The following is a 72,089-nucleotide window of genomic DNA, read 5'->3' as shown; positions in this document are numbered from 1 at the left end:
CCCTGCAAGGTAGAATTTGGATCATGGTAGTTGAGGGGAGGAAGCATCCAGGATCTGGGGGAAAGCTGTGTTCTTCATTGGTACTACCTCGCACCCTGATTGACCAATCTCCTCTCCTAAACCCCTCTATGAGGGCATCTCCATTGGCCGACACTTGGGCCTTGGGTCTCCACTCTGCACTACCCCCTTCATTCAATATGGTATATATATATATATATATATATATATATATATATATATATATATATATATATATATATATATATATATATATATATACACCATATTGTATATACACACACACACACACATATATATACATATACACACATATATCTTTTTTTTTTTTTTTTGCATGATGCCTTATACCTGGTCCCTTTGGCAGCTCGTGATCGCACTGGCTGGTGTGCTTCTTCCATGTGGGCTTTTTTGCTTCTGAGTTAGATGGCCACTTGTTGACCTTCAAGCCTTTAAGACCCCAGACACTATCTCTTTTGATAGCCGGGCACCATCAGCTTTCTTCACCACATTTGCTTATGCACCCATTTGTCTTCAGCGATCGTATCATGGAGGTGTGCAGCCAATGATATGATGATTTTTTGTTCTTTGATGCCTGATAACTGATCCCTTTGGGATCCCTCGCTCACACAGGCTGGTGTGTTCTTCCATGTGGGCTTTGTTGCTTCTGAGCTAGATGGCCGCTTGTTTATCTTCAAGCCTTTAAGACCCCAGACACTATCTCTTTTGATAGCCGGGCACCATCAGCTTTCTTCACCACATTTACTTGTTCACCCACTTTGGCTTCAGCAGTTGTGTCGGGAGAGTGAGCATCATAGAGTTCCAATTTAAAAGAAAGTATTCATGCATTGAGGGAGTGGATAAACAGATTTTTAAAAGCTCACAAATTACCTAAACTAACACAGAATGAAGTAGAAAAGGTTAATAGACCCATTAGAAAACAAAAAGAGGAAGATACCATAAAATAATCTCCCAACAATAACAACAATATCTTCGTCCAGATATATTCCTGAGAGATTTTACCACAGATGGAGATGCTAATATTAGTCAAAGTAATATACAGATTCATAGCTATCCCTATTCAAATTTTAAAATCTTCTTTGAAGATATGGAAATGCCTATCCCTAATTTCTTATGGAATTTAAAAAAGGCATTAAAAAGCTAAAATAATCTTTGAAATAAAATTGGTTCACTCACATTTATTTATTTCAGTATGTTCCATAACACTAGTAATCAAAATTAGTAATTAAAATAGAAATAGTATGGCATTGGTTTAGGAAACACCAGAAGTTGAAGCAGCTCAAAATGATTCACTAATAACTGTGAGAAACAGAAGCAGCCGACACATTGCAAAGCAACCAAATTTCTACTTTCATCACCTTTCAACCTGAGTCGGAAAGAGAACCTGGCACTCTGTTTTGAATGGGTGTCACCATGTCACAACTTTGAGTTGCACCCCACACACTGCCCACATACTGCCTGTTGCCTCTACACAAAGAAACTCACTGCCATCAAGTCAAATCTGAAGCATAGCAACTCAAGGCAATTCTGAGTTGTGAGTTTCTGAGATTGTAACTCCTTAAGAAGTCAAACAAGCCTCGTTTTTTTCCTGAAGAGCTGCTGGTGATTTCAAACTGCTGACGTTTAGCAACCCAACATATATATAACCACTATGTCCCCAGGACTCCCCCTCTTTCCTACTAGGATCAAAGTCCAACAAAAGCCTAGTTGGTCTTGTCGCAACATGTATACTGCGGTGGTTTCCACTGTCCATGATGATTTTGAACCTGTAACAGGTAATCTGAATATTGAAGACCTGTAGTAGATAATCTAGAAATAAATTCAGATAGCCATAGCCGATAGATTTTCAATAAAGGTGACAATTCCATTGAATGATGGAAAGAAGGATCTTGTCAACAAATGATACAAGAATAACTGAATCTTCACAATTAAAAGAATGAAGGATAGCACTTATCAGATATGAAATTATCTCAAAATAGATCAAAGATCTAAATATGAGAGCTAAAACAGCACATCTCTCAAAAGGAAACATGAAAGTAATATTTCATGAACCAACTTTGATAATGAATTCTTAGATGTGATACCTAAGTACAATCAAGAAAAAAAAAAGAGATAAAATAGACTTTAATGGCATTAAGAAGTCTCATTCATCAAAGAACTTTACCAGGAAAGTAAAGGTGTAACCTATGGAATGGGAGGAAATATTTAGTAACTACATAATTGGTAAGGGTTTAATATCTAGAACATACAAAGAACGTGTGCAATTGAACATTAAAAGACAAATAACTCCATTAGAAATGAACCAAGAATATAAGCAGTTTATTAAAGAAGATATATGAAAGGGCAATAAGCACATGATACTATACTCAGCACCACTAGTCATTAGGGAAATGTACAGCGAAACCACAATGTCATACCAATAGAATGGCTATTTTCAGACAAAATGGAAAATAGCAAGTGTTGGGGAGTATGTGGAGAAATTGAAACTTTTACTCATTGCTAAGGGAAGGTAAACTGATGCAACGGGTGGAAAACAGCTTGGTGATTCCTCAAAAATTTAAACTGCAATTGCTATATGACCCCGAAGTAGCATTTATATATATGTACCTCATACCCTAAAGAACTGAGGCGAAGGCCTCAAAGAAACACAATGTTCATTGTAGCATTGGTCCCAGGTATCAAAGGGTGGAGACAACCAACTGTCTACCAACAAAGGAATGTATACAGAAAGTGTGGTACATCCGTGGCATCATAAAGATAGGTGAAGTTCCGATACATTTTTCAACAGGGCTAAGACTTCAAAACCTATTTCTGAATAAGGTTTTGAAGTCAGAAAAAACGTATAAATATTCTATGATTCCACTTCTATGTAATATGTAGAACAGGCAAATGTATGGACATAAATTAATCAGCTTATACTGGGGGATGTTGTCAGAGTAAAAGGAAAATAGTAGTTACTCACTGGGTGAGCGTTTGGAAACCACTAACCCCTTCAATGGAGAAAGATGAGGCTTTCTATTCCTCTGAAACTCAAAGGGGTAGTTGTAGTCTCATAAGGTTTCCATGAGTTGGAATCAACCCAATGGCTATTAGTGTACAATAGGGAGGCTGGGGCTGTAATAATTACTGCTTAAATTAAACAGGGATGATGAAAACATATGGGCATGGATGTTGGTGGTGATTACATAACATGATCCATGTGACTGATGTTGGTCAATTATATACTTAAGTGTGATTTACATGGTAAAATGTTCTGGTATATATTTTATCATGATTTTTAAACTATCTGGAGAGAAAGTAAACTTCCCACCGAGCAGATTTCTGGAAAGGTCAGTATAGCTTGCCTGGTCTCAGGTGGGCATGGCCTTGGGCTAGGTGAAACATCTGGTCTAAAATCTATTCAATAGTGTGCCCAACCACCTCTTCCCTCTATTTTCCTTCCTACCACAGAGCTAATAGAAATTTAGATATTGGTGAGGATTTTTATTTTCAATGTGTTGCTACACATTTAGTGTTAAAAGGCAACTGGTGGAACAGGAAGAAATCCGACTTCATTCACGTTGCTTTATTTCATTTCCCCCTAAGAATAGATGACAAAAATAAGTTGGCTGAAAAATCCACTGGGAAGTCCTGAGGCCTAAGTGCTATGGAAAATTCTAGCATTATAACTTTATCCCATAGAGATTTAGGTTTCTTAATATAGATGCCAAATGCTAACACTCTCTTGGTAGCCACAATTGACAATGCCAGGATTTTCTAATTCTTACTGATTGTTTTCTTTACTATATATCATGGTGATCTTTGGATCAAATACCTAGTTTTTACATTAGCTATGTCATAAATAAAAAGCCAGAGAATACATCCTAGCTCACCAAGCCGTGAGGACAATGTTTCTGCTCAGAGCAGCAATGCACAGACGACAACAGGGACAGCCTCACCATGGGACACAGCGTTCCTCATTGACCCATAGTACCATTGGGGACAACACTAGAGATACATGGTGATAATTGTGCCCACCCTGAACCCACTTCACTGAAGTCAGCCACTTGGGGCATGCAGCAGAACAGCGGCGGGAGCAGAGCAATGAAGTCCCCAGGGATAGATGTAGGGCCAGGGCATGGCACCCCATGAGCCTCGACTAGAAAGCAGTGGTAAAGGACAAGAAATGGACCCTGAACTATTTATAGGTTTTTTGTTTTTGTTGTTGCTGTTGTAGCTATTGTTTTACTTTCTATTGTTGCTTTGTTGTTCTTGGTCTTGTGATGGTGTATATTGTTGTCACTGCATGTCTACCTGGAAGGGATAGGTGGGATAAATAAGCCAGAAGAGAGAACAACAGGATGACAATTCTGGGGGGACATTGAAGAGGGGGAGGCAGGGAAAAGAAAGTGGGTTTACCAAGGGGGAAATAGATCCATGTACATATATTTATCGGATTAGTGTTCAGAAAACAGATGGACAGTGGGCCCCAACTCAAGTACTCCCTCCACAGCAGAGTACTTTGTTCTAACAATTTGGCAGTCTCAGGTGCTCACCTTCCTGGCACGGTCACTGAAGACAATGGGTGCGCAAGCAAATGTGGTGAAGAAAGTTGATGGAACCTGGTTATCAAAAGATATAGCATCTGTGGTCTTAACGGCTTGAAGATAAACAGGTAGCCATCTAGCTGAGAAACAACAAAGTCCATATGGAAGTATACTAGCCTACCTTGACACAATTGCAGAAAACAAAACGGGTGAATTAAAAAATGCAGTGAAGAAAGCTGATGGTGCCCGGCTATCAAAAGATATAGAATCTGGGGTCCTATAAGCTGGAAGATAAACAAGTGGCCATCTAGCTCAGAAACAATAACGGCCACATGGAAGAAGCACGCCAGCCTGTGAGATCACAAGGCATCAAAGGGATCAGGTATCAGGCATCAAAGACTAAAAAAAGATATCATAGCATTGTGAATGAGGGGGAATGTGGAGTGGGGACCCAGGGCCCTTCTCTGGGAAATTGGACATCCCCTTGCAGAAGGGCCACAGGGAGGTGATGAACCAGTCAGGGTGCAGTGTAGCAATGATGAAACATACAATTTTCCTCTAGTTCTTGAATGCTTCCTCCCCCGACTGTCATGATCCCAATTCTACCTTACAAATCCGGCTGGACCAGAGGATGTACACACTGGTACAGATAGGAACTGGAAACACAGGGAATCCAGGACAGATGAACCTCTCAGGACCAGTGGCGAGAGTGGCGATACCAGAAGGGTAGAGGGAAGTTGAAGGAGAAATGGGGAACAGATTACAAGGATCTACATATAATCTCCTCCCTGAGGGATGGACAGCAGAGAAGTGGGTGAAGCGAGATGTCAAATGGTGTAAAATATGACAAAATAAAATAATTTATAAATTATCAAGGGTCCATGGGGGAGCAGGGAGGGAGAAGGGAAATGAGGAGCTGATACCAAGGGCTCAAGTAAAAAGCAAATGTTTTGAGAATGAGGAAGGAAACAAATGTACAAATGTGCTTGACACAATGGATGGATGTATGGATTGTGATAACGCTGTATGAGCCTCCAATAAAATGATTTTTTAAAACCCAATATGATCAACTTGTCCCAATGGATGTTAATTTTTTCTTCAATAGGTTAAATATAGAACTACTACATGACCCAGAGATCCCAATCCTAGGTATAAACCCAGAAAGAAAGGTAGAAATGCAAACAGAAACCTGTACATATATGTTTATTGTTATAATTTCTACCATAGCAAAAAGTTACAAACCACCAAAATTCTCACTGACAATTGAATGTATAATAAAATATAGTATGTGAGAGGGTACCAAAAAAAGAAAACAGAATTTTTTCCAAAGCTACGTATTTAATTTTTTGTCTTAATTATTTATATTTAATTTGTTTAACAAAATAACCTTATCACCTTCAATGCACTCTCTATTACATGTAGTACATTTGTCAAATCTGTGATTCCATTCTTGGAAACACTTTTCAAACTCATCTGTTTGGATAAACTGACAGTAGCTCCCTCGTTTTTTTCTTTACCTCTTCTACATTGTCAAATTGCTGTCCCTCTTCATTCATGAAAACAAAAAGACGTTGCACAGATTGAGGGCAGGTGAGTAAGGTGAGTGGGGCGAGAGAGACATGCTTTCTTTTTTTTTTTACTAAAACTTGTCCACTAAGATGGCTGCATGAACAGATTCATTAGACCTTTTTGTAGCACACTGTTACACAATCTTTTCAGACCCTCTAAATAGAAAGCTTGATTAACAGTCTGACCTGTTGGAACAAACTCTAAATGCACTATCCACTCACATGAAAACAACAAATGAGCATCCTCTGGATCTTTGATTTCACTTGTTAAGCTTCTGGGGGGAAGGTGACAATGGAGTCTTCCACTGGCTTCATTGATGCTTGGTTTCAGGGTTTTAAGAATAGCACCATGTCACATCACCAGTCATGGCCTTGGGGAAAAAGTCTGTTCTTTGAAAGCATGGCATATTTCGATTCAAAGCTATACTTCTGTGATCAGTCAGAACTGAGGCAACCTTTCTCATTCTCAAATCTTCCATTAAAATTTGCTAAGCCAAGCTCCAAGATGGTCCAGATAACTTCCCCATGTCTTCCTTGGTTCTTCATCAGTCTTTTAGCACAATTGCTCAAGTTTTGTCAACATTTTCATCCATTCAGGAAGTTGGCACACGTCTGAGTGATTTTTGTCATCAATCGACCTTTCCCCTTTAATAAAATGAGAAAACCACTCATACACCTGAGTTTTTCCCATAGCGCTATCCTTGTACGCTGGGTTCAACATCACAACAGTTTACGCAGCATTTTTTCCTGAGCCAGCAGCAAAATTTCACAGCAGCACACAATTCTGTTAAAACTGGCCATCACATGAAACAAGGTTTGAGCAAAACTGCTTTTCTGAAAAAATTCACTGTGACCAGAGAGAACCTTCCCAGGCAACACCACTAGGTGCACTAACTCAGAGTGAGTTGCTGAATGCTTGATGCTCGCTGAGCAGGAGAAAATTGTACTAAGAAAGCTCCACCCAGCAGAGCTTTTCTCCATTTTGGGTTTTGTTTTGGAGTTTGTTTGTTTTTGTGTGTGTGTGTGGTGGGGGGGTATTCTCTCAGATACACAAATAATACTCAGTCATAAAGAGAAATAAAGTCCCGATACATGCCAAAATATAGATGAACATTGAAAGCATACTGAGAAACATGATAATAAATATTGTGTGGTTTCACTTACATGAAATAAGCAAATGCCATCAGGCAATTTCCAGTGCTAGTGAACATACAAAGTAAAAGAATTTCACATGGTTCCCAGAAGCAAAGATGCTGGTTAGCAGCTGAGCGCTTAATCACTGTGCTCTCGGGGCTGTATAAATTAATATTTATAAAGGAAACATTATTCATGATTGCCAAAGATGGGAGGGAGGGAATGGTGGGGAGAAATTTTTGTTGGGGGTCATTGAGGTAATGTTAAGGGTAGTGGAATGGTTTGGAAAAGGATAGCTAAGATGATTGCCTGACTTGTAGAATGCGATCTATGTTACAGAATGTCCAGATGGTGTATGTTTTGTCAAGTGTAGTTTCACCATGATAAAATAAAAATAATTTTTGGAGAGAGTTGTATATATGTTTTATCTGTTATGATAACTTCTATTTTCTTTTTTTTTCCTGCTGCCTTCCTCCTTTGTAATGGGAAGAGCAGCATCCACAGCATTGCGTCATGGGGAAGCTGTCCTCTCCCATGCTGCGGGTGCCAGGAGGATATGTATGTACAAGCCCCATCAGGAAATGTCTATTCTTGTCAGTAAGATAGGATAGAACCTCTTCCTCATCTTTCAGCAAAGTGGAACACATGGTGATAGAACAAAAGACATCAGAGAACTTCTGCTAGAGAAACAGAAAGGTACCCCACCAGTGAGCAGGCACGTTGCTCCTGGGACAGTACAAACTGACCAGTAAGCATTTACATTTTTTATTTAGAGGATTCAAACTTCTCTTTTGCATCATAAAATACCAATAACAGTTTTATATTTAAGTAAACTTTCAGTGCTTGTAAATGAAGATTTTAAATGTGCAAATAGATATAAGGGTCCTAAGAGGTGAAAGTGCTGGGCACTGATTTGGGGGGTTAAGCAGGGGGGTGGGAGGCTACGGGTCAGTAATGCAAGTCACAATCATGAGGGGGTCATCATCCATTAGATAGAATACGAGGTGAAATAATGCCACAGTTGGTGTTGCTTTTGTTGTGTGTGCAAAAAAAGGAAGTCTCCATGCTGAATCCACATTAGGACGTTTGTTTTTGACAAAACCACCCAGAGTTGTCACCCATTGTTTACTAACAAACGATGTGAAATAAAATAAATAATTTGTGACTATGTTTGAGATAATAGGGAAATACTGACAGCACTCATTCTATAATATGGGCTGAGTCATTCCAATTGTATGACTGTGCAAAAATCCTGTGTTTGGCCTTGAGACTCCTGCTCATTGCAGTGCACGATCAAGTGTCATAAATGTGTAAACTGGAAACACCTCACACTTTTCAGGGGGTCCAGAATCATCTTCCTAAAGTTCACCCGAAAGAACCAGAACATCCCCAGGAGACTGAGCATCATCTTGGCTCATAATCTTACAAGAGTCGTGATTTTCTAACAGTGACTCTTCTGAAACGATTCCTAACTTTTGAACCATTGAAATAAATGTTTAACATATTGTTTTGGGCTCACTTAGGACAAAACTATTTACTGAGGATACTGTATGTCATATGCGTGTATGTTTGTGAGAGAGAAAGAACAGGTATGCAGGGATGGGGTTGAGAGAAGCACGAGTAATGTAACCCCAAACTCATTGACAGAGAGTCAAATCTGCCTCATGGCAATCCTGTCGGGCACGGCAGCGCTGCCTGGGTGGATTTCTTGACTGGAATAGGCAGCCTCGTCTTTCTGGAGCGGAGCAGCTGGTGAGTTCAAACTATAGACCTTGTGATTAGTATATGAGCCCTTAGCCCACCATACCAAAAATGTGCCCACCACATGAGTGTTACAGATGAACCACCCAGGGAAATGGAGTGACAAAGGGAGTACTGCCTTTGGATGGATCCCGGGTGGTGTAGTGATTAAGCGTTGGGCTGCAGTCTGCTTGGTCGGCAGTTCTAAGCCATCAGCAGCTCTGTGGGAGGAAAACTGGGCTTTTTACCCAAATAAACAGCTACAGTCTGGGAAACCCATAGGGTTCTCCATCGGTCAGCACTGACCCCATGGCCATGAGTGAATGACATCCACATCTGTATTCTTTTCTTCTTTTTAATTATTACTGGAAATTTTACTTTGACTGAATGTAAACTGAAAAGGTCTTTGTAGCCTACGAAGTGAATTGAATATCTTAATAGCATCATTTTCTGCTGGTCTTAATAAACAATTTCTGAATATCATAGTTTTATACAATCAACTTGTGTTTCTAAGTTTAAATTCAGTGTGAAAATCCTCTCCCGTTCCACACCGAGTGTTAGTGGTGTGCCCTAGCTCTATACAAATCCATCAAACCAGGTTTTTAAATGTAATATTATAAAATGTTGTCATTTTCCAGGCTGGCTGTCAAATGAAATGGTTTACTTTTTGAAGACTATGTGGAATAACACAGTGCATCTTCATTCATTAGACGCACACCCAGAAGACTGAGATGCTTTAGGAGAGAACGATGTGGATTATACGCTATGCACACTCACCTGGGAGAAATCCTTCTGTAAGTAGAATACTAGGTGAAATGATGGTACTGCTATGGTGGTGTGCGTATATGGGCTGTCTTCAGCTGAGCACATAGTGTAAGTGCCCTGTGTGAATGTAACCCCACTGTAATGGACTCACAGTGGTCATTTTAATGGACAGAACTTGGGTACACTATTTTTCAATCTAATGTTGGTTTATGAACACCACAGACACTGTCTAATATTTATTCAGATTTATGTACCCTAAAATCATTCTTTAGTCATTCTCCCTATGGCAGCCCCACTGTTGCACCTGCTGAGACTCAAACAAACATCAGTGTATCTTAGAAATGTCGTTTTTATTTTTTTGTTGTCTTGTTTTTGCCTGGGCTGCTGTTAGATGCTTCCTCAGGGACACTAGGAATAGCAGAAACCCAGGAAACTCCACCAATATGACCGCTACCTTCCTAGGCTTTGGTTAATTTTCTAGAACTTGGAGCTGAGGTAGAGAGAGTGGGGGTAGTACACCTGAATGTTTAGTTTGGAACAGATAAGTACATCAGGTGTCTGCCTTGCTGTACCCTGTCCAAGATCACAGTCCTGTTCAAAGCAAGACCACAGCATAGAGCTAGCTGTATAGAACACGGTCTCCCTCTTTCAGAGCTTCTCATTTAAAGAAAAGAAAAACGCCGCCAGGCTTGAATCCACTTGAATTGTCTAAAAACAATTACAGGATCTTTCATCTAAGCAGATTTTTTTCAAGTGTCCATTAAATCTCATCATTAGTGGCTTTGATGGTAATGTAGTCTAAGCCAGAGCCTCTCAATAGGAAAGAGTTCATTTTCTAAACAGGCCCTTATAGGGAAATTGTCCCTTCATAACTGATAACTGATAGAATTCAGGGAACTAGAGCTTTAATATGAGATCACTGCCTCTTTGTAGTGTCCTCTGATAGGCGTGTTCTGCGCAGCTTCTGAGAGTTATGGCAAGAGCTGCCGCTCATTTATATTAAAAAATAAAAAATGATAGATTTTCATTTTTACTTTTGCTGGATGATGAGGAAAGTAACAACCACATTTGCATTTGACCTGAATGATGATTAAATAATGATTGTTACATAATCTGTAAGAATCCATAACCTTTAAAAGTTAATAAACACGAAATGATGTGCAAACAGAGAATGAAGACGTTCCCCTCCTGGTATGGGTACCCTCATTATTGGTCCTGGGGGGTTAATCTGTCCTGGATTCCTGTTTCCAGCTCTTATCTGTACCAGTGTACATGCTCTGGTCTAGCCTGATTTGTAAGGTAGAATTAGGGTCATGCTAGTGGGGGGTAGGGTAGGAAGCCTTCAAGAACTATAGGAGCATTGCATGTTTCCTTGGTGCTACACTGCACCCTGATACTGTCATTCTGCAAAGGAGCAGAAAACCCCCATCTTCCTCCCTGGGAGGAGCCGGTACTTCTTACTGCTGACCTTGCAGGTAGCAACCGGAGGAGGGACCTCTGAGCTAGGGTGAATCCTTTCATTTACACCCACATTCCAAAACCCAATTCACTGCCCTAGAGTCAACTCAGAGCGATGCTAGTATAACACAAGATTCAGATAAATTCTTTATTTGGATATTTGATTTATTGTGGTGGTCTGAAACTGAGCCTAAAATATCTCTGAAGGGCGCCTGTTTGCCTATTCATACTTGTTAAAATGCAAAAGGAGCGTATTAACACAATGACTGCAATCATCTAAGAGAAACTATATCAGAGAGTAATTTTAGCTTGGGTCTCTGGTGACACAAGTGACTCGCATTCAACTACAAACCTAAATAAAGGTTGTCAAATTAAACCCACCCTGCGGTGCTGCAGAAGAAAGACCTGGCCATTTGTATCTATAAGCAAACAAACAAAACCACTGCCAAGTCAATTCTTGACTCAATGACATTAAAGTATAGAGGATCACTCCCCCACGGTGTTTCCACCACCATACATCTTTGTAGAGGCACACGATTCCACCTTTCCTCTGTGAGTGGCCAGTGGGCTCTAAGCACTTACTGTTTGGTTAGTGCCAAGTGATTAGCCAGTGTGCCACCAAAGCTCCTATAAAGATTACAAGCAAGAAAACCCAGATCTGACTCAATGACAACAGGAGGCTTGGCTTTAATAAACTCAACGCAAACCCACTGTCATTTCAAGACTGTAACTCTGCTTTCTCCAGAGGAGCAGACTGGTGGGTTTACACAGTGGGCCTTGCTGTGGTGAGCGGTCCAACAGGTCTTTGAGAGTGCCACTTGGACTGGGTGGTTTTATCAAGGCAGTGTGCACTGGAATCAGAGAGCATTGTGAATGGCATCATAGTTCCAACTTTGTCTGCAATGAGGCAGTCATTCACTCGTTGCTTCTTGAATCATGACTTCTGCACTTGTTGACTACCCCTCTACCTCTCTCACAGAGTCCAGGCATGCTCAAAATAGATTGCACATTTCAAAACATCCCACAAACTATCCCTCCTTACTACTCTCCCTCACTCCTTCTCTCTCTCTCTCTCTCTCTCTCTCTCTCTCTCTCTCTCTCTCTCTCTCTCTCTCTCTCTTTCTTTCTGCTTTCTCTTTTCTAGTCACTCACAATTGGTAGGTGAGAAGTGAGTTACACTTCCAACCATGCCAATGGTAAAATGGTGGCAATTTATTACCTCTGGTTCCAACAGTGTTTCAGTCTGTAGTACAGAGTTGCTATGGGTCAGAAGCAGCTTAAGAGCACCAAACACCAACAACACAACTAGTCAGGTAGAGAGAAAACTCAAAATCCAAATTCCCTGCCATTGAGTGGGTTCTGTGACGCTATAGGACAGGGTAGAACCCGAGTGGGTTCTCAAGAATGGGAGCAGAGTGTCTCATCTTTCTTCATCTATTAACCCTGCAATTAGCAGCTGGTGCTCAGCCACCATGCAGCCAGGGTGCTCAAGGAGAGAGAGAGGAGAGTCTTAGATGAGATAGTCCATCTTGTTGGTTTCTTCTGGCTCAAAGACATGATCATATACAACAGAAACTACAGGACAGTTGCTTTATCCACCAATTACTCTAATAACTGGTACGTTTGTAGGGGTGGGCTAGGTGGGGACTACATCCGTAAGAGGCTTTATGAGACCTGGTGGTCTAATGGTTAATTGCTTGGCTGCTAAACAAAAGGTTAGTGATTCCAACTCACCAGCTATTCAGTGGGGGAAAATTGTGGCAGTCAGCTTCCCTAAAGATTTACATTCTTGGAAACTCTAGGAGGCAGTTTTACTCTGTAGTCTGTCCTACCCAGTCATAATAAGTCAGAATCAACTGAAATATTGAAATATGTGAAGAGGCATTGGTGTACTGAAAGAGTTAATGTAAATCCCTAATCTGCCTGGTGACAGCTGAGAATAGTGCTGTTTGGTTGACGATGACAAAGAATCTGATCTCCCCTTATTTGTAGTGCCAAAGTGGCATTGCATAAGCTGTCAAGCCTCAGGCACCAGAACCCTATCACCAAATATTAATTTACCTGTTGTGTGCATCTAATAACTGACAGCTCTGAATCCCATATCATTTTGGTGGCCTTCCCACTGACATGTTCTTTGATTAAGAAGATAGTCAGGCAGAAAGCCAGGATGTCCCTAATGTGGCCACCTCAGTTTAGCCTCCTTATTATGCTGGAATATTTTCCTCTAAATTAGATTCCCTGTCTTCGTTGTGGCAGCTTACATGAATTTAATACATTACAAAATGCGCAGTCCCCTTGAGATTCTGTGATAGATTGTGGTATTTGAAACCCATATTTCCATGGGAAATAAAAGCCTAGGCCGTGGCCAAATATTTTATCAGCTTAGCATTATCTTGAGATAATGGCACTATTAATGCTTGTCACCCTTGTCTGCTTCCTAGGGCTTCTGTTGGCTCTTTCCTCACTTCTGAGTTAGGTGCTGGCAGTTTTAGAGCTTTGAGCCCCAGTACCAATAACCAGCCCAGATAGGTACCCTTTGCTCTACACGGCCTGGCATAAACTCATGGGCAGGGCACCTCTCTACTCTTTTGCCCTCGTTGATATGTAATCTGGTTTGCAGTTATGCTTCCCAAGGCAGGGGCACCAGATATGGCAGGTTGGCTCCCATGGGTTGGTGATACACGGTCAAGGGTGAGGTCAGCATCACTGCTGTGAGCCGTGACACAGGGATGACGGGAAAAGGTGAAATAGTGCAAATGAGAGACTGACGCATAACCCGAAGACTCAGTCATAGAAGATTGGAAGCAAGGAGATCATCAAATTAGCAGTTAAGAAACGTCAGCTGCACCCAGATTAAACAGAAATGGATGGTTTAAGATATCTCTCTCATAGGGTTATTCAATATCATTTAACTACTTCCGTTTTCATTTTCAGGAGTTGAATTCTTCCTACCAATAGAAGGTTACTTGTTTCTTCACAATTTCACCTGTATTTCTTTTTCCTTCTCCCACATTTTCCCATCATGGAGTTTGCAACAGGACAAAGGATGACATTGTTCCCAAAGGGTTTCAGAAAGTGACCGTGGTCCACACTCCAGCTTTGTGCTGGCCTTTACTTTCGTGTCCCTTAATAACCACCAGTTAACTTCTCTGAGTGCTTAGTTGCCTGTGCTCTACCATAAACAACAACCAGCAAATTGCTGTGTTGTTTTTGATAATATCCAACCATAGTCCAAACAGTAGAACCATATGCATTGACAGCATTATTTTTTAATCATTTTATTGGGGGCTCATACAACTCTTATCACAATCCATCCATCCATTGCTTCAAACATATTTGTACATTTGTGCGTTGGCAATATTCTTAGAGCAGTGACAGAGTGTTCTTAGAATTTAGCTTTCACTTGCTATTCATGCACTAAGTTGCAAAAGGATAGGTTTTATAACTTCTGAATTATAAGAAAAAGCATTTTAGTTGTAAAAGTAAGCATAAATGAAGAAAAGCTATCATGTGAGGATTGTCAAGGAACCGAAGAATGTTAGAACTGTAGAAGTTAAAACAATAATCTTCACCCAGAATCGATAGAGTAAAAACCTTTCCCTAGAGCTTGTATCCTGAATATTGACCATTTGCTTCCTGAACCATAAGAAAATAAATTTCTGTTCTTTAAAGCTACCCACATGTAGTGTTAGCATTATAATAGCATTAGCTGACTCACATGGAGACTAATCTGAGGCAATAAACAAGCATTTCTTGGAAGAAGTAATTCTTGAGCTGAGCCTCAAGGGATAGGTCATCTTTGGATTCTTGGCAGGAAAAGTTTTCCACAAGAGGGGACTTATTGAAGCTACAGGAGAAAAGGCAGGGCTTTCTCTGTCTTGAGTCATTATACATATGGAAAATACATAGTTTTGAATATCTGTTCTTAAACTGTCACCTTTGCAGTTCAATCCAATCTCTCTAGAGCTGTTGAAAATGTGACATTCTTCAAGCTTTTAAAGCAGCTTAGGGGTGGTGACAACTGAGATTTTGCATTACAAAGAAGTGGAACAGAAAAATAGAGAAGTTGACATTTATTCCGATGGTCGTATATTGATTCTTGGCTTTGATTGATATGCATCTTACACCCTGCCCTTCACTAGTCCACTGATAAAGCTGGTTTAAGCAACTACTAAAGCAGTAAACAATATGCTGAACTATATTAATGTGAGCTGTGTACAGGTAAGTCTAGTACCTCCTTCTCCCATATCCAGTAACAACTGTTACTGTCAATATCTGAAGGGCAAGGACCCAGTCTCATTTCTTTCTGCATTCCCAGCATCCCACACAACATAATTTTTTTAATTGGGTTGAATGATATGACTTTGATGGCAGAGAGAAAATATGCTTAAGCAAAATGACTTAGTTTCTGAGGGCTGTCGTAACAAAACATCACAACCCAGTAGCTTGAAAGAACACAAATTTACATCTCACAGTTCTGAAGGCTGAAAATCTGAAATCAAGATGTCGCCAATGATTCCTTAGGAACTGTGGAAGGAAATCTGTTCTCTCTGACCTTCCAGTAGCCTCAGGTACTCTTTGAGTTGACCTGAAAATTCACTTGGTGCTGTTTCTCTGTGTCTCTTCTCACCTTTACAAGACCACCTCTCAGGTGAGATTACATCCTCCCTCCTCCCTTCTGACTTTATGTTGACTTCATTGATGATACCTTAAAAGGCCTTATTTCCAAACAAGCTCACCCCTACAGGTCATATAGGTTAGGAATACAATGTATCATTTTGGGACTTACAATTAAATCCATAACAAATCATATGTTAAAAGAACAGAATAAAAAAATCAAACAGTTGCCTACTTTATGAAAGTCTTAGGCTCTAGATGGAGTAGCTGACCCTTGAAGTAATCTCATTCGCAATGATTGGACCACCAGCATTATGCAATTCAAGCTTTGTAAGTGGCTGTTACTCTTATTAGGTATCATGCAGGTGGTTCCATCTCATCACGACCCTACGTACAGCAGAGCAACCCTGCCTAGTCCTGTGCCAGCCGCACAGTCATTACTGTGTTGGAGGCCACAGCGGCAGCCACTGTGTCCATCTTCCTCTTCTTTATGTCCTTCTACTACTCCAGCCTTAGTACACTTTGCTCAGCGACCGACCTGCCCATGACATTGACAAAAGTTGTGAGGAAAGGTCTCACCGTTCTCCCTTCGAAGGAGCATCTGGCTGCACTACTCTCAAGGTGTATTTGTTCATTCTTCGTGCAAGCCAGGTTATAGTCAATATTCTTCAGCAACCCCGCAATTCTGATGCCTCAATTTTTCTTAACTCTTCTTTAGGTTAATGTCCAGATTTCAGAGGCATACCAGACAATTTAAAACAGTAAGGATTTTTCAGGACCTCCTTAGTTCTCAAGGTGAACCCTAGGGGCACTGTAAGGAAACCAGGCGGGGTAGTAGATTAGGCATTGAGCTGCTATCCACAAGATCAGCAGTTCAAAACCGCCAGCTTCCCTGAGGGAAAAAGTCAGGCTTTCTGATCTCATAAAGAGTTACAGTCTTGGAAACCCACAGGGTCAGTTGTATTCTGTCCTATAGGAATGCAGAGTCAGAATCAACTTGATGGTAGTGAGTTAATGAGGTCACACTACCTCCCAGATCCATTTGACCTGTCGATGACGAGGACCATCTCTAAATTAGTCCAGGTCAAAAGCTAAGGAATCACTTTCACAGGCCTTCCGTGATGATTTTTGTTTAATCATTTTATTGTGGGCGCATACATCTCTTATCACAATCCATACACACATCTATTGTATAAAGCACACTTGTACATTCGTTACATTCATCATTCTCAAAACATTTCCTCTCCATGTAAGCCCCTGGTATCAGCTCCTCATTTTTCCCCCGCCCTCCCTGCTTCCCCCTCCCTCATGAACCCTTGGTAATTTATAAATCATTATTTTGTCATATCTTACACTGTCTGACATCTCCCTTCACCCACTTTTCTGTTGTCTGTCCCCCCAGGAAGGAGGTCACATGTAGATCCTTATAATCGGTTCCTCCTCTCATTCACCATATTTCATTCCCCAGTATGCCGCTTCAGAATGTTGAGATCTTCCCAGTCATGCCTTGCAATATTCAGTTCAGAAAATGAATTTACTTGATTCCATGTGTCTCGTAATTTTTGATAGGAATAGCTTTGCTTTGTGTTGTTTGTTAAAAGACGGTGATTTATCCTGCAAGACAAGGGTTAGAAGCAATCTTCTCAATATCTTCGCCCATCCCACCCAGAAGTAATTCATCACAATAGGCGTAGACGATGCCTTGGCACTAGTCTTGCATCTGAACTATTGTCACAGTAGTAGTCACTAGGAAGAGTGGAAACAGACTAGTTAAAAGACGCATTGAGAATGTATTACGTCTCAGACACTAGTGTGCCTGCGTGTGCGCTTGAGGTTTAGTTGTTTCTTTTCACTTTCCATAGAAATATATATAATCTCTTTTAACTATCATAGTAACTCAAGACATATCCACATTTACAGAAAAGAAACTGAAGATTAGAATTTATTGTACTCATCTTTAAAAGGTGATAAATTATAGAATCAGAAAGTAACCTCCTAGCTGTCACATTGCGGATCCTGTGCTTTTTTGCCCCTCCTGGTCTCTCTTAGGAGTTATGTTCCTAACAACTGTGCTGCCAGTTTTCTATGGGAAGAAGCCGTATCATGTTCATGTTTTAAACTGCAGCATCTTGATAGTGCTTGCTTCATAACAAACACTCCATAAATGTTTTAGAATTAAATATTAATGCTGGAGAGAAAGCAAACAAAAAGAGCTTATAGAATCAAAGCGCATTTATCAACCATAAATAATAGAAAAAAATGAAAAATATACAGCAAAGGAAAAACAAGCAGAAGCCAAGTACAAGAAACAGTCATTTCTTTTCGTAGACATGCAATAGTTTTACTTTGATCCATTTCCTCAGCTGGATTCAAGTTAATATTTCTTTTTTACTCACTATTTTGCTAAGAGCTACGAGATCAGCTTTTTTGTTGTTGTTGTTGTTTCTGAGTTTGAGTTTGAAAGGGCCAGTTTCCTTCTCCTGGAAGAGTCTTTTCCTGAAGCAAAAACCTCTCTTTTGCAGCAAAGCCTCTCTCCTGGGCTCTTTGTTCTGCCAGCGCCGAGCCCCGAGGAGCACGTCACGGAGGCAGGTCTGGAACCACGGCCTCGCCCTTCTTTTCAATAGCCGAGCAAGTGGTCGCTCGTCTCAGCTGCCCTTGCCATGCTGGAGGCCTGTGCAGTCTTGCGTTTTTGTCTTAATGTATTTTAATAAATCTCTTCAAGCAGGAGATGGCTGAGTACATAAGCAAGTGGATATTGGCTTTACTTTTGAAAAGTAAAGTTATTTTGATAGAGATCTAATACCATACATTAAAACACGAATTGTTTTGCTGTCAACAAGCAAATTCCATCACAAGTACCACCAGCATAAGGCTCGATGTCAATGATAATTAGAGAAACCATCCAAGGATCATAAATGTTTAGGATACAGAAAAAATTTTAGGTATCTTTCAGACCAATTATCTATTTAGTGAACACAACCATGATAGAATAAGCTGAGAGTTCGTTGTTCAGACGAATACATTTTCTACATTGAAAGAACAACCCAGTGCTTTCTGGGATAGTTCTGTTGAACTTTCAGTCTTACATGGAACCACAATTTTATGTTTTTGAAATTTGACCATTCATTCTTCCAGTCAACATTCATGGACTCTGTGCTCAGTTCAACAATGAAGATGTAGAACGCTATGTGCTGGGTTTCCTCTCCGTTTATCTACTGAAAAACTATGCAATAATTCTATTTGGTTGTCAGTTGGTTATTTCCAGAGGAAGAAGATGGGCAGCAGAGCATGATGAGTTATCATGGAAGCAGAAAATGAGAAAATAACTTTTATGCTAAGAAAGAGGCCTTATATTGAAGTACCTTTTTTTGCTATAGTAAAATATATTTTGATGAACATGCATATGGGTGGTCCTGGCTGTTGTGGGTGTGAATTAAATGATGAGAAGGCAGAGAAAATAAACAAAACATTATTTCTCTAAACTTATGTAGAATTGTAAGAGCAGAACGCATATTGGAACATAGTGCAAAAGAAATGTCTACACAAGTATAGATCTTGAGAGAGAATTGTGTTAGACTGGGTTGACTAGAGAAAAAAATCCAGAGAAACACATATGTATATAAGAAAGCACTTTATATATGAGAGTAATTGTATATTTTAAAAAATCCCATCCAAGTCCAGATCAGGTCCATAATTCCAATATTAGCCCATGTGTCTGATACTAGTCTACAAATTCCTCTTCAGACTCACACAACACATGCAATGACACCGAATGCAGGAAGATGACAGGATATGGGGTGGAGAATCTTGTGGATCCAGTGGCAGTGGAAGTATGTCAGCACTAGAATGGGTCTCTACGTTGCTTCTCCAGATCCATGGCTCTGGCTCCATCAGTATTGTTCCATGTGTCTTGTCAGCAGGAAGACGGAACAGAGAGTATCTGTGTCCTACCTTCAGGGAGGAAGACAGGAGTTCCCAGGATGCGTAGGAGAAGACCATGCCCACACAGAGGCATTATTGGCTGTGACCTGATTGTCAGGCTAGAGTCGACGCCTTCACTCAAGTTGAAAGGTGATTATGTAACTGCCACAAGACTCATTTCATAACGTTTCTCCACCGCTCTTTTAATAAAGAATATTTAATATGAATTTTACATAGCACATCAAGTACCAAATATTTTGTTCCATGACATTGGCTATAATTTTAACAAAGTGTTATTATTTGCATTTTTTTCTGCTTGTTGTACTTCCATTGATCTAGCTTCCTTTCCATTCCTCGCCCTCTTTTATTGCTCCATTTGGTCTCAAATAGTTTGTGGTTTATTCACAAGTGTTATTGTCTATTTTATGAGCTAATCTATTATGAGGATAAGACAAAAATTGCTATAAAACAATAGAAACTTTTATTATATAAAAATATAAAATCGTGAAGCTATTATTTCTCAGCATGGCTTCCAGTTAAGTATATATACTTCTGAAGTTAGTATTTCCATCTCTTCCACCCTTCCCTCAAATAATTCTGAGACTTTGAACTGCACCAAATCAAACCAGCAATTTGGGCATCCTTGGGAAATTTAAATTGTGCTTATTTTAAATGTTCATTGAATTTGTGTAACAGAGGACTCTGAAGGGGTCAAAATCAGGAATCTATGGGGTACGGGGGTAAACTGGGGGTGTACGATATTCTTATAGACTAGTCCTAGATAACCTCAAAGAATGAGCAGGTGCATTGTAATGGCAAAAAAAAAAAAAAATCCTCGGCACATCTTCCTTGGTTGGTTGGTATTTTTGGGGGGAGGTGTTTTTTTTGTTTGTTTGTTTTGTTTTTTTAGCAAAGACGACCATAGTACCAAGAAGCTCCTCTGTTCTCATTAAATATGGAAATGAACCTATTTCTGGAGGTCACTCTTCAGCCAAATTGTGTGTCAATTGAAAAAGATTGCTATTAAGGTGCTAGTTCATACATGCATGGGTTTGGTCTAAATAAAGGTGTAGCTAAGTATGTCTCAGTGAATGCCTTTGCTGGCTGTGACTCACTTGTCATAGTCTTGTCAGGGGGTCTTTTAAAAAAGTTGCGACCAAAGAGTGCCCTCCTAGATGATATGCTGGTCAGGTTACATTCGAAGCAGAATGATCAGGTTATGACAATAGGTTGGTTTGGTTTTTTTTCCGGGCTCCAAAGAGGTGATCTTGATAGATTATCTCCAGGGCATGCACTGAATGATCCATGGAGTGAATTAGGAGGAATTTTAAAGAAAATTGAAAACTGCATTGGAAAGGAAAAAGCCAAGGAAGTCATGCCAAGGAGTTTGTCCCCACAATGACAGGTTTGGTCTTTTATTTGAATTTGAGTTTCGTTCTGTGTTGCTCTCTTATTCTACTCAGGACTGTCTACATGTCAGAATAGTCAGTCATGAGTTTTCTAGTCTTAGGTTAGAAAAGACTGGTTTGTGTGGTTATTATTCCTGTGAATGGGTTTCTGCTTTGAGCCTTTAATTTTCTTCATTCTCTTTTGCTCCAGTGAATAAAAACCAATAGTTGTATCTTTAAATATCCACTTGTAGATCTTTAAAACTTCAGAGGCTGCACACCAAAGCAGGATACAGAACATTATCTTTTTGTACTTTACTGTTCCAACTGACCGGGTTGTTCCTGAGACAGAAGCCTCTGGAATGATGTCTCCATGCACTTTATTATCCATATGGTGAAATATCTATGTGAGGAAATGGCATGAAGGCCACACAAGAGAGAGGAACACACCTCTAAAGATGATTTCTATGAACCTCTGCCTCTAAATCCCATCATTCTTTATCCTCTTCTGCTATAAATGTCTCCCCCACAGCATTCTAATTCTCTGCTATGTTTCATGATCTGTTTTAATGGCCACATAGACCTCAAAGACAACACTCACAATTTCAAGAGCTTCTCGGGGAAGGTAATAGAGCACAGCAAGTCAAGATCAGAGACCATGTAAGGTACCATTCAAGGTACCATTCTTTTGTTTAAGCAGTACCTCTTCTCAGCCATGCCAGCCAATGGGTCCATCTCTCTGTGGTGTTCAACCTCTCAACCATGTGGCCCTTGGTCTCTGTCCTGCTCAAGCAAGTGTTACAAGCATCCTGGAGTTCCAATAAATAGTCACAGAGCACCCTACTCTGCAAACCAGCCTTCCGCTCTAAGACACTAAGCTTTACTTGCTCCATGGGCCAGGAAGCCTGAAGCTCCTCTCATGGTCTCCATGTTGTAGTTTCTGGTGCTTCTCAGACTTCACACATGTGCTCTTATGTTGACACCCCCCCTTATTTTTTCTTTATGGCCACGGGGTTCTCTCTGCTCCTGCTTTTGAGATGGTCACTTCCTAACTAGGAGAAGTCAACACTGGCCATGCCCTTCATTAGAGTCCTCTATGTCTGGTAGGCATGCTTCTATCTAGACATCTGATGGAAGTTACAAAACCTATGGATCCAAGAGCCATATCAGGTAATACCACCTCAGCACATTAGATGGTAAACATACAGATGCATATTACTTTTGCCTATGGATACACCTGAACATGGATTCTCTTACATCTGTGCCTTTTTAGACACGGTATATATATATATATATATATATATATATATATATATATATATATATATATATATATATATATATATATATTTACATAAGCACACGCATACATGTTGTTCTTACTGCTGCTGCAACCTTGTCTATATTACAGGATTTACAAAAATGGTCCCTTTTACTTGGCGTATTTTTTGGTATCTTTATTTACCATGGTCAGTTGTGGTAATGACATTCTTATTTTATATTGCCTTTCCCATCCCCCCAAATAACAAATGCTGATTATCTATAAACTGGTCTCTCATTCTCCACCTGCTACTCCATCTCTGGTAACCAATCGCAAATAGAATTTGATCTCCTCTGATATCACAAGAGGGAAGGGGAATAATTTCAGGACTGGTTCTTATGAGGTATGCCTCCACTTTCCAACACTCTTTACCAATTCTGATACCAATCATCACTCCCACAGCATTCTCTTTGTCTCTACTGGGCTCTACAGTTGATTGCAATGGCCACCTAGAATTTCCAGACCATGCTGATAGGGTATACTAATTAAATTAAGGGGCACAATCTCTAATCAGAAACAGTTATTTGGTCAAGAGCACCACTCCTCAGCCATTCCTGCAGACACATTCTGATCCATAGTGTCTCAGCCACATAGCATTTTGGCCTTTTTCCTCCTCAGGAAAGTTACAGATTTTGTTTAGCACTTCTGATAGATGCATAAAAGACATGCCACTCCTCTATAAGCCTCAATTCAAAGCCACCCTCTTCCAATTAAGTGCCTGGAGGCACCACAGTCTGAAAGCCATCCTTCTGACAGAAAGATATGAAGTTTCTCACTTGGTGGGCTGGGAAGCCTGGCACTTTATCTCATGCTCTTGCTGCTGCTGTCTCTTCTCCACCATATCACTGGCTCGTAGCCTTCTGTGTCCTGGATCAAGGAGGTTCACAGTGGAGGAGATGTTCAGGTCATAATCATAGACTCCATTCCTGTTTCTTTCTTGATTGTAGTGAAATCTCATATTTCTGCTTCTGAAATGGCTTATTTAAAAACCAGGAGGATGGCAAAAATGATCAGTCCTCTTATGTCAGTCTCACACACCTCAGTTGCATGAATTTGGTTGGTAACAAAGACTGTGGCTAGAAAGGACACATCAAATCATCCACTGCATCACCCATGAAAGAATGATGCTTTCTCTGTGTATATCTCTTCTTAATGGTTTCAAAATAATGATGAGAATATATAATACTTATGCTTTTGTGACAGACTTATTTAATGCAGCATAAGATCCTCCAGATTAATTAGTAATCCATAGACTTTTCATTATCCTTCATAGTTGTATAGTACATCTCTTTTGTTTCACATGATACCATTTCAATTTCTTTGGTAGGTATACTGTGAGACCTACAGAATATCTTCTGTAATTTCTTCACCTCTCCCTCCCCAATTAACATACATTGTGGACATCAGTAGACTCTGCAAGTAGCCAAGACGGTCAGGTAAGTATTGTCTGTCATGCAGTTTGCCCTGCATGACTGCCTGACCCCATGACTATGCGCTTTGCTTGATCTCCTCAAGCATTCTCCTTCTGGCTCCCCTGTCCCACTGTCACTATAGAAGTAGATGTAGATAAAATATTTTCCTTCTCCAAAGGAGCTGTGATCTTAATAAATACAGTTTTATCTCACTTTTATTAGAAAAAAAATGAGCATCTAGTTTTTCATATCCAGCGTCATTTTTTATCAATAGTTTTTTAAATGTGAAGAATAGATATTGTAGATACTGGATCTTTTTTGGCTGGATGATTTAAAACTCTCATGTTATTTTATCAGAATGCTTGCAATCATTTTTCCAATTATACAAATCAGAGAGAGAAATAGGGTAAGCATAAACATAGGCCCTCAGGTGGTCCATCTTCATTAAAATCCACTGGGCTTGATCAAGGGCAATGTAACTGAGAGGAATTACTGAAACTCAAATAAAGGCTGAGAATCATAGTGTAGCAAGAGGAAAGTAGAAGGAAATAGAGAAAAGGGGCATTTATGGAGGTATAAATACAGGCATGTACATATGTAAATATATTTATATATGATGATGGGGAAATAGATCTATGGGCATATATTTAAAGATTTAGTATTAAGGTAGCAGGTGAACACCAGGCCTCTACTCAAGTACTCCCTCAATGCAAGAACACTTTGTTCTATTAAATTGGCATTCTATGATGCTCACCTTCCTGACACAATCGCTGGAGACAAAGCAGGAGTATAAGCAAATGTGGTGAAGAAAGCTGATGGTGCCCAGCTATCAAAAGATATAGCGTCTGGGATCTTAAAGGCTTCAAGGTAAACAAGTGGCTATCTATCTAGCTGAGAAGCAGCAGTCCATTTCAGTTCACTAACACCTAGATTATTGATCTTTATGTGTTCTATTTCATTTTAGAGTCTTCTAATTGGTCTAAATTCACATTTTTTAAATGCCAGATTCAGAAAGTTAATTGATGTTTGCATCTGTTTCTTCTCATTTTGATAAGGTGACCAGATTTTTTTTGTTTTTGTTTTTGTTTTTATTTTAACAATTTATTGGGGCTGATACAATTCTTTTCACAGTTCATACATATACATACATCAATTGTATAAAGCACATCTGTACAGTCTTTGCCCTAATCATTTTTTTTCTATTTTCTTCTTTTACATTTTATTAGGGACTCAAACAACTCTTACCACAATCCATACATATACATACATCAGTTGTATAAAGCACATCCATACATTCCCTGCCCCAATCATTCTCAAGGCATTTGCTCTCCACTTAAGCCCCTTGCATCAGGTCCTCTTTTTTTTTCCCCTCCCTCTCCGCTCCCCCCTCCCTCATATGCCCTTGGTAATTTATACATCGTTATTTTGTCATATCTTGCCCTATCCGGAGTCTCCCTTCCCCCCTTCTCTGCTGTCCCTCTCCCAGGGAAGAGGTCACATGTGGATCCTTGTAATCAGTTCCCCCTTTCCAACCCACTCACCCTCCACTCTCCCAGCATCGTCCCTCACACCCTTGGTCCTGAAGGTATCATCCACCCTGGATTCCCTGTACCTCCAACCCTCATATGTACCAGTGTACAGCCTCTGGGTGACCAGATTTTAACATTGGTTAAGCGGGACACCATTGATGGTGGCGGCGGGGCGGGGGGGGGGGTGTTTCTTGATTAAAAAGTTGATCTATATGGAGCAACAAAAATTTTCATAGAACACAAAAATAGTATTGTAATATTTTTAAATTTCAACACTAGTATACTTTATAAATATAATACATTAAAATTATGTGTAGTATTATTTTATTCTTTGGCATATTTCTCATTTGAGTGAATTTTTTAGTAGATTGCTGTCATTGTTTAAAAGGTCATGAAATTTTTCGCAAGAATTTGTTAAATTATATTTCACACATAAAATGGCTTTCAAAGTCTCAACACTTAATTGTGATCTTTTGATGTCCACACTTCACTTACCATAGAAAAAACACATTCAGTCACAGCATTAGTTCTGGTAAGGGCAGCGCATATTCCACAATTTTTAGTGCATTATTGTATGGAACATGGTTTGTTTAAAAATGATGAAATATTTCTAACCATTTGTTCTCTATTGTGATTTTTGCTGATGCCCAAGATTTAACCTTTTCCTTATCAATATATTTTTATTAATGATGCCTCATTAAAAAGATCATTTTTTGAAATATTACTATATGGGAAATTTTGAGTAATATGATCAAATGATTTTTGCACATCATTCCAATTAAGTTCTTGTTTTAATGTAACCCAATGAAAATGTTCAATGTCATTGTGATGTACCATCCACTCTTCTAAATAAGCTATGCAGTTACTATAGATTTTTTAACGTGGTTCATGATATCTGCACAATTTATTGCATCTTGTTCTTCTAGCTGGCTTATACTATTGTGGATAGTTAACAGAGAATATTATTTTCTAACTGATCTTTACACTGAAATTTTAAATTATTAACTTCATTTGCTACTTTGATTACCAAAATTTTGCCACCTTCAATAAGTTTTATAGCATTTTGAAAAAGAGCTGCTTGATTGTGTACAGACTCTAGCCAAATTTTTGAAGACTCTTTTTCAAAAAACGCTTCTAAAATTCTAGGACATTTATCCTCTGAGAGAAAGTAGGATTTCAAAGGATCGTATATTTTCAAAATTCTTTCGACAGCTGGCAAAAGTGCTAACCATAGGGTTTTACTCTATCCAAGTATTTCTGATATTTGACTTCCGCAGTTTCACAAAATTCTTTAAGCATGTCAATGCGCACAGTGTATGTATAGAAATTAGAATATATTTTAATAACAACATTTTCCACATCTCTGGGCAACAAATCAGCAGCTGTTTGAATAACATTATGTGTTATGTATATTCCCTTCCTGTATTACCGCCATTCCCTAGCTTGTCATGCATTCTTTCCAAAAATCTGGACTTTTTAACAACGCTGCAGGACATGGGACACATTGTTAAAAATAAGGACTGCCCTGCCAAAAGCAGGACGTCTGGTCACCTGACTGGATTTTGAGTAGTGTCCCATCCTCAAATGAAGGTCCCCAAGGCTGCGATCTTAACTCTGTCTGTTCAGTTATTGTTGATTCTACTTTGAGAAGACAGCTCTCCCTCAATCATATTTAGTGTCATTTGAATTGCGCTGGAGCATCTTCTGGCAGTATTTCTGACAATATTCCACTCCTCTCCATTAGGTTTTCAGTAACTGACAATGTTTTGATCAATCCATAGGGTTTTCATAGGACATTTTTGTATCACATACAAATATATATGTGGAAATACCTTCTGCCAAACGTATATGTACTTAATTTAAGTATACACTCCCATATGCTATTCCACACCAGTTCAGCTAGCACAATTACCTATGTAACCACCTCCAAGTATTATTACCCTTCTTTCAGGATTGTATACATACGTGGTAGTGTTTGCTATTGTTGCTTTGTCCTCTTTGGCGACTCCCAGCTTGTTTCTTTGCATTGGTCATGTTGTGCTGACCTCTCACTGAAGACATTCTTTTCACCTAAGGCAGCGGTTCTCAACCTTCCTAAAAGCTGGGGCTCTTTAATATAATTCCTCATGTTGTGGTGACCCCAAATCATACACTTATTTTCGTTGCTACTTCATAACTGTAATTGTGCTACTGTTATGTATTGGGCGACCCTGTGAAAGGGTCATTCATCCCCCAAAAGGGTCGTGACCCATGGGTTGAGAACTCCTGATATGGTAACACATGTGTACTATCTTGCCAGTAAATTTCCCTTTTTCCTCACTCTATACCTGATAACCTTCAAAGAATATTTATTTATGTATGTGAACCTTTTCTTGTCTTTTTATGAAAGTGGTTTTGTGCAATCTTTTGTGATTGACTTATTTGACTCAGCATAATATCCTCCAGGTCTATTCATATTGTAAGATGTTTTTTGAATCTACCATAGTTCTTTATTGCTGTGGAGTAGTCTGTGATAATATATATATATATATATATATATATATTATCATAGCTTGCTTATACATTCACCTGTTAAGGGGCACTTAGGTTGTTTCCTTCTTTTTGCTACAGTGAATACTTTGGAGATATACATGAGTGTTCATGTATCTATTTGGTTCATGGTTCTTGTTTTCGCTATGATATATACATAGAAATGAGATCACTGGATGAATGGGCTGCTGATCATAAGGCTGTCTGCTCCCATAAAGACATAAAGTTTTAGAAACCCTACATAGCGTCAGTATGATAGCCAACTTATGACATCAATTAGGGCTTTCTGCTTGCCTAGTCTTGGGTTTTATATTTAGGTCTTGGATCCATTTTAAGTTAGTGTATTTATATAGTGTGAGGTATGGATGCTGTTTTGTTTTTCTGGAAATGAATATTCACTTTTGCCAATGTTCTTGTTAAAGAGATAATCTCTGGGTTTCACCCTTTTGTCTATAGGTGAATATATTTGCTTCTGGGTTCTCAATTCTGTTTCCTTGATCTATGTGTGTTTTATTGAACCAATACCAGATTATTTGGAATACCACAATTACATAGTATGTTTGGGATCATAAATTGTGATATTTCCTACTATTGTTTTTCTTCAGTAATATTTTGCTTATTCCTGTTCCTTTTAATTTGGTGATTAACTTTTATATCTCTTAAAAAATTGTTGATGGAATCTGGTTTGAGATTGCACTGTAGCCATGGATCATTTTGAGTAGTGATGACAGTTTCACACTGCTAAGTCTTTCTGTCCATGTTATTCCATTTATGTAAGGTTTGGTTTTGTTTCGGTTTCTTACAATAATGTTTTGGAGTTCTCTTTGTTTAAGTCTTTTACATCCTGGTTAATATATTCCTAAGTAGTTTATCTTCTCTTTAGCTATTATAAATTATATATTTGTCCTGATTTCTTTCTTTGAGTTCTATTTGTAAGTGTAGAGGAATTACTCACTGATGTTTCTATATTAATATTATGCTCTACTATTTTTTCAAACCCTTCTATCAGCTCCAGTTGCTTTCTTGAAGAAGCTCTGATTTTCTATGTATAGGAACATCCCATCTGAAAATAGGTATCATTTTACTTCCTATTTACCTCCTTTTTATTCTCCTTTCTTTCTTTATTGCTCGGGATAGGATTTATAATTCAATATTGAATAAAAGTGGTGATAAATGGCATCCTTGGCTGGCTCCCATTCTCAAGGGGAATGCTTTAATTCTCTTCTCAAAAATGTGTGTTTGCCCTTAGATAGAGGAATTTATTTTCTATTCCAATTTTGCTGAGAGTTTTGATCAAATGCTTTTTTTGCATCAATTTCAATAATCATGTGGTTATCCTCTCACATTTTATTTTTTATATCAATCTCAAGCCTATGATTCTATTTCCAGAAATATTCAGAATTATTTTGTAAATTCTCCTACTTGTACACAATATATAAAAGACCAGTTAATATCCAAATACTGTTAAATAAATAGGCATGCTGGCAATAAAATAAAGAAACTCCTCATTGGCCTACTATTATGATGAAACATAAATTTAGACAAAGTAGATACTGCTGCTGTATATCTGTGTGCTTTTATGTGATTTTTTTCTGATTGGCATCCAGTTAGATTTACCTGCCTGGAGCCCCTGCTGCCAGATGAGAAAATTAGGAGGTAAGGTGAAGAAAACGGGGAGGCAGAGTCCTAACTTAGAATCAGGGTGCTAGGGTCTGTCCTGAACCCTGCTTTTTGAAATTTTCACTAACAAAGCGAACTGAGAATGCAGTGAAACCTTCTAGGTTCACTGGACTGGGCTCATTGACTCGCGACACAGCAGCTACCAGCTCCCTAGTCCAGCAGAGGGTAGTGATTTCCCCAGGCTGACGTCCAAAAGGGGTCGCAATCCCAGACTCGAGGAGAACCTCTGAAAGCTACTCACAAGACCCCACACCCAAGCTCCCCACGCTGTTAGCTCCCTTGTGCTCACAGCCTAGGGGTCGGGATTGGTGCAGGTATCCATAGATTTGGAGCAATTGAAAGGATGTTAGGAAATTTACCTGACTCACATTGCAGTGTGGCAGAGCAGAAGGGGTAGCCATAGGGGGAGGTGGGGGGAGATTCACTTCCAGTTAGCCAAGAAGAAAACAACTTCTCTGATAAGCTGGATCTCCTCCTCTGGAGGTCAGCATGACAGCCCTGAAATCAGGGGACCCCATAAGCACAATACAAAACAGAGAAACAAATTTTCTCAGTAAAAACTGCAAAATCCAGGCTCATTGTTTAGTTCCAAGACAAACTGGCAGAACGACGTTTTAAACATACATTAACATAATAAGGAGCCAGTACTAAGGAATTCCAGAAGTTGGCTACAGAGTCCAGAGACTTTCAAAATAAAAATTAAAAAAAGACCCTCTGGTGCAAGCCTGAGCCTCAGTTTCAGAATATCTCACTGAGCACATACCCAGAGCCCAGAGTCAGGGTGCCAATTTAATTTAATTCAATTGGGGCATCAGCGGCCTTGGCACAAGTGAGGACAACCACAAGCCAAATGGGGGAGAGTTACTGTCTGCCTTCAGTGGTCCTACACGAAGTTGGGGAAGTTCTGCCTGTCCTCTGTGTGGCTAGGGGACCACCTGCGTGTTCTGGGGCCCTACATGTGGCTGAGGGAACCCCTCCCCGCCACCTGCTATAGTGCTGCATACAGCACAAGGCAGCTATACCAGTGATCTCCAGCTCTCAACACCATTGTGGGAACCACTGCCTGGCTTTCGCTATCATCATGCCTATGAGGCTAATTCCGCCTGGCATTTATGGGGCCCTACACCAAGCGGGCACACCACCCCACTACCTTGAGGCAGGGATGTCACTCCTGCAGCTCCGTGGTCAGGTGGTCAGGGCTCAGCTATCTCCTTACTTACTATTCTTGTTCTTCTCTCTGTACTCTCTCCCTTCCATCTTTCCCACCACAGTCGGCCTCAGTGGACCCAGTTCTGTTTGTTTGTTTTTTCTCTTTTTCTTTCTTTTTCTTCTTCTCTCCCTCTCCTTTCACTCACCACTGCTGGCTTCTGGCTCACTACCCTCTGCCTAGGGCAATGCTGCCCAAACAGCAGGGGGAACTCCAGGCTGCCCTCTGTGGGAGCACCGCACACCACACAAGGCAGCTGCGACAGCCCTCTACAGTGGTCCACACTGCTGAGGAAACTGCTGACCGGCCTCTACAGTGATCTTGTCGACTAGAGCAATTCTGCCCAGTACCAGTGAGACCCTACACCAAAGGGCACACCAAACTGGCACCTTGGGCAGAGTTTAAACCCCTATGACCCCACATTCAGGCCATCAGGGATCAGCTGTCTCTTAACTCTTTACTTTTTTCTTCTCTCTTTTCCACCACAATCAGTCTCAGCACACACAGTTGTGATTCCCAACTACTCCCTTCTTTTTTTCTTTCTTTCTTTCTCCTCTCTCTCTTCATTCTAATTCTTTCGTTTATCTCCTCTCCTCTTTCTTTCCTTCCACATGCCACTGCTAGCCTTCAGTCCACTACCCTCTGCCTAGGGAAACTCTGCCCAGCCAGCCGGGAGAGCTCCAGCCTGCCCCCTGTGGCAGTACTGCAGATGACACAAGGCAGTGCTATACATGGCATGGCACGGGCACAGTTATCTCTTTATCTATTTTTTTCTTTTCTTTGTTCCTTTCTTTTCTTCATCCTTCACTTTTTCATCTTTTTTTCCTCTTCTATGTCTTCTCTCTTTCCTGCCACAGTCTCAGCATATTCGGTCTTTCTTTTGTTGACTTGTTTTTGTTATTTTGTCCATGCTTTTTGCCTGTGTACGTTTTAGTTTTGTTTTTTAATTATTTTTCCTCTTGTGTTTGTCTTCTCCTTTCTCTCTTTTTATTCTCTTATCCCACTCTTTCCTTTCACAAGCCTCTAGGACACTCCGCTCCACTGAGGGAATTTCTGATGGCCCAGTTGGAGGAGCTCCCACCTGCACTTGTTGGCGTTACACACAGCTGGGGAAATCATGCCCACCCTCCCTAAACCCGAAGTGGTTGTGGGATCTTCCCTTAAAATTACTGGGGAAACTCCCACCTACACCCCCAAGGCCCTACCAGTGACTGGGGTAACTCCTGCCTGCTGTTCGTGGTTCACCATGCTGCTGTTGGAACATCTGCCCGACCTCCACAGTGGTCTCTCCAACTAGGGTAAATCTGACTGCCATCCAGGGTGCTCTACATCAAGGAGGGTACACCCACTTGCAGTCCACGGCACTCCATTTGCAGAGGGAAACACCACATGCCATTTGAAGAGCTCCAAGACCCATGAGTAAGGTGACCAGATTTTAACATTGGTAAAGCAGGCCACCATTGATAAAACTTATATCCTGGTGAAATAGCCACATGGCAGCCAAAAACCATAAACCCTAGCTTGTCATCCATTCTTTCCAAAAATCGGAACTTTTTAAAAATGCCATAGGACACGGGAGAAAAAGGTTAAAATCGTGACTGTCCCACCAAAAGCAAGATGTCTGGTCACCCTACCCATGAGACATACCACTATTTCTTCCTGGGAGATCAGTCAGTGAAACATCATCCTCATGGGTCCACAACCATCCGACCAGCGTCCCATGAGAGAACTATCCATCTCACATCCCAAATAATGGAACCTTGGTTGACTAGGGTAAAAGTGAAATCACAGGAAGATACAGTGGTAGCCTGACCCCCAGTGCAGTTACCTGCAGGTAGGTCAAAGAAGCACTCATATGAGCCACCCAAGAGAGAACACAGGGCTCTTCAACTCTGGAAGATGATACCAGGTTCCTCTAAAACAACACATAAATATCAACCAGCACCAACAGCCTCAACGAAAACCAAGAGAAACAGAAGACAATGCCAGAAGAAATCATGAACATAACGACGTACATAGAAGAAGCAGACATTGACCTACCACAGAAAGAAATCTTCAGAATGCTGCTGGGAGTCATACAGGATATGATGGAAGTAATACAGAAAAAGGATGAAATGATAGATGAGATAAAGGCAACATGGCAAGGGAAATACAAGACCTAAAGGATGAAATAACAAAATCCAGTAGCAAATTAGCAGACACTGTCAACAGACTTGAAAAGGAAGAGAATCGCACAACTGTCCAGGAAGGTAACCAGGTAGACTTCAACAAACGGGAAAAAACAGTAAAAAAAGACAATCACAAAAGCTAAAGAAATCCTGAGCGCCATGTCTGCTGCCTTGAAGAGGAATAATATTAGAATAATTGGACTACTGGAACAAGACACAGCAAAAACTCAACAGCAAATATAGCGAGGAAATTCTTAAAGGAAAAGTTCTGCAACTTAATAAATGAAAAGCAGGTGACCATTCAGGAGGGTAAAGAACACCAGCCATACTGAATCCCAAGAAGTCAACAAGACATATAATAGTTAAATTATTGAACTATGAGGAAAAAGAGAAAATCATAAGAGCAGCTAGGGAAAAACAAATAGTCACTTATAAAGGTACCCAAATAAGAATATGTTCAGACCTCTCAGTGGACATGATGAAGAGGAGGGAGTGGAATACCATATTCCAAAAATTGAAGGAAAATAACATGCACCCAAGAATTATCTATTAAGATAGAAGGAGAAGTAAGAGTCTTCCAAGACAAGGAAAAACTTAAAGAATACATAAAAAGAATCCCAGCTCTAAAAAATATCCTTGCTGACCCATTATGGGCAGAAGATCCACACTCACCAAACACAAATAAGAGAGTGTCACATGGAACAACTCCACACAGAGGGCGACAAAGAGAAAACAGCCCCTAAGATAGCATTAGTTCAATAGTGGAAAGAAGGCAAGAATGAACCACACATACACATCACAAACCAATAAGATATGTAGGTATGAAAACACGCAAAACAAAACATACAAGATGACATCATAGAGTCCACAGATGGATGCAGTAACACTGAATGTCAATGGACTAAACTTCAGGCATTAAAAGGCAGAGGCTAACAGACTGGCTTAGAAAACATAACCCATCAACCTGCTGCCTACAGGAAATGCATCTCAAGTTTACAGACAAAAACGGGTTGAGAATTAAAGGCTGGAGAATGGCAATGCAGAAAAAGAAGGGGTAGCAATCTTAAACTCTGAGAAAATTGATCTCAAGGTACAAGTCATAACAAGAGACAAAGAAGGGCATGATATAATGCTCAAAGAACAGTAGATCAGGAAACAGTGAGCATAATAAATATATACACACCCAACGAGAGACCCGAAATTCATAAATCAAACACTCCAAAAGATGAAAAAAGAAATCACAGAATCAACAATTATAGTGGGTGACTTTAATACACCAATTTCTGAAAAAGACAGTTCACAGGGAAAGAAACTTAACAAGGAGGCTACAGATCTAAACAGTACAAGTGGACAACTTGACCTGATAGGTATTTTCAGAACTTTCCACCCAAATGCAAAACAAAATCACATTCTTTTTAAGTCCAAATGGCATATACTCAAAGATAGATCACAGGCTGGGATACAAGTCGAACCTGAGGAAATTCAAGCACATAGAAATTATACAGACTTCTCTCTGACCACTGTGCCATAAGGCTGTAAATCAACAAAATGATGATGAAGATAACAAGAGCAAACAATTAGAGGATGAATAACTCTCTATTTCAAAAGGAGTGGATATTGGCCCAGATAAGAGATGAAATCAGGAAGTTTCTAGAAACTAATGAGAATGAAAATACGAAGTGCCAAAACCTTTAGGACACAGCAAAGGCATTTATCAGGGGAAGGCTGCTAGCAATACATGCACACATGAAAAAGGAACAGAGACTTATGGTTGATATGCTAGCATAACTTATACTAATTAGAGCAAAGGCAACAGAAGAATCCTACTAATAGCAAAAGGAAAAAACTAATAAAAATCAGAGCTGAGATACAGGAGAGGGAAAACAAGGAAAGTATGGAAAATATGAATGCAGTTAAAATTTGTTTCTTTGAAAGAATTAACAGAATTCAGACTTCTGGCAAACCTAACCGAAGAAAGGATGGAGTAAATTTAAATAGCAAAGATGAAGGATGAAACAGGAGACATTACCATGGACCCTAATGAAATCAAAAGGATAATTGCACAGAATTATGAAGGCCTGTAATCAAATGAATTCAACAACTTGGAAGACATGGACAAATACTTGGAAAAACAATCCCTCCATAGAGTAGCCCAGATGGACATCAAGAACCACAACAGACCCATAGCAATAGAAGAAATAGACAATGTTATGAAGGGATTATCAACAAAAAAAGTGTCCCGGGCCAGATGGCTTCACAGGAAAATTCTACCAAGCATTCAGGGAAGAACTGACACCAATCCTACACAAACTTTTCCAGAACATAGAAAAAGATGGAAAACTCCCAAAATCTTTCTATGAAGCTGGTATAACTCCGATACCTAAAGTGGGCAAGCAACCCACAAGAATTAAGAAGTACAGACCAATATCCCTAAGAACATCAATGCAAAAACACCTAACATAATACTGGCCAATAGACTATCCCATTCTCCTGGATCAGAAGACTTGATCTAAAATGTTAGTTCTGCTCAAAGCACTATATAAATTTAATGCTATCCCAATACAAATATCAACATCCTTCTTCAAAGAATTGGGAAAACTGATTACCAACTTTATATGAAGAGGGTAGAAGACTAGAATTAGCAGCAGAGAACTGCTCAAGAAGGACAAAGTTGGAGAGCTTGTTCTACCTGACTTTAGCACACGTTATACAGCCACAGTGGTCAGACGGTGTGGTACTGGTATAATGACAGATATTCAGATGAATGGAATAGAGCTGAAAAACCAGAAATAAATGTGTCAGTGTACATTTGATAAGGGCCCCAAAAATATCAAATGGGAAGCAGATGCCCTCTTCAATATGTGGTGCTGGAAATAATGGATAGCCACCTGCAGAAAAATGAAGCATGACTGTTACCTCACTCCATGCACAAGAATAAACTCAAGGTGGATCACAGACCTGGAAATAAAACCCCAAGCTTTTAGGGCCATTAATGAGAGAACTGGGACAAACCTGAGAACCTTGGCACAGGAAACACACAGACTATCAGAAATAGGGAAGGATACAAATGCAGAGGAGTCACAAATTGACAAGAGGGATATACTGAACATAAAACACCTGTGTCCATCAGAGGAATTCAGCGAAAGAGTAATGAGAGAGGCCACGGAGTAGGAAAATATCTTTAGCAATGACACATCAGACAAAAGCCTTATTGCTAACATCTATAATACTTTGCAAGCTTATAATAAGAAAAAAACTAACTGCCCACTAATGAGGTGGGCAAAGGACTTGAACAGAAATTTCACAGGGACAGAAATCCAAATGGCCAATAAACAGATGAGAAAATGTTCCTGATCATTAGCCATAAGATAAATGCAAATTAAAATAACTATGAGATACCAAATAACACTGTCAAAGATAACCCAATTCAAAAAGTCAGAAAGTAACAAGTGTTGGATAGGCTGTGGGGAGATAGGAACTCTTGTTCACTGCTGGTGAACCTGTAAGTATGTACAGGCATTATGGGAATCAATTTGGCTATATCTAAAATGGAAATTGAACCATACGACCCAACAATCCTACTGGGCATATACCCAGAAGAGGCAAGAAACAAACTGCAGCCAGATATCTGTGCTCCAATGTTCATCACGGCACAATTCACAATTGCAAGGAGTTGGAAACAATCCAAAATTCTATCAACAGACGAATGGATCAAAAAACTATGGTACATACAAACAATGGAGTACTATGCATCCCTGAAAAGCAGCAATGAAAGCATGAAGCACATTGCCTTATGGAAAGAGGAGGAAATCATGCTAAGTGAAGTAAACTAAGCACAAAGGGATAAGAACAACATGAGTCCACTGAGTTATGCTTAAGAAAAAAGAAAAAACGGGGCATAGGAGAAAAGTCACTATATACATGCATCCTTGGGGTGAGGTCCAGCAGCGATGGCAGGGGCCAAACCCAATACAGGGATACATACTGCAGCCAACTAATAGCAGGAGGAAAGAAAGAAAGAAAAAGACATGGGTAGGGATGGGGGGGCAGGGCACTAAACCACTCAAGAGGAGGGTATTGTTTCTATTTCCACAGGAGAGGGTGTGAGAGACCAGGCTTCAGCCTGATGCACCAAAGCATGAATACAACATACCAGCACGTATCAGGGAACCAATAGAGAGGTCTGTAGGGCCAGCCCCAATCCCTACTATGGGGACACTCCTGCCCACTTAGAAGAATGTACTTTAGAGGACAGAACTGGGGATACAGCTTGGGGAGACAGACATGTCTTATTAGAGCACAGGGGAGAAAGGAAACGTGATGATGAGGGAGGGGATCACATCCTGGCCCACTAAGCCCCGAGGACGATATTCCTACTCAGAGCAGACAACGCACAGAGAGGACCATAGGGCCGGCCCCACCATGAGATGTGACATCTCTCAGTGAAACCATAGTGCTACGGGGGACAACTCAGGAGACACAGTGTAGGACTTGCGTACAATCTGACCCCATCACCCTGGGTAGAAACACTAAGGGCATGCAACATAGCAACAAGGGGAGCAAAGTGATGAACTCTGCAGGAAATATCAAAAATAGACTTTGGAGACACAGTATAGCATCCCATCAGACTTGACTGGAAAATACTCGAAAAGGCCAACAAACAGATCTTGAACTATTGATAGATTTTTCCCTTTTTGTCAGTGGCTTTCTTTTTGTTGTTTTGTGGTTGTTATTGTTTAGTTGGTCTTGACTTCCTTGTTTTATTTTGCTTTGCTGGGATTTTACACTTATTAATGTATCTGCATATCTATCTACATAAGATGGGCAGGATAAATAATTCAGAGATGAAAAGAATGGGACCAATGGTTCTGGGGGGGAAAGGGAAGGTGGGAGAAAGAAAGGGAGAAGGGACCAACCCAGGGACAAGGTAACAACAAGTGAACTAAAATCAAAGGAGAGAAGAGTGTAGGATGCCTAGTGAGGCTTAATCAAGGAAATATCTCAGTGAGGAATTACTAACTCTGAATGAGATCCAAACATGGTGGTGGGACAAGAGGTGAGTAAAAGGAAATTGAGGAAAAACCAGGAGGCTAAGGACATTTATAGAGGTCCAAATACAGGCATGTACATATATAAATATCTATATCTATAGTGAGAGGAGAATAGAACTATGTTGTTATATCTATATGTTAAGAATTAAGGTTGCTGATAGACATTGAACCTCTCTACTCAAGTACTCCCTCAACACTTAAAATCATGCATTCTTAGATGCTCACCTTCCCAACATGATTGCTGAAAACAAAATAGTTGTATAAATAAATGTGGCGAAGAAAGCTGATGGTGCTATTGAAAGATAACAACTGGGGTCTTAAAGGCTTGAAGATAAACAAGTGACCATCTAGCTCAGAAGCAAGAAGTCCCACACGGAAGAAGCACACCAGGCTGGATGATCACAGGGTGTCAATGGGATCATGTGTCAGGCATTTAAGACCCAGAACAAAATCATACCCAAGGTGAATGGAGGGGGGCATGGAGTGGAGACCCAATGCCCGTCTGTAGACAATTGGACATCCCCCTACAGAGGAGTCACAGGGAAGAGATGAGCCAGTCAGTGTGCAGTAGAGCATGGATGAAACATAAACCTTTCCTCTAGTCCTTGGGTGCTTCCTTCCCCCCACTATCATGACCTTGATTCTGCCTTACAAATCGGATTATACTGAAACATGCACACTGCTACAGATAAGAGCCCGAAACACAGGAAATCCAGGATAGATAAACCCCCCCCCCCCTCTCCCCAGGGCCATCAATGAGAGTAGAAACACTAGGAGGATTAGGGAGGAGTAGGGAGAAAGGGGGAATTGATCACAAGGATTTACCTATAAAGCCCCTCTCAAGGGACGAACAATGGAAAAGTGGGTGAGGGGCGATGGAAGACAATATAAGATCTGAAAATAATAATCTATCATTTACAAAGGGTTCATGAGGGAGGGTGGGTGGGGAAGGGAGGAGGAAGAAATAGGGAGCTAATATCAGGAGCTCAAGCGGGAAGCGAATGCTTTGAAAATGATGGCAGCCTATGTGCAAATGTGCTTAACACACTGGATGAATATATGCATAGTGATATGAGATGTAAGAGCCCCCAATAAAAGTATTTCATTAAAAAGGAAAAATATTATTCAAGTTCTTGTCCTCTTCATCATTATTACACACAGGAACTATTAAATGAATCAGAATTATACATTTATTTATTTAGATATGACTTCTGACATGGAATTTAAGCTGTGAACATAGAACACATTTTATTTTCCATTTCTCCTCTCCCTCATTCAACTTTAATAGCCATTTAATTTTCCTTGGTATTTCATTTTTTACTGTTGAATAACCTTTTTAACGTGCATTTCTGGATTTCCCAGTTTGTGGTGTACATTTTGGTCCTCGCTTGTACAAAAGAAAGAAACAGCCACATTCAGGATTCCTCTCTCTTGGAGTACGCTTCTGTTTGTTTCCCAAACTTCCTTTCTTTTTTTCCCTTCAGTTTTGATTTTGTTGGGAGCTCTTATGGTTCTCATCACAACCCATACACATATCCATTGTGTCAAACACATCTGTACATATGTTGTCATCATCGTTTTCAAAACATTTTCTTTCTTCTTGAGCCCTTGGTATCCGCTCTTCAGTTTTTCCTACACCTCCCTCATGTCCCCTTGATAATTTTTTTTCATGTCTTACTCCGACCACTGTCTCCTTTCACCCACTTTTATGCTGTCTGTCCCTCTGGAAGTGGGGCATGCCTCGATTATTGTGATCGGTTCCCCTTACCCTCCCCACTTCCCTTATCCTCCCTTTATCGCATCTCTCCTTATTGATCCTGAGCACTTTGTCTGTTCTGGATGCCCTGTGTTGCGAGCTCTTATCTGTACCTGTATACATGTTCTTCAAACTTTTCTTATATTATTTCGCAATTGTCAAATTTAGGATGTTTACAATCTATTCTGCAGCAACCCCCCCCACCCCACCGTTGTTGGACATCTCAATTGCTAATAATTTTCCATTCCTTCCGTCGTAGTATTACAAGACTAACGCCCGAATGTTTCATTCCCAATATGCTGCATTCCTCTGACTGCAGGTTCTCTGCCATGTTTTCATAGCCTGGATATCAGCAGCCTTTAGGGATCTTCAACGAAGCCTCAGGATAATGAGCTATCAGTGCTCTTCCATGTTCAAAAGCTTTCGTTATCTTTATCTTAAAGGGTAGGTGCTGCTCTGCTATTTCCTAGCATTGAATATTGCTGTGGAGAGATCTGGTTATGATCCCAACCACCAGAAGATAAGGAATGATTTGGAACAGATGGCAAAAAACAAAAGCAATGGGCATGTTTGGGACTAAAAACAGTGGGGCTGAGTATTTGTGACTGCTGCTGCCACTGCTGTTGAAGTATTTAATCTTCCAACATGTCTCCATGAAAATTGACATGTATTAGATACCGTACATGCTCGAATACAAGCTGACCCGAGTATAAGCCAAAGTACCTAATTATTACCTGGGAAATGAGAAAAACGGATTGACTCGAGTATAAGCCTAGGGTGGAAAATGCAGAAGCTATTGGTGAGTTTCATTAATCAAAACAAATGAAAATAAAATTACTAAAAATTGAGACATCAGTGGGGTAATGTATTTAAATATTTATTTTAAATAAAACACATAAATAAAAGGACAACAAGTCATTTAACTTTAGCAAACCAGCACAGTAAGTGGAAAATAGGTTCAACAAAAACAATACGGTATCAACAATGATACCTTAAGAGTACTATTATAATCAGCAACCAAGTTAAAATGTAAAGAGTTAAAATCCTTCAAAATTGGATTCCTCATCATCTTCTGTATCCCAATGCAGAGCTGTAGCTGGTGTGAGGTCATCATAGACGCTGTCCTCACTGAGATCGCCGTCATCACCATCACTGCTGTCATTTTCATACAAAGCGCAGTCTTCACTGCCATCCATAGCATTACTAATACTACATTTCTGGAAGGCTCGTTGCACCATGTCTTCTGGAATGTCTTCCCATGCATCTCAAAGCCACTTTGTTATTAACTCTATGTCAGACTTCATGAGATTTCCTCCTTTTGTTAGTTGGGCTTGACCACATGATATACATTCATGCCACTGACCCGTGTATAAACCGAACCCTAGTTTTTCAGCACATTTTTGTGCTGAAAAAACTCAGCTTATACATGAGTATATACGGTCTTTCTTTCAATGTCACATAGCAAATGTTAAGGCGTGGGTCCTCAATATTATGAGGGGGGAAAGCCCTCCATTCCCTCTGCAATTCTTGCTGTTAAGCAGAGTTATCTCTAGCTTGTGATTCCTGTCACAGTGATTTCACAGGTGGTCTGTCCTGCGCAGGGAGTCTGCCCTGAGCTAGCTATGTCTCTGTCTTAGATAAATTATCTTTTTCTTCCATTGAGATGATTCAATGCTTCTACCATTTTAGGATTTGATGTTCTTCCTGACAGTGCATACTTTATTTCTTTATTTTGTTTGAGTGGACTCACAGATGTTCTCATTCACCAAGGAAGCTGTTTTATATACTAGTATCTTTGTAGATAAAGCAAATGTATGAAAAAACATGCCTTCCATGCCTATGAAGTCACTGTTCTTCTGGGCTAATTGCTGGGTACCAAGCCCTGAGAAGATAGCTGAAGTCTCTTGTCAGACTTCAGTCAGTAGTAAGAAATCTTTCGTGAGATTTCAGTTTAATGATGTTAGCTAGATGTTTGGTGGCAATGGTACTGACACGGAGCTGCTTTTGACTCACGTGACCCTATGTACGGCAGAGACACAGGCAAGTCCTGTGTCATCTTCATAGCCCTCGCTGTTTGAGAACATATTTACAGCCATGGTATCCATCCATCTCATTAGGCATCATTTCAATGGTATTTTCAATCTAACTAATGTTAGTACGGTGTCCATTGTCACACAAAGCATTTTAAGGAGACTGGATGGCACTGTGAGTCAAGCCTTGGGCTGCCAACTGCAAGGTCAATGGTCTAAGCCCATGAGCAGCTCAGCAGGAGTAAGATGCAGCTGTCTGCCTCTAAAGAGCGAGTCTTCAGTCACTGACTCAGAATGGAAATCATGATGCTGGATTTTTGAAATAGAGTTTACAAGGCTCAAACATGTAATCCTTCCCAGAAAATTGGGCTAACCCTGTCAGTAGTCACATTTTACAGAGGAGAAATTTAGGCCTATCAATTAAAGAAACTTACTAAGGGTTGCACAGTTAGAGTAGTGGAGCTAGAATTTTAAACCAGCTACTCTGACTCCAAAATCAATGTGTTTCACCCCTGTATGACACAGCCAGTCAGCTAGTGTATGAGGCCACAATGGTATCAATATTCCTTCCAGAACGTGTAATCTTGATGTTATTGAGAGAGGGACATTATGGTTTACCGTTAGGCCCACAGATGTCCTCATTCTAATCGTCCAAACAACACTTTAACAATGGTTACTGTTGCTCTCTGTTGACAACAGCTGATGGTAACTCCATGTATGTCCCAGTAGACCTATGCTCCATAAGGTTTTCAATGGATGATTTGTTTTGGGAAATAGATCCTCCAATCTTTCTTCCCAGTTGTTTCTGCCTGGACTGAACGTTCCGACGTGGTTTAGCAGCTGATAGGGAGTTAACTGTTTGCATCACCCAGGGACCCCATAACAGTGTTAAACCAGGAAAATTGATGCATATGAGCTCAATTTTTATTTAATATTTTGCATGTGTTTGGATTTTCATTTTTAACCCATTATATGGTAATAGTATTCATATCCCAAAGAAATTGGCAAAGAATCCAAGAGCGACACACACGCATGCACCCCTACACACACAGACTTTGGGGAAAGTTACTACAAATTCCAGGTATGTGCAAGGTTCCTTTTATGCTTTCAGTTGTGTACGCAGCAGGCCTGTAGACCGGTCTGGTTGTTTATTTGGTTTGCATCTCACTTGTGCTCTTTGGACACTATAATGGCATCATCATCACATTCTCGTGCTTTCAGCCTCGGGCATAATAAAGTTGCAGTGAGTACAATTTCTTCTGGGAGAATAAAAATTTCTGCCTCTTCTCCAGTAATTTTCAAAAGTGAATAAAAGCAACACAAAATAGAGAGGGAGGAAAATTTTGAGTTGCTCTGAAAAATATGCTCCACTAAAGAAAACAAAACAATATGTTGTTTTCAGGTAAAAATATCTGAATAAATATTTATATATTTTTTTATAGTTTTCTGGTGTACGCTCTTTCAGGTACCTTGCAGGCAGTTAAGGAAACAATGAAATTTGTAAACAAAGAATAAAACGAACTTCATGAAAGTCTTTGATTTTGCTATTACTGAAATCCAGCTTAGCAATCAGTTCCTTTCTTTCCCAATGTATTTCTATAAACAGTCCAAAACAAACCTGCATAACTTATAGAACACACTTTATATAAATGAAAGTAGGACCATGCAAAGAACTGGGAAGAAATTAATTCATAGTTCCCTGTAGCGAAGGAAGTATATTGGCAAAACTGCGTAATCTTAGGGAGAAAGACCACTGTGAATCTACAGGACTTGAGATGAAGAGCATCTAGGGGGTTTGTGTGGACTCCGTGCAACCAACTAAAGCTAAAGATTTTCCATTCTTTTCTAGCGCCGACTCTCGCATGACCTTGGAGAAATCATTGTACCCTCTGTCTTTCATGATAATATGAATAAAGAAGCACAAGCCAGACTAAATGAAAAAAAAAGACAAAACCTAACCTACTTGAAACCAACATGTGTGATTTTGTCTGAGAAAAGCCCTTATTTATTAAAGGCATTTCGAAAATAATCTGCTAAAGCTATGGAGCTTTCTTATACCAGTTGGAACCCCTGATGTTCATAAAATAGTCTCTAATTCCTAATTTATCCATACATAGTTGGCAAAAATCATCACTTTATTATGCCTGTTTCTCCTTGTTTTACTGATAAAATTTTACTGAAGAGAACTTTCTAGACCTCTTCAACTCCATGGAAATCTCCTGTGTGCTCCCCTACAGACATCTCATGCATTATGGATATTCACCTTCCAAATTTAATATACAGAAAATCAAGTGACTCGTAAATCGTAATACTGGATTATACCTTTATAAAGACTCAATCTAATATTAATTAAAGATTAGTTATAATGTTAAGTATGCTCAAAATTCACAAGAACACCTGCTAATGCAATATAATCTTAATGCTTCTTGTTGTACAACTATTATTTCAAATAAGTTCCAGTTATAAGTTCCAAAATATATTTTTGGGAAGTAGCTGAATATGGGCTCTACTTAAAAAAAAAAAAAGCACGCGCGAGAGAGAGAGAGAGAGAGAGAGAGAGAGAGAGAGAGAGAGAGAGAGAGAGAGAAATTGCTGCTGCCCCAATGAGTTCACAGCCAGGTAGAAACTCATGTCTATTGTTCTCCGATGTGTGAGACAAGGCCACCAGAAACTATGTTAGGGGCTAAAATTATCCACTGTAATAAAGCACAAGACAACACTGTTATGTGCTGTCACTGTGTTCAAATAGATAATACGCTCTGATGGAATTTCCTACTTTTTATAAGTTGAAGTTGTTCTTTATTCTTTGGCTAGAAATGTGATACTAAGCAACCAGATTTATGAACTTTTTCATTGGCCAGGGCTCCTCTGGAAAAACGGGAAGCCATCAAACGTGGCTAGGTGCTTACACGTTTGGCTGCATGCGAACCACAAGGTCATCAGTTTGAAGCCACCAGCAGTTCTACAGGAGAAAGACTGGGTTTCCACTCCCCTGAACTGTGACAGTCTCACAACCACAGGGGACGCTGTGCGTCAGCATTGACTGCATGGCAGTGAGATTTGTTTTTTCAAATAAGCTTCAAGCTCATTAAACAGATGTGACAGGGAAATTTCTTAGTTGTGTCATTAGGCACGATTGAGTCTGTTCCAAATCCTAGTTCCTCTATATACAACAGAATGAAACATTGTTGGAACCTGAAACATGTTCACAATAGCTGCTAAGCTTGAACTTATACTTGCAGTGACTATGTGAATCCGTGTCTGCCGTAAACAGCACGGAGGCAGTCATATCTGACCTGCCTGTCTTCCTTATTGCCATGAAGATGGAGCATGAAGGTATGTTCATGAATGAAGGTATGGTCATCCTCCATCCTTCTTTACTTATTTGGACACCAATCCTTCTTCCCACCCCAGTCTACATGTATGCTGGGTTCATTCATTCCTTGCAGTGGTCACACTGAACTCACAGGTTTATTAGGGAAAATAATGGGTGACCACGATCCAGGATCAGTACACAGTAAGGATACAATTGTTAATCCCCAACAACACCACTCCTCATGCAGTAGCCAAGTCTCTCTCCGGTCCTCATCCTCTTGGCCATATGGTCCCTTGGCTTCTGCCTCTGTAGGTCAGGAAGCCAGCTCACTTGGAGCTCTGTTTCACAGTTCCACAGTCTTGGACCAGAAGAGGAGGAGGTGCTCCATCTTCTGGTCACTGCTACCAGGTCCCTGTGCCACTATTTCAGTGGCTGTACTCTTCCAGTGTTGCTTGGATTTCTCTGTGGATCCCAAACCACCCTTATACATGGAGGAATGATTTTGATAAGGGCGTTTTCTTTTTCATGTTGTCTTTTTCCAAGCATACCCCTAAGGAAAATAAAGGATTCTGTTTTAAGTTATACCCTCTAGTGGAGTCTAGTGGAGCCCCCTAGGAAACATAAGGTATGACCTGGTTTACTGCTTCTAATAAGGTAAGAAGTTAACCATGCCTTAATCCTGTAAGCAATCTCCCTCCAAAGTGAGATCAGAGCCACAAGCATGGACCCCAGAATTCTAATCCATCACATCAGGAATGACGGCTAGAAGAGCTTACTTATTTGACTACATCTCAATTGTATTCAGGGTATGCCTCTTTTTCAATTGTCCTCAGCTTTCTCAAGTTGCTCTGGGTTGTGGTCTGTAAGGTGAACACGTTGAAAGCACCAGCCTCTCTGTGGGCGTGTACAGGCCCTCCACTCCCATAGTCACAGTTGCAGAAATTCACCAGAACTGCTCCCCTCCATCCTATGGGATCAGTATGAGTCGGCATGGACTCGATACCAGTGAGGTTTGTGTTGTTGTTGTCGTTTTACCAAGCAGGATGGCTTTTTCCCCAGATGGGTTTCTCCTGGTAACGTCGCATGGGGAATTCCCACCATCCTTACCGCTAAGGAGCATTTGGGCTGCACTTCCTCCAAAAGGGATTTGTTTGTTCGGATGCTCATCCCTGCTTCGTGTCTCCTAAATTCTGTGGTTTCTCTTCAGTGCAGATGGACAGGTGCCATGGCCAATAGACCATAGGAGGAAGGGCAGGAATCACTTGAAGTCAAGACAGTCAGAGCCTCAATAGCACTTTCGATCCTCGTTTTCCCCCCTATCAGTGACCTTAGAATGCATGTCTTCTGAAGGGCGCACATTTAAAGTGAAGGACAATCTCCTGATTCACATGGATCTTTATGTGAGTGCAAGGCAATCTTTGCTGGTTCATGAGGCAAAATTCTCACATTCCTCTGCGGTGGCAGCTCGTGGTAATTATGCTGACTAACACAAGTAACTGCACCGTAATTGTTTCTATCATAAGTATTTTCTCGACCATCAGATGGTAAAAGTAGAAATACCATGATTTAGGAATTCAATCTGGTTTTGTCTTTTAAAAGAGGCCTCTGCATTCTAAAAGATGGAGACGTGATCATGTAAACAGTTTTGCATTACTAAATAAAGTGCACGTGAATTTACTTATATTTCTTGATTATTGTATAATTCTATGAACTTCATTGTATATAAAAGTCCGTAACACATTCCTCTGAATGCTGTCAATATATATAGTATATGAAAATAAATACCACTTTAAGCCAAGACTGAGGAGTAGTTTGGGGCATCTGATCATGATACAGGTATAAGGTAGAACAAACATTTATTCTGTTTCAGCTTAAAAAAGTAGAAAAAGAAACGTGAGCTTATAATACTTTCTAGACGATCTCTTTATCACAGACCTGCAAGGTAATTAATTCCCTTAAAGACTTTCCAAAAGACTGCTGAACTGTGGTAATATAATTGGAATAAGAATAGAACTTTACCCCAAAGAAGTGTCTAGTTCACTAGATATCTGAAAAGGGTTGCTTCGCAGCCAAAGATACCATTTTAGGAAACTACACTGTCTTTTTGTACGTTAAAAACTCTTGGAAATCCTAAAGAAAGGGGGGAAATAGCAATGGGAAAGGTTTCAATTTGTTTAACGCAACCTTTTGTAATTTTTAATTTTTTTGCATATCGATATTCTTTTGTATGACACTTTTCAAAAATGTTGGTGTAGCATTTACAGAAAGATGAAATTGAAGGGTAACTACTAAGGTAGACGTTAAACTGCTTTTTGTTTACCAAGCGTCTCATGGTTTTACACCTAGTGATAAGGGTGGTTGGACGAGGCAGCTGCTATGTCATCATCAGGCTTCATTCGGCATTGTTGGGTATAAAGCCAAAAGTTTTCATTGATAGGTAAAATATACGAGTATGTGCTGAAACACACACATGACCATGTGTAGGACCACACATGCACTACACAAATCGACAACATTGAAATGAATAAATACTATGAGTTTGATAATGTGCTAGAGAATTACATACCAATGATTTCATTTAATCAACACAGTAGCTTTATGATGAAATATTAATAGTTTCAGGATTTGAGAGGGAGGAGAGTGAGCCTCAAAGCTATTAAGTAATCTGTCCAAGGTCATACAGTTCATAAATGTGCACAGCTTGTGTTTTATCCCGAGCAATGAGACATCAGTATCAAAGTCTGAACCATTATTTTATTTTGGAGCATTTTTTTCTTAATGTGGATCTGAGAATCCCAACTGTTTTCATCTACAGAAATAGCCTACTCATTATAAAGAAACAAACAATAATAAAAACAAACATCAGAACTCCAAAAAATATATATGAACTTCCAGGTTTCTTAAAATGAAGTTATTTTTTTATACTCTTAAAAAGTTAGCTAAGAATCTCTGTGGACCTCAAAGTTTGAGGGAAATGGTAGGATTATACATTTTAAAATCCTGGTTATAACATAAGGCAAGAAAGAACAAATTACTGGCATAAGAAACTGCCTAACAGGGAGAGACTTGGGTTCTGGCCCTGGCCCTTTCACTAATTTGCTTTTAGCTAGAAAACACCTGCCCACATTCATATGCCCCCCTTTCCTCATTTGAACATTAGGAAGTGATGCTAAACTAGCTGATCTCTGAGGTTTCTTCTGCCTAAAGTCACTGAGTGTTGTTTTTGTTTTTTTAATTTTTATTATGAATTGCTAGAACATTTGCAGATCATCAGTTCATCCTGAAAAATCCATACACATGTTGTTTCAACGCATCAATTGCAGTTTCTACAATTTACCATCTCTTACTCAAATGACCCCCTGTTTCTTGTTTCCATAATTCCTTCTTCCTACATCTGTGAACTTGGTCCTTGGGGGAATGCTGCTCTTCTTATCTGAAATGGTTAATTACTGTGACGCTGGGGTAAGTTCAGTTCCAGACCTGAAGGATGTTTAGGGATTATGGATGTATTTGAAGAAGAACAAGAGACATGGAGATTCTACAACGTGGTAAAAACAAGAGACACCCACTATCAGCACGTCATTTCCCCCTCATAGTGACCCCAAATAGGGTTGACCATCAATCTTTACGAGAGCAAGCAATAGCATTTTTCTGAGAGTAGCAGGAGGGTTAAACCACCAACCTTGCTGTTGGTAGCCTGATGCCTAATCACATAGCACCATCAGGGGTCCATGATAGCATGTTGAGTAAGACGTGTGTCTTAAATACTTGAAAGCTGAGGAGCAAGCGCCTCCCATCATTCAAACAGTGAATCCATTTAACTGCTAACCCAAAGGCGGATTACACCTAGACATGTCTTGGAAGGAAGGCCTGATGATCTCCTTTCAAAAAATAAGCTATTGTGGGAAGACAGACCTGACATCCCACTTCCAAAAGCTCAGAGCTATGACAATCTTTGGAGCAGTTCCACTCTGTTCTCATGGGTGTTCACGAGTCAGAATCAAGTCAGCAACACCTAACAAACAACCAGAAGGCAGATGCGACATTGGGGGTTCCGTGGTGGGCTTCTCATGGATTTGATTCCTGGCTGGTGCACCTCATGAGTACCTACCACCCATCTGCGGGGATAGGTCTGTGTGCTGCTCTGATACAGAACAGAATCCAGCAGAGCTTCCAGACTGAGCGACAAAGGTCCTGATGACTGACTTCAAAGCAGTCAACAAAAACCTGTGGATCCCAACCACCTGGTCCACAGCTGGTCATGTCGCTGACGCAGGCGTAGGCAATACACAGTCTAGGGTGTATTCAACCTCAGAAGGCAGGCAATGACAGTATAGCTAATAGGGTATAGTAAGTGCCCCCAACAAATTAATTAATTAATTATTAAAAAACAAAACAAACCTATGTTAAAAGCCCCATGGAGCACAGTTCAGCTGATTCACATAGGATCACCATGACAAAACTATGGCAACTTTTCCCCTTCTTCACTTGTGAGAGTGTCATGTATCTGAGTTTCAGAAAGGGCATTTCTACAAGTGAATGCAGGGCATGCAGTAGCTCTCTCAGGAGGGGCATCATAGTTCAGAGGAAGTGAAAGTTCCCCAGGCTCCTTACCTGCTGTTGCACACAACCAGCATCAAAGGTCCAGCCAGAACAGAAGGTCTCTCCATTGCAACTGCTGTCTCCACCATGATGGGCAACTCAGGTATTGATGCACGTTCCCAGCCTTAAAGATGAAAGGAAAGAGAAGGAAAAATATGATAAAGGAAGATGAGATGTGGTAGACAAAACATAGGACTCAGAAAGAAACAGATACCTGGTCTCTCTTGTTGATTTTCAGTTAAAATCATTACAATAGTGGAAAAGCAAATAAAAAACAGGTCCATTTCTTCCTGTTGCATTTACACTTGCAAATGGTGTTAAATGAAATGAGAAAAAGAACTGTTGAGAGAGGCCATATCCCTACACTGTCTCAAAGGTTTCTCTCAGTTGAGTTGGTTCAAGGAGAAAACTACAACATCAAACAGGACACGCATTTGATGTTACCAGTGATAATTAAGGTTATGTGTTAACTTGGCAGGGCCCGGATTTTCTTCAGCTTGGTAGTTAACACTTACCAATCCCCCATGAGCTGTCCTTACATGCTATAATCAAGTTATAAGGATCCATAAAAGAATATTAGGGTGGAAGCAACACCCTGCTCAGGTCATAACCCTTATATAATTAAAAGGAATTGTAGTGTGGCTCTTTCTTATAGAGAGAACCTGTGGGAAAGCTTGTTTTGCTTTTTGCTGTGTCTGGATCATGTATCTGGCTCATCTACTTCCAGGTCTATTGACTTGAGCCCATGGCCGGCATTTCATCTCTGTAGCCACAAGCCTGTGAACTTCCTGCAGATCTTAAGTTCATCAGACCTTGAAGCTACATAAGTCAGAAGAATCCTCTAGCTTAACATCTGACTTAAAGATCTAGAACCTGCCTGAACTGGGGCTTGCTTGCTCTTACAATGGTGTGAGTCATTTCCTTTATACAAACTTATATACAAACACACATATATTGTCCGCTCTTTCAGACAACCCAGTCTAGGACATTATATATTATACAACTGTCATAAAATAAGAAAGTCAACAACTGGCCCCAGCTGACCATGTATTTAAAATAAATCTAAGTAGCATTTGGATGGTATAAATTGTATAATAATTGTGTTAGACAATTCCCAAGAGAAACAAAACCTGAGTACTAGTAATTTTACATATATTTATACAGATAGATATAGAACATAAGATATAAACAGTTAATTAAATTATAAAGCAGTACAAATAGCTCAGTGCAAACTCACTCCCATGAGACAACTGTGAGACACTGGCAGTCCTTCAAGTCTTGAGGGCCACTGGGTAGTCCTCTGTAGAGCAATTCAGGCTATCCAGGAACAGACAGCAAACAGCAAGGCAGGTCACCAACAGTCAGCCAGATGGCAGGGTCCAACAGTCCCCAGCTTAAGAGATGTAAATTCAAATGGTGTGGTGAAGCAGGTCTTGAAAGAATCTCACATTAAGGTGACAGAGTCCACGGGTTAGGTGTCCCTCACGTAGTGTAGTTTGCAAATTGAGGCACAGAACAAGCAAGGCAGCAGCACACTGGTCTGATGATCAAAGAGCAAGAGACAAGAAGGGCGAGACTCACCGAGCCATTTATCTCTCCATCCTTCAATTAATCTCACATGTGTTTATGCGCCAGGTTGGCACAATAAACTAACTGCCTCATGCATAGTTGCTATATTTAAGGATTTTCCATTGATAGTCTCTTTTACTCTCAAAATCTCACTGCAAATAAATATCCTGATTTTTGAAATTTTTATTTTCTCCTGTATTCCACCTAATTACTCTGCGTTAAAATTCATCTGAGAATTATCCTTTCCAAAATTTTGCTGTGTACTTATTTGTCATTGGAAGCATAGCTTTGAGACTTTACAGGCTGTATGGACCCCTTATTTGAGTTACTAGTTATCTGGGGTTTTTGTTGTCCTTCCCTGCCTCTCTTTTAGCCTCTCTCTCTTTTTTTATTCCTCTTTCAACCCAGTTAACTTGAATTCTTCTTAGTCTTTAGTACTGGGATTTTGTTACTGCTGCAGAATGAATATCTGATACTCATGTTCTGGCAATTATTAACCTTGTCATTTCAGGCGATCTTCGTCCTCCCACAGCTGCTCACCAATTGCTTTCTCCTCACCTGAATGAGTTTGCCTTTGCTCACTGTTCAACTGTTTGAAGATCATGTCATTAGAGTTGATAGAGTGGCTATTTAAGAGCTAAAATGTCAATGGAATCACCTAATGTTTTCTATTTTTTTAGTCTCCCCTGTATTTCTCCACATTGCAAGGTGAAACTGGAGTAAGGTAGCAAGCATTCCTAATCACAAATGTCATGCCATCCTTCTTATCAACTTTCATAATGCATTCTTTCAGTTTCCTTCCACTTCTCCTGGTGGAAAAGTAATTTCACTCTCCTTTCTCAGAAGCCAATCATGGAAAGCAAGCTCAGTGCTAGGTATCCCACAGCTTAGCATAAGATTTATATAATCTGGTTTAAAGGAGAATTCCCGACATCTAATAGAAAATGTTCATGGAAATAGCAGTCAAAAATTCAAATGTCATATTGTTTGAGCAAATTTGCAGGGCAAAACCTCTTTAAAGCATTAATGGACAAGGATGCCACATCGAGGAGTCAAGTGAGCATGACTGAGGCAGAGCATTTTCACTGGATCATAGCCACGTGAACATTGAGCATTGCATAAGGAAATCCAACTAGGAATCGATCCATTGGAATTATGGTGCTGGCAAGGAATCTTGAAAGTACCACGGATTACCAAAAGAACCAACAACTCTATCTTGGAAGATGTAGAACTAGAATGCTCCTTAAATTAGAGGATGGTGAGACTTTGTCTCACATGCTGGACACATTACCCAGAGAGACCAGTCTCTGGAAAAAGACATCATGCTAGGTAGAGAAGAAGGGTAATGAAAACGAGGACAAGACTCTATAAGATGGACTGACACAGCGGCTGCAACGATGGACTCAAATATAACGCTGGTGAGAATGCTGCAGGACTCGGAAATGTTGTACATATAGGGTTGCTATGGGCTGGAACCCACATAAAAGCACCTAACAATAGTAGACACCAATAAATTATTTCTAAAACACAAGTGTTTTGATTGTGCAAGACATACAAACTTTCCACTTTATCTTTTGCCTCAGGACTTTCATGAAGCTGTCCTCAAGAACTAGATTCTCACATATGATGTAGGAATACCTTGAGAGTGAATATCAAACTCCATAGCAAAGGAAACGTCGTTCCTCCTATTTCTTTCATTCGAGATCTAGTCAGAGTGATTGGAAGATGGCTGGAACCAACAAGGACACTTACCTTGACTCTTCTTTCTTAGATTTATGACCACGGACCAGTTAATGTACTATTTTGACACTTCACGTCTTCAATTGCGATATGAAGTGTCTAGCTCTAATGTCATGTTCTCTGAAGATTTTACAATACCCATAAGAAAAGTAGAGCCACTAGGCACATTACATGAATTGCCTTCTATGGATAACTATTCTTCCAGTACTCTTGGTCGCTAAGTTTTAGGTCAACTTGCTTTAGCCAGGATTCTCTTGTTGAGCCAACTCTATGATGGAATCTTCTCTGAAGCAGCCAAGCAGTTAACCTGCTCAGTCTTCAGAGCACTTCATAGTCCACATTCAGGATGTGGACTACTCTTAGTCAAAACTGACTGTGTGGGGAACCTAGCACACTTCTCCTGGATCCAGATCCTGTATTGGGTTCATCAGCCTCCTGTGATATTGCCTGCCAATCTCCGGGGTCCTCGGATTCCTTCAGCCTACCAGATTCATTCAGCTGTGCAACCACAAGGCAGGGGGTCTTCCAACATCATCTTCCTGCTTCCGGTACGCCAGTCCCTGAAGCTATGGGAGTGAGGAGAAGTCTTCAGCTTACATCTGATCCACAGACTAGAACTAGGCAGGATTTCTTCATGCCTATAATTGTGTGAGCCTTTCTTGATATAAGATCCTTCTATATATGTACGCAAACAAGAGTCACTGGCTTTGTTTCCCTAAATACCACAATCTACAACAAGGACTTGTTTCTATGCCTCGCATTGTGATGAATTACATCGTTAGAATTGTATCATGTTTCAATATATACTAATCGAAGTGTAGATTAAGCAAAAGAAATTTCCACTTTTAGATGTCACTTTAGGACATTATCTGGTGGCAAAATGAAGAACTCTGAAAAGGTGAAATAAAAAAACAAAAAGTAGCCCCTTCCATTTAACGTTGCTTTGTGGAAATATCCCAGATAATTACAACACAAAGAAATGTTCTATAATAAAATATCAAAAACAATGGGTTACAGAAATAGGGGGAAAGGGAAAAGAGAAGAGAAGCAACATAAAATAGAAAAAAAGTTATTTTAAAAATAGGAAGAAAGGGAGAGGAAAATAGGAACAAGAAAAAGTCTCTTCAAATGTTTGCTCACATACCACATCCTAACTAATCAACGTGTGAATTGGAAAATGTAGCATCATGCTTTACTGAGGCAACATCTCATAAGAACAAGAGGCAGCTTTGCTTTTATCAACCCACATGGGTCTTATATTTTGGAAGTATAGTTCTAAATTCTGTCTTTAGAGACTGAAGAACATACTTGTTTTTCCCATAGGTCCTACAAGCCAGTAACTCTAATCCTATAAAAAATTCATCAAAGCATACAAAGGAACCATCAAAAGTTAGCTTTCTTCAGAACACTGTAAGCATTTCTATGGAAGGTTCTACACTATCTAAAATCATATTCATAGTCACATAGTATGTATTTAATTAGTGAGAAATCTAAGGAAATAATTGGATTGGCAGATATCGATATCTATCTATCTACACACACACACACACACACTTTAGGACTGGCATAACTTCCCCACAGTCAAATTATTCTATAATATAGTAGGTAACTGCAATCTATTTTTTTCTCATTTAAAAATGTTCACAGATTATCTAACTCAAAATATTCAGTTCAGTATTAAAATATTTAGTCCTAAAATACTTAATTTTAAAATTCATTTTAGTTTAAAAAAGAAATGTTCTAGTCCAAAGGTAATCTTTAGCTATGAGTTGGTACTAACTGCAATGTTGCTCCTGGTACGTATTAATTTCTTGATAAGGGCTATTGCTGCTGCTATTGTTGTGATTAGTTACAATCTAATAAATTCCGACTCATGATGGCCTCATGAAACAGAGTATTCAAAGCTGAAACTTCTTGGAAAAAGATCCCAAATCTGTTTTATAAGACACCGCTGGGTGAGTTCTATTCAGCAACCTTCCAGCTAGTAGGGGAGTGTTTTACTACTTGCAACACTGGGGGGGAAGGGAGCTGGGGGAGCACTCCTCAAATAAATGATCCTTATTAAACACAGCTCTAAAAATGCAATAATAGAATCAACTGTCTTTCAAATTTTGCATATTTAATAAATATGGCAAAATAACAATAATTTATAAATTATCAAGGGTTCATGAGAGTGCGGAGTGCATGAAGGGATGGGGGGAAATGAGAAGCTGATACCAAGGGCTCAAGTAGAAAGCAAATGTTTTGATAATGATGATGGCAAAAAATGTACAAATGTGCTTGACACATGGATGGATTGTGATAAGAATTATATGAGACCCCAGTAAAATGATTTTTAAAAAGAAGAAGAAAGGACATGAACGTAGCATCTGACCTTCAGCTACATAGAGGGCTTGCATTAAAACAAAAAATCACCATCATCAACATTTGCTGGCCAATGTAGATGTCATTAAGGCTAAGATCAGACTTGCCTCCACTCCCCAAATATCACTCCCAAAGTATTCTCTACTTCTAGATTGGGCTTGGTAATTCTTTTCCAAGCATAGGTAATACTCAAGATTATGGGGTTTATTAAGGATGTTAACAAGTTACACATGCTTGGGATATAATTATTAAACTGGACAGCCTTTTCTCAGTCACAGCCACAGATAAGCCTTGTTCTGGCCTTCTGCCTCTCAGCCAAACAGCCTATTGGCCTCTGTCCTGTTCACAGAATGTTACAAAACTCTTTTAGGTTTCTAAGTAATTGCCCAAAGGGCCACATCCCTATGCTATAAACCTTAGCCTGAAGACATTCAATGCTAACTCCAAGGGGTCAGCAAACCTAGCTCCTCCAATTAAGTGCCTAGAGGCACACCACTTCCCAAGCCACTATCTTGCCTGAAGGCATTCAGCTTTTATTTATTCTGTGGGCTGTACTACCCAGCACTCTGCCTCCTGCTCTGGTTCTTGTTCCTGTTGCTGTCACAACTCTGGAGCCAAGGTTGTCTTCTGGATAAAGGATATGCAATAAACAAGGGCCTAGGCATACAAAAGATTCATTACACTCCTGGCTCTTCTCTTTTCCTGCCTCTAAGAGGGTTCATTTTATACCCAGAAGGATAACAATCACTACATTCTTAGTGATCACTCACAATTGAATACTGTCAGTCAGTGTCTTCTCTTACCCAGGTCCATCAGGAAAAGATTGTGTGGAGTATGTAACAAAGACTAAGTCTGGAACTGCCATATTAAACAATTCACAGCACTGCAGCAATACATTTCATAAGTAACTACTTTACTATGTAGGCCAGATAACTTTTCCTAGTAGGTTCTCTCTAGCATTGAACAATAAATAAGAAAACAACTTTTGACTCACTCATACGTATATATGCAGCTCTGAAAACAGCCCTGTCACAAATTAATCACCATGAGCATGTTAGATGATTCCTCCAATTCTTCAGAATTTTTCTCTATCTATAATTTGGGAATAATAATATGAGATAATGGGATTTAAATTTTTATGACTTAAATTAAATAATTAATGTAAGGCCCTTATTTTAATATCTTTCATATGGTGTGAGCTTAATAAATATTATATAATATTATTTTATTATCATCCATCTGATGGATTAAATTGTGCCCCCCTCCAAAATATGTGGCAATTTGTATGGTTCATGATTCTAAGGAGGTTGGCAGTTGTGCAATGATGTCATTTTGTGATCAGACAATCATTGCAGGAGGATTAGAGTGAGATGCAACATCCTTGCACCCATCTCAGCCATGATCTGAGGGACGGGGGAATTTGCCTGGGGGTTTTCTTGCACCACATTTTATCTTATATGAAATGAAAGTGGAAGTGAGTAGGGACAGAGGGACTTACCACTAGAAAGACAAGTGAATCCTTTGGTCCCGGGGTTCCTGTGCTGAGAGCATCCTGGCCCCAGGGAACATTAATGATAAGACATGTGGAGGTTTCCATGGAAAGTCAGGTACCCGTATTTTGGGAAAAGATAAGGGCCTTCCTCGGGAACTGACGGAAACAGAAAGGCTTCCCCCAGAGCTGTCGCTGTCAGGTGCCATCGACTCTCAATTCTGACTCTCTATGCCCGACAGAGCAAACACTCCTGTACAGCACCATCCGCATGGCTGTGTATACGTTTGAGCCCATTGTTGCAGCCACTGTGTCCATCCATCTCATTGAGGGCCAATGAAGGTAAAGGGCCAGCGAAAGAAGTGTTCATTGTCTTTTTTACAGAAAATGCCACACCCCCAAGGAGGCATCATCAGGCTCTTACCTGACTCATAAGTTGGACTTCACTCCTACCAGCACACAGGTGCATACTGACATACAATCCACTTCCACAGTGTCCAAAATATGTGAGACAAGTCTTATCACCCTTGCCTCTCAAGAGCATTCTGGCTGTACTTCTTCCAAGACAGATTTATTTGTTCTTTTGGTAGCCCATGGCACTTCCAATATTCTTAGCCAATACCAAAATTAAAAGGCATCAGTTCTTCTTCGGTCTTCCATATTCAATATCCAACTTTCACATGCTCATGAGGCAATGGAACGTTCCACGGCTGGCGGTAGGTGCACTTTAGTTCTCAAAGAAACATCCTTGCTTTCGACTCTTCAGAGTGGTCCTCTAGAGTGGGTTCCCAAAGTGTAGACGTACAGCCTCTTCCACTGTGAGAACATCTACTGATGTTTGTTAAAGCCATCCAGTGAGGAGTTTCTGTGATGGAGGCACAAGATAACGGAGACAGTGCCTATGTTCCTTTTCATTGTTTTATTCAGTGATGGTATAGCTTGTCTTCATGCTTCAAAAACAACTTTAAGAAGTCTAAGACACTCGGGAATACTTGTACCCTTCTTCCTACTAATAAGTGCTTGTGTTTAGAAAGCAAGTCTGACAGGGACTTTTCCATTTGTTCAAGGCTTGCTGTTGGAACCACAGGAAGCTGTCATGGGAGAGCAGCAAAATAAAAGGCACACTTAAAAATGGAAACTCAGTTTTGTGGAAGAGTATTAATATCATCTTCCAATTCACATGCTAGTAACAACAGAGTATAGTAAAAACGCACAGCTTTCGTTTCAGAAACGCTGTTTTAAATCTCAACTTCCCCACTGCAGGTGTGGCCTTGGGAAATCACTTACATCTATTTCCTAACTAGTAAAACGTGGAAGATAATTATACCTCATCAATTTGTTATCCATAGATTAAAGGGGGTTATGAGTTTAGTAAAAACAGTTGCTTAGTAAAGTGTCAAGCACTTAACAGATGTTCCGTAAGAAATAGTTAAAACGGTATATTGATACCCAAATAAAGAAATGCCAAGCATAGTTATAAGTGTACCCTAGATACTAAGCAAGCACCGTTCAAACTATTTGTAATTAAGGCATAACTGCTCCCATGATCACACCTAAGTAAAAGTTGAATCCATGGAATAAACAAAACAACTCAAAAGTTAAGAAAAATAAAGTTCAGAACAATGATGGAATATATGATGACACAGATAGGTCTAGTGTGGTTACCTTTTTAATTCAATAGCAATAAGAGAAAACCATCACCCTGTACTTAAAAGCAGCAACTTAAAAAAAGCAAATGATCAAAGGAGTTGTGTGGGTGTATGTGGATGTCAGTTTGTGTGTTTCAAACACAAAAGTGAACAACCATATGATAATTCACACAGTTTATATACAAGTTTTAAAGGTATTACATCCTCTCATTAGAAACCGACACTTACCTGTCAGTTTGTCATACTGTGGTGGCTTATGTGTTGTTTATGATTCTGGAAGCTACATGGATGGTATTTCACATTTCCGTAGGGTGACCCAAAGTGAACAGGGTATAGCTGACCTTACAGATTGATAAGACTACACAGAAAGACTGTCCATGTCGGAGGAATTAGCCACTGAAACCCCAATGGATCGCAGTGAAACATTGTCCAATACTGAAGCAAACGAATAGAAGCAGAACATTGCCAGAGGAAGTACCACCAGAAGACAAGCCGCTCAGGTCAGAATGCCCTCAAAATATGACCGAAAAAGAGGTGCCTTCTCAGTGTACGGTCGAGCATAATGACCTGGTTGGAGTAAACCTATGGGGATAAAGCCTTTAGGACTTTCATTTGCTGATGGGGAGCAACTCAAAATTAGAAGTAGCTGCAAACAAATTAACAATCATAACTTGGAATGTGTGGACTATGAATCTAGGAAAAATGGAAGTTGTCAAAAATAAAATGGAATTCTGAAATTGATATCCTAGGTATTCCAATCCTGGGAATGACAGATGCAAGAGAAATAGCATTACATCTATCACCAAATAGGACATTCCAGAAACTATTTTGAAATACAATGCTAGCTGTGAGAGGATCATATCTATCCACATATAAGTCAGTACAGTACAGGCAGTACAATTATTCAAATTTATGCACTAACCACTAAGCAATATCTCAAGACACAGATTTGATGCACTGAACACTAATGAGAGAAGACCTAATGAGCTGTGGGATCACATTAAGAACATGATGCTGGAAAAAGTAAAAGGTCAGGAACAAGACAGGGAAGAAAGAAAATATCAAAGTAGATGTCAGAAGAGACACAGGAGCTTGCTCTTAATTATAAAGTAGGTAAGGCAAATGGAAGGCACGATGAAGTAAATGAACTGAACAGAAATGTAAAAGGGCAGCTCATGAAGACAAAGCAAGGTATTGTAATGAAATGTGCGAAGGCCTAGAGTTAGAAAACTGAAAAGGAAGAACACAGCATCTCTTCGAAGCAAAGAACTCCAGAGAAAAGGCAAAGCACGAGTTGCAGAGTTGCAAGACTCTGAGCAAAACAACGAACATTGCAGGTACCATCAAAAGAGATTAGAAAGTATGCGAAGTTACTATACCAAAAATAACTAGACAATGCTCAAATCAATTCTAGAATAACATGAATAAGAACAACGGTACTGAAGGAAGAAACCCAGGTGGTACTGAAAGCAGAAGCCAAAGCAAGGCTCTGGCAATTAATGGAATAACAATTAAATGTTTCAACAAGCAGATGAAACACTAAAAGCATTCATTCATTTATGCCAGGAAGTTTGGAAGACAGCTATTTGGTCACCTGACTGGAAGAGATCCATATTTGTTCCCATTCCAAAGAAAGGTGACCAAATATAGTGTACAATTTGTAGAACATTATCACTGATATCACATGAAAGTAAAATTTTGCTGAAGATCATCCAATGATGCTTGCCCCGTGTGATAGGTACATAATCTGGTGTCAATTTAGGACTACAAGTGAAGGGGTGGAGTCTAGTCTGCCAATCGGATCACAGCCAATGAGGCCTCTGTGTAGGCGTGGCCTTCTCCTGAGGATTCTGGGAACTCCTGCATTACCTCCTTGGAGGTAGAGTACACCCTCTCTCTCTCTGCTCACTCCCTGAGAGACATGCTACTGATGAGACACATGACACTACGCCCTGGGAGCTGGTGAAGCCTCATGGACCTTAACCTGAGAGCCAGAGAAGCCATGTAGAAACCCCTGCCAGCATTAAGATGTTTACAACACCACTGGTTCCAGAAGACTTCCAACCCACTGGCCTGTGATCTTCCTGTATTCAGTGCCATTGCATGTGTTTCATGAGTCTGAAGAGAACTTTATAGATTGGTATCAGACATATGGGCTAATATCAGATTCATAGACTTGATCTGGACTGGGCTGGGATGTTTTCTCAATATTCAATTGCTCTTGTGTACAAACCTCTTTCTTATTCACATATAAGTCTCTATAAACTTGCTTCTTTTGTCTACCCAGAATAACACACCACTGTATATTGACTGGGTACTGCTATGGATTTGGAAGAAGATGTGAGAAAGGAATATATTGCTGATGTCAAATCAATCTTAGCTAAAAGCAGAGACTATCTGAAAGATGTTTACTTGTGTCTTATTGACTATGCACCGGCATTTAATTCTGTGGATCCCAATGAATAGCCTTGAGAAGAATTCCAGAACACTTCTCTGTGCTCATGTAGGACCTGTACAAAGAGGCAGTACTGTGAACGGAACACGGGAATACTGCCTGGTTTAAGATCTGGAAAGGTGTGTCCCAGGGTAGCATCTTCACATTGTAACCTCTTAGTGTGTCCTCTTAAACACACTTATTCAATCTATGCTGAGTAAATAACCAGAGAAACCAGATTAAATGATGAAGAATGTAGCATCAAGGCTGGAGGATGACTCATTAACAACCTGAAATATGCAAATGATACAACCTTAGCTTCTGAAAATGAGTAAGACTTGAAGTACTTACTAATTAACCCTATAACGCCTGGATTTTTCATTTCGGGGGAAATTTTTTTGTTTTTATTATTTAATTTCATAGTAATCAATATATATTAATATATACATTTAATTAAATGTTACAAAAATGTCACCCTCAGCGTTATAGAGTTATCATAAAAGATTGAAGCTTTCAGATGTGTTGCAACTCAGTACAAAGAAAACAAAAATCCTCACAATTGGACCAATAGGTAACAAGATAAGTGGAGAAAAGACTGAAATCCACACGTGTTTTTCCTTGTTTTAGATCCACAATCAATACTCATGGAACCAGCAGTCAAGATATCAAAGGATGCATTGCATTGGGCAAATCTGCTGCACAAGACCTCCTTAAAGTTTTGAGAAGCAAGAATGTTACTTTGAGTACTCAGGTAGGCCTAACCCAAGTCATGGTGTTTTTGATCACCTCATATGTATGTTAGAGTTGGACATTGAATAATGAAAGTGAAGAATAATGGATATATGTGAATCATGGTGCTGGTAAAGAATATTAAAAGTATTATAGATTGCCCAAAGAACCAACAAATCTGTCTTGAAAGATGGACAACAAAAATGCTCCTTGGAGGCAAGGATGGCGAGGCTTCATCTCACGTGCTCTAAGCATGTTATCAGGAGAGGCCAGTCCCTGGAGAAGAACATTATGCTAGGTAAAACAGAGGGGTAGTGAATAAGAGGAAGGACTTCAACAAGAGGAATTGACATAGTGGCTACAACAGTGGACTCAAACATAGAAACATAAGAATGTTGGAAGAATGCCACAGGTCTGGGTATATAATCTAAAAGATTAGAGCATTCAGCATGAATATTATATATGGGTATATAAAAATCCCAATAATGTAAATAGCAACAAGGTCACTATCATATATATACATCATGTAATAACCTGTTCACTGACTGTTTCATCCATCATTGCAAACATACTGTTGAAGGGTGCACAGAAATAAACTATTGTTATATTTTCTTGTCCAGACTTTAAATAGTATATACACTTTATTACTTTATGTTTGTTCACTTAAAATTTAGTATAAGTACAAATAGATCCATGTGAGTTTATTTTGGTTAGTGTAGGAATGATACAGAAGCCGCGTTGGCATAGTGTGTTTTATATTGGTCTGCTAACCCCTGGGCTAGCAGTTTAAATCCCCTAGCTACTCCATAATAGACAGACAAGTCTTTCGACCCCACTAAAGATGCACCATCTTGGAACCCACAGGGGCAGTTCTATCCTGCTCTGTAGTGTCGTTATGAATTGGAGTTGACTTGATGACAATGGGTTTCAGATTTTTTTGAATTGATGAATAATGTAGCCATCCCATCCCTTTATTGTAAACCTTTTTTATAGCTTCTGCCTTTAATGACATTAAATAAATAAGTCAATGTATATCTGTTCTCCTGGATGCAATAAGAAACAGCCAAACCAAAGCCAAGCTCACTGCCGTTGAGTCAATGCAGACTCAGTCACTTTATAGGACAGGGAAGAACTGCCCCAGTGAGTTTCCAAGACTGTAACTCTTTATGCGAAGAGAAACCCAGAGCACCTGCTGGTTTCAAATGGAATACCAGGAGGCTCACAGGCGAATGCATAACCACTATGCCACCAGGGCTCCAGGAAACACAGCAGATCCTAACATTTCATTCAACAAACTCCCTCCCTCCTGATCTTGGTATTGCCAGTAGACACAGGAATCTTGTGCTTTGGGGGAGTTTGCTTTTTCCACACTGCTTTTGGGAAAGACCTGCATTCGTAATTGACTGTTTTAAAGTTGATTCCAACTCATCGTGACCCTACAGATGATTCCTGAAACTGCCAATCTTTATGGGAGCGGACAACCTCATTGTTCACCCTCTGAGCAGCTTGTGTGTTCTCACTGCTGACAAATAAGTGTGCCACCAAACCTACATTAGTAGCTGTTTTTGCTAAAGAGAATGGCCACTTTTAGGGAAAAAGGCTCAAGGTAGCATTTGTTTCATAGCAAGCTGTCCTGTGCAGGGAGAGTGGCTCCCCGAAACTCCTTTCTCAGGAACTCTTTGTACAGAAATGGGTAAAATTGGGGGTGGAAGAATGAAGTTCCCACATTTCTGCTGGGCTAGTGTCCAGAGGTCACTCTCCATTCTTGTGAGCTCTCCTCGGGTTAAAGACCCCATAGCTAAAGACACCAATAGAAGCTCCATCTGGCCAGCTACAAGGAAGTGTGGAACATTGCCTGGTGATGATAGTTGTACCGATTGGCTCTGACGCACAGTGTTTCTATGTACAACATAATGAGACACTCTCGGTCCTTCCCCACCCTCACAGCTGTTGTGGTGTTTGAGCACAATGTTGCAGGAAAGTGAAAATCACATTTATTTATCACAATAACACTCAAAGAGCAACTGTATATACGAAGTGGGGCTCTTAGGGACCATTTTAGAATACTGCCTATACTAATGGCCACGTGAGGTTCATCCATAGATTAAAGATTAGTTTAACATTCAAGAAATTCAATTCACATCATTTGTCCCTATAATAAAGCTTTTGAAAAGAGTCTGCCTTGACCTAGTTTTGAAGACTTGGAGAGAGGATGGTCATGAGATTCTTGAATGCTGGATCCACGATGAACCAACCCCAATTGCCCAAGACTCAGGTACCACATAACTAAGGAAAATCTTTGTACCCTGAATCCTGTATTGCTGAAAAATGTTAATGCAGGAAGAGCCTGTGAACCCCAGTCAATCTCAACTTCAGGGCTATCCTTACACCAATTCATATGGCTCTGTTCGCTCTTACTCTTATTACCATGGGCAACCTCCAATGTGGTTCTGTGTGTAGCCTTCTCTCATAAAGTGAAATTACTTGGGATGGCTCTTCATTCCACAGTTTTTGTAACTCCTACCAAACGACTCGTCAGGTGGGTATTGCTATGTGGTGTGGAGTTTCTTTGACTCCCAGCAGCCCCACGGACAACAGAAGCAAACACCACCTTGTCCTGCTCCATCCTCACAATTGTTCTGATGTTTGAGCCCATTGTTCCAGCCAAAGTGTCACTCCATTACACGAATGACCTTTCTCTTTTCTATTGACCCTGTTCTTCACCAAACACTATGTCCTTTCCCAGAGACCAGTCTCTCTTGATAACCTGTCCAAAATACTCACGACAAAAATCTCAAGACCTTTGCTTCTCAGGAACATTTTGGCTGTATTTCTTTCCTGAGGGATTTGCTTGTTCTTCTGGATGTTCATGGTACTTTCTTTGCTAACACCATAATTCAAATGCATTGATTGTTTTTGTGTTCTTTATGCATTGTTCAATGTTCACAATCTTTTAAAGTTATAAAAATATCATGGCTTCAATCAGGCACACTATAAACTTAAAAGTGAATCTTTGTCCTTTAGCATTTTAAAGAGATCTTGTGCACTGGATTTGCCCAAGAGGATACGTCATTTGCTTTCTTGACTGGTGATTCGTAAGTGTGGATTGTGGATCCAAGTAAAAGGAAATCCTTGGTAACTCCAGTCCTTTCTTCATTTATCCCAGTTGTGAGGATTTTGGTTTTCTCTACATTCAGTTGCAATCCATACTGAAGGCTGCAATCTTTGACCTTCATCAGTAAGTGCTTTATGTCCTCCTCACTTTCAGCAGGCAAAATTGGGCCTTCCACATATCTCAGGTAATTGATAAGCCTTCCTCTGACACTGTGAATTCCAGCTTCTTAGAGTGTTTTCCCAGTGGACATATTGACTATGTATTGTGAAAGGATACAACCCTGACATACACTCATTTTCAACTCTTCATTGTCTCTTGTTCTGTTGGAATGGCTGCCTCTTGTTTCTTGCACAGGTCTTGCATGCCCACATTGAAGAGTTCTGAAATTTCCATTCTTCCTAATGTTGTCAATAGCTTATACTAATCTACACCATTGTCTTTGCATCGTCAATAAAACACAAGTCAACATTTCTTCTGTTATTCCTTTTCAATGGCTAACCCGTGCCAAGTGGACAACCGTTTCCTCCTTGCCTGTTCTTAATTTAGAAGCTCTGCTGGAACCTGCTCATCCTAGCTGTGATTTGAAATACTGGTGGCACAGCTTCCAGGATCACAGCAACACGCAGGCCACCACCGAGTGACCGACTGACAGATGAGAGGTGGAAATAACTGGGAAGGCGCATGGAAACAAGATGTAGATAACTCTTACTCTGGGGTTAATCAGGTTTGCCATTCTACTGGTTACAGAGTGAGCCATCACAGACGCAGAAGGAGAGAAGATAATATGATGATCAATTAAGAAGAGCCACCGGCAGAGTGCAGGAAAGTCCTGTGTGAAGTGACAGCACCAGATGCTCTGGAAACTGCAGTGCAAAGATTGGACCATCAAGCTCCCTAGTCCATGGAAGCAGTAAAACTGAGAATCTTCAGGTTGGATACTGACCTACAGAGCGGCGTTCCCTCCGACATTTATGGGCACTAAAGGAGCTTTGAACACGTGCCTGAACAAGGCAGAGGCTAAGGGGCCTGTGGCTCCTGCGGCTGAGAACAGATTCTGGACAAAATGACTCTATCCTTCTCTTTTTTGATCCTGACTTCTAAGCTGTTACCTTCTCTAATACATCTAATAATCATGAATATTGTCTGTGAGATCTACGTGGCCATTGAAATGGATAATCAAGCCCAGCAGAGAAGAAGAGTGTCCTGGACACAATGGTCGGTTTCAGAATAGGCTAAAGAAGTTTGGAAGGTGGAGACATATTTAACTTCTGCCTCATAGGAATCATCCTTGGGTCAATGTAGAATTTGACTCTCCTTTCTCCTTGTGTAGGATACCAGATATGGTTCCCATGGTATTTCCCCACCTCTCACTTGCAGCTGTAGTAATAACAAATTTCAGCTTTCTCTCCAACCAAGAGTCTTGTCCTATGTCTAATTACATAGTGAACCTGTAATCACACTTAATACCATTGGTTGTGAAATAGCCATTTAGTATACTAAAAATAAAGAGACAAATTAAAGATCCTCCCAAAAGATGGAGAAAAAACACTTGACAAAACTTACTATCTCTTCCTGATACAAATTTCAAAACCTAAGAATAGAGAAATTGCCTCACATGACAAGGAATACCAACAGAAATCCAAAAACCAGCATCAAGTTTAATGGTGTCAGACTGAATGCTTTATCTATACGAGACTCTCATGCTCTTATTGCACATGGTGCTGGGAAATCTTGCAAGTGCAAGAAGGCTTGCAAAATAAATAAAGGTCCTATGGACTGGAAAGGAAGAATTAAATCTTCCCTTTTGCAGATTATATGTTCATGTAAAATCATTAAAGAATTTTAAAAAGAGCTATAATAACAAGTAAATGAGTTTTATAAGACTGAAGAGCACATGATCATTATACAAAAATCAATTCTATCTCCATCGAAGCAACGTACCCCATACAATGGAGGGAATAAATACCATTTATACCGAAACAAAAATTCTCACAATTGGACCAACAGGTAGCATCATGATGAATGGAGAAAAGACTGAAGTTCTCAAGGACTTCATTTTGTTTGAATCCACAATCAGTGCTCATGGAAACAGCATTCAAGAGATCAAAGGCCACATTACATTGTCTGATGCTAAGAACCTCTTTAATGTGTTAAAAAGTAAGGATGTTACTTTGAAGACTATGGAGGGCCAGTCTTTTCTGTCGCATCATTTGCATCTGAGATCCTCTGATTTTGCAAGCAGGAAGGAGGAGAATCAAGATTAACAGCATCACCACTCAAATTTCTGTGAGGTAGAGATTAGACATGCTTTTACTGTCCAATCTCTTGACCAATTCTGATGCCTACCAAGGCATTCTCTACTTCTCTGCTCAGCTTGGTAATTTATTGAAAGAACCACACAGAATTCACAGACAATCCTCACCATTATGGGGCCTATTAGGAATGTACCAGGTTCCAATTCAGGATCCAGAACAACTCAGGACACAATTCTTCAATCAGAACTGGCTCTACTGAGATACACCACAGGCACACTTCTATCTATCCTCATGAAACCCTTTGTTCTGCCAAGCTGTTGCCCAGAGGCAGCACGCTCCCAGAGGAAGCCTCAACTGGAAGGAGCTTTGCTCTTCCTCCATGGGTTAGCAAACATAACTAACCAAGTGTCTGGAAGAAATCTATGCTATAGGCATGGCTCATGCCTAAAGGTATCCCATCTTCTCAGTAAGTAGGCAAGGAAACCCACCGCTCTCTTACATCGCTCTCTTGGTTTTGTTGCTTTGTTGTCTGTGCTATTGATGATCACTGTCTCTTCTCCTCTCCAGGATCTCAGTCTTCTGGATCAAAAATGCTCAGTGCCACGGACCTTGGGTTCCAGTGGTGAGGTCCACCACTGACTCTTTTTCCTTAATTGCAGTGAGAGCTCCTTTTCCAATCTTTGATGTAGCTCACTTTAAGCTTAATGAGATGGCAAATTGATCGATCCCCACAGTATAGTTCTATATACCTTATTTTCATGGTCCCATCCCAAAAGGGTGCCAAAGCCTTACTTACAGTAAGAGAAAACTATCCAATCTTCTTGGTGGGCCAAAGCACCACTTACATAGCCCTACCCAGGCATGTGGTGGGAGTTATAATGACAATGGCTAGAAGAGTCATACTGAGTAATTCAGAGCACCACAAACACAGATTTTAAAAAATTTCATTATATACCTATAATATGATCTAGTCATTCTACTCCTAGGAGATTTGTCCAAGATTAAATAAAAGCATATGACCGCTAAAACAGTAACAACAATCATATAAAGAATGCCACACCACTTGTGTCAAGTCCGTCTGACTCATGGCAATCCCATGTGCATCAAACTAGAACTGTACTCCACAGAGGTTTTAATGGCTAATATTTTTTTGGAATTCGATCGCCAGGCTCATATATTCAGGTGACACCAAATATACTCCACTGTCCAATCTCTTGACACCATATGCACTGAAAGCATTCATGAAAGTTATAATTTGGAAGTAACTCAAACCGACAGCAATATGAGTGTAGATGAATACATGTTTATATATTCATACATTGGACTAACAAGCTAGCAATAAATCTACATACAAGGAGTCCTAGCAGCATAGCGGTCAACCCCTGAGGTCAACCCCTGACTGTGCACGTAAAGGTAGTGGCTTGAACCCATCCGGTGGGTCGGCGTGAGAAAGACTTGGTGATCGACTTCCGTAACGAATACAGCCAAGGCAATCCCATGAGGTAGCACAACTCTAAAACACGGGATTGGAAATCTATTTAAAGGCACAGCAATTAACAATGAAACATAACATAAAACAAAACATCTGTGAATATACTAGCCAACACACATTTTGATGCCTTAGATATTAAACTGGTTTCTGAATATATTTGACCTGCCCATTCCAAAAGGGCACCAGATTTCCTCTATCAGCTCCTGTTTTTGAGTCCTAGAACACAGGCTAATGAAGCACTGGGCACTAACTTGTACATGCCAGGGATTTGGAGAATAGCTTTTTAGCCATCCAGCTAGAAGCGCTCCATATGTGTGCCATTCCAAAGAAAGTGACCCAACAGAAATGCTCAAACTGTCGAATAATATCATTGGTATCACATGGTAAGTAAAATTTTGCTGAAGATAACCTGACAGTGGTTGCAGAAGTACATTGACAGAGAGCTGCAAGGGGTTCAGGCCACATTCAGAAAAGGATGTGGAACAAGAGATACCACTGCTGATGCTGGATAGATCTTAGCTGAAAACAGAGAATACCACAAAGAGGTTTCCTGTGCTTATTTATGATGTCAAGACATTTCACTGTGTGCATCATAACAAACTGTGTGTAGCCTTAAGAAAAATGGGAATTCCAAAACACTTCATTGTGCTCATGAAGAACTTGTACATGATCAGGAGGCAGGTGTGTGAACAAAACAAGGGAATACCGCCTGGTTTCCAATCAGGAAAGGTGTGCATCACGGTTGTATCCTCTCATCCTCTTTATTCAAGCATATACTGATCCAATAAATGATCAGAGAAGCTGGATTATCTGAAGAAGGAGGAGGCATCAAGATCGGGAGAAGGCTTACTAACAACCTGTGATAAGCAGATGACACAACTTTGCTTGCTGAAAGTGAGGAAGACGGCTTGAGGTGCTTGCTTGTGAGGACCGAGGACTGCAGTCTTCACTGTGCACTTCAACTCAATGTAAAGAAGACCCACATCCTCAGAGCTGAGGGAGAGGTGACCTCCTGATACATGGAGAAAAGATTTTTAAACCTTGCATTAGAGCTAAAGGAGAGTTAAGAAATTATAATATTTAAATTTAAAGTTGTTCATATGCAAGGGCTTTAAAATAAGCCAAACATAAGTTAGTAATATCCCGTAAGAGTCCAAAATTGAAAGGAACCTAGAAATTACATTGCAGATAACATGTGAGCATGTTTCAACCTGAGCAAGAAAAAAAAATTTTAGAAAAAGATATGGTAATTCTTTTTTTTTTTTTTTTAATTATTTTTTATTTTTTAACAAATTATTGGGGCTGATACAATTCTTTTCACAGTTCATACATATACATACATCAATTGTATAAAGCACATCTGTACAGTCTTTGCCCTAATCATTTTTTTCTCCTCTTTTCTTCTTTTACATTTTATTAGGGACTCCAACAACTCTTACCACAATCCATACATATACATACATCAATTGTATAAAGCACACCCATACATTCCCTGTCCCAATCATTCTCAAGGCATTTGCTCTTCACTTAAGCCCCTTGCATCAGGTCCTCTTTTTTTTCCCCCCCCCTCCCTCCCTTTTCCCCCCTCCCTCATATGCCCTTGGTAATTTATACCTCGTTATTTTGTCATATCTTGCCCTATTCGGGGTCTCCCTTCCCCCCTTCTCTGCTGTCCCTCTCCCAGGGAAGAGGTCACATGTGGCTCCTTGTAATCAGTTCCCCCTTTCCAACCCACTCACCCTCCACTCTCCCAGCATCGTCCCTCACGCCCTTGGTCCTGGAGGTATCATCCACCCTGGATTCCCTGTATCTCCAACCCTCATATGTACCAGTGCACAGCCTCTGTCCTATCCAGCCCTGCAAGGTAGAATTCGGATCATGGTAGTTGGGGGGAGGAAGCATCCAGGATCTGGGGGAAAGCTGTGTTCTTCATCGATACTACCTCACACCCTAATTAACCCATCTCCTTTCCTAAGCCCCTCTATGAGGTAATTCTTTTTATATATTTGAAGAGATGACTTCTGAAACAGGGTTTTAAAGCAATGGCATAATTACCATTCATAAAAATAAGTCACTGACTCATATGTCTTGAGGCCAAAGGAAATCAGTCTGGAACTCAGGCATGTCAACCAATGAAATGTTTTCTGGGTGCGTTTTTTTCTTTCTTTCTCCTTTTCTGGGCTCCAGCAGGATGTGCCAGAGATAGACACGAGATCCACTGTTTTGACTGAATTGAAATATCAATTCATAGAATTGCAGAGTTTAAGACCTCATTAATTTTCACCACTTAGAATGATTCAGAAGCTATAATAAGACAATTCACTCCATCTTTGAAAATTCTTGTGGGAAAGGTGTTATTATTAATGGAGAAAACAGTCCTCAGTAGAACAGTCAGCTAAATCAAATTGTCAATTAGTACGTTTCAGTGCCTGACTTTGTGACTAGTGAGTTCAGTTCACCTGGTTAAATTACTGATAGGACTGGAGGTGTGGCAAATTTCTCTAGAGAGTGGAATTCCCTTACCCTATAGACCCAAAGGAGCGTTAAAATAAGACAGGGTGGACATTAGGAAGCCCAGAGGGTTGAGAGAGAAGTGCTTAGGACTTCATGTTGCCAAGTTCAATGCAAACTTTCGGTCTAGGAAAAAAATGACATAAATCGCATTATTTTTGTCAATGGTTCTCAGAGCTGATGTCAATGAAAAGAATAACAAGAAGATATGTTAAGGAAGGAGTGGGTGGAGGAATATGCTCTCATTGTTTTATTCCCTAGATATTCCAGAACACAATAAACCCTTCACTTCCTAGCACACAAACCCCATGCTCTTGAAAAATGTTATCTATCAGATTACTTATCAGTAAAGTCCAGGTTGCAAGCCCTGCAGTCAGTATCCCACGGCCAGTGAATTCCATCACTTCAATGTCCCACCCCTTGGTTCTGAAAGGTGGCTAAGGAGAAATAATATCCTGAGGCCCAGAGAAAGCAACCTACCACCCTTAATCATCATTCTATTAGTCAAGTAGTAGTGTTTATTATGTTACCTTTACTATCTGAAGCATTATTATTTCCATTTCATGGTATGAAATTGAGGCAACTTTCATTTTGTTTACCTTATAGTTCTACTTAGGTATTACAAATGTTCCCATTGGGATACTAACTAGATTTTGAGAGCCGTTAGGGAAATGTCCCCTTATCTTCTGTGATCAATGGGAGATGAAAGCAGGCTAATTTAAAATAGAAAACATGCTTGGTATAAGAGAGACCAAGCATTTTTATTTTTAAAAAAATCATTCTACTCTTTTGCTTGGCTTTGCTATACAAACACAATACAACATAAAAAGTCATTTCAAAACACCAGTCTTCATAGTTCAGCTGACTTTTTAAGCTAAATATGGTAGCTCCATTGAAAATAAATACAGATCTTAATGGAGAATCAAGCACTTTTCTTTGCAATGTATGAGATAGAGTATGGCCTAAATCAAAAAGTAATCAATCA

This window comes from Tenrec ecaudatus, chromosome 14 (assembly GCF_050624435.1).
Source record: "Tenrec ecaudatus isolate mTenEca1 chromosome 14, mTenEca1.hap1, whole genome shotgun sequence".
NCBI classification, from domain to species: Eukaryota; Metazoa; Chordata; class Mammalia; order Afrosoricida; family Tenrecidae; genus Tenrec; species Tenrec ecaudatus.
This window is presented reverse-complemented; position numbering follows the sequence as displayed.